General features: G+C 27.6%; 2 protein-coding genes and 3 pseudogenes across 3 annotated transcripts; 3 read left to right on the top strand and 2 right to left on the bottom strand.

Annotated features, from left to right (window-relative positions):
- Positions 1-2110: 2110 nt before the first annotated feature.
- Positions 2111-5027, bottom strand: LOC111305693 (Phosphatidylinositol N-acetylglucosaminyltransferase, GPI19/PIG-P subunit). 2 transcript variants are annotated; one of them, XM_022903423.2, is made up of 5 exons: positions 4940-5027; positions 4562-4782; positions 3773-3845; positions 2768-2886; positions 2111-2573 (listed from the first exon to the last, which is right to left on the bottom strand). In XM_022903423.2, exons 2-5 carry the CDS (start codon positions 4761-4763, stop codon positions 2449-2451), a joined length of 519 nt encoding a protein of 172 aa, XP_022759158.2. In that variant the 5' UTR covers positions 4764-4782; positions 4940-5027; the 3' UTR covers positions 2111-2448. The 2 variants fall into 2 exon arrangements, with proteins under 2 accessions (XP_022759158.2, XP_022759156.2); XM_022903421.2 differs by having other exon boundaries at positions 4935-4953.
- A 3729-nt stretch (positions 5028-8756) lies between these two features.
- On the top strand, positions 8757-10062 carry LOC111306271 (uncharacterized). Its single transcript, XM_089750194.1, has 3 exons — positions 8757-8935; positions 9204-9333; positions 9413-10062. The coding sequence occupies exons 1-3, from the start codon at positions 8797-8799 to the stop codon at positions 9954-9956; spliced, it is 813 nt and encodes a 270-aa protein (XP_089606320.1). The 5' UTR covers positions 8757-8796; the 3' UTR covers positions 9957-10062.
- Positions 10063-30296: 20234 nt separating this feature from the next.
- Positions 30297-31248, top strand: LOC111306532 (mitogen-activated protein kinase kinase kinase 20 pseudogene; annotated as a pseudogene).
- Positions 31249-32923: 1675 nt separating this feature from the next.
- On the bottom strand, positions 32924-33858 carry LOC149512931 (uncharacterized; annotated as a pseudogene).
- A 9542-nt stretch (positions 33859-43400) lies between these two features.
- Positions 43401-57215, top strand: LOC111306272 (uncharacterized; annotated as a pseudogene).
- Positions 57216-72089: the final 14874 nt, after the last annotated feature.

A 72089-nucleotide genomic window follows, 5' to 3' on the forward strand; every position in this document is an offset into this window, starting at 1 on the left:
AGATTCTAACACCGATGATTTACATTTACTTTCAAGTAAGAGAAATATAAAAAAATAAATATTAATGAGTTAAATTTCACTTTTATAAGGTTTCAATAAATCATAGGAATAAAAGAATAATCACTAATCAACAATGGGATTCTAAAGGAAATTATGAATAAGTAATTTTCTTATGAATTTGTAAAAAACATATGGTTTTTTCTAAATTTTGCTAGAACAATGAAAATTTTAGATGCATTTTTTAAAATAAAAAATTTAATTAAAATGTAAAAGAAATTTTTTTGAATGAAATTATAATAATTTTCAACAATCCGATGACAATGCCTTTTCAATGAAACGAATGTTTTCATTGAATAAACTTGAGGTGCAGAACAGTTTTAGATATTTTACCAAAATGATAGAGAAATCTTACACAAACTTTTAATATTTAAATAATTAAATTTAATTAAAAACAAAAGATTATTCAATCAAGACCATTTTAAGATTAAACAAAGCTAATTGGTATCATATTTGGACAGATTTTGTAGAGGTGTTAATTTTTCCACACACATAAATGTACTCTTGAATCTATTTTTTTTTATGAAATCTTCATAGAACTTAGGATTTCTTTCAAATGGTAGTTTTAATTTTGCGACCAATCACATCTCAATAAAAAAGAATCAGTGATGATTCCCAATTTAAATAGAGGAGAGGCTAGAAGAACTGGTATCAGTCAAGGGAAGTTTAGATGCTAGAATTGTTTTGTTAGAGGTTATAAGAACAGCATACTCATCACTCAACTGAAACATGTTGAGAATTCCCATAAAGTCATCATGGTATTGTGTTACAAGCTCAAATTTTAAAGGATTGCAATGAAGAAATTTTCAGAAAGTTATAAGAATAAAAAGATTCAGAGAGACTTGAAAGGAAGAAGAAATAGAGAAGGGAGTTTTAGAAAGAAAAGAGAGATTCCATAATTGCATAACCGAATCACAGTATAGTATTCCTTTACCGTTTTATCTTGGTCTCACACCCCCTACAGTTGCATCCCTGAATTCTCATATGACAACCTGAAAATTCTCTTCCCTTTTCTTCAACACCAACACAATTTTGCAAGTTAAATGACCTCACTCCACTTAGGCCTTACAGTAGAATAAAGAAACAAAGTCCAGTAATCATAAAAATAGCCAAGTCCAACCCAATCCATTTTGGTCCGTAACATATTGTTCTACAGTACTGGATTGTTTTAATCCCATCAACTCAACCATAGGATCTTTATATTGCTCAAGAATAAATCTATCTTGCATCTCAGCTATATAAGACCCCCAAACCAGCCTATCAAACCCTTCTTGCACCTTACAATAACGTTGATGCCATTATAATGCTTTCCTTTCCAAACTAAGCATAGCAGCTCTAACTTTGTAGTTCTTAAGAACTCTTTCAGCCACAAAATATTGCTCAAGTTTCATAAACCACTCTTTAAAATCTTCCCTATTAAACTTAAGACACTTCAACTTAAATTGTCTAAGAGTTTTCAGACGAAGAAAATCTTACTTGTGTAGCATTCTCAGAAGATGATTCTCCTCGCACCAAACCAAGATCCTTTTCTTGTCATCAGATTGATCTTTTCTCGAGCAACCAAGAGATCAAAGAGGTTCTTGAACTCCTCCTTAATCTCCTTCCGAAGGTCACCTTTTTTATCATCTATCTTCTATCAATCTGTTGGACTTCTGCTTGTAACTACGCTACTTCCTTATGCAATCTATGAGTTATATTCTTTGCCATAGATGCCAAAAATGCAGCTCTGATACCAATGGAACTGATTGGAAATTCCCACAAAAGAGAAGCTCAGAAGAGAGAGAGAAGAGGAAGGAATTGAGAGAGAAGATGACAATTCAATTCATCATTTCGCAATATCCTTGCTACCAGCATAACAACCTCTTTTGTACCCTTAACTGACTCTCAAGAATACCAGAATAACTAAATTGCCACTACTGGGCTAATTACAAGCATAGGCTGAATATAAACTGGACTAGTGTCTGATGGCCCAAAGCATAAAAATAAAATGCTAATTCAATTAAGGTACATAACAAAAAAGAAAGCCCTATAGTAACCAAACCATGCACAAAGATTTTCTGTAAGATGTGGTATATATAATTCTGAACCATGCAGAAAATTTTACACAAGAATTCAATATATGTGATTCCTAAACAATAGACTTACAAAACAATTGCAATACAATGCTTGAATTTACAACCCTATGTGCATAGATTCTTATACCTACACAATCTCAGCATAATCACTCGTTGATGAAAGGACACACAGTACTTTTTTTTCAAACAATCAAAATTCATGCAATCTGATTTCTTCAAAACAGAACAACCAATCTAGTTTCCAAAGAAACTGAATCTCTAATATGAATGCTTCCCTAAGCCCAATAATGGTGAGGGAGGATAGACATTGGATGTATCATTTAGCATCATCAAACATGAGAGCATTAATCTTGTTGATCCCAAGATCAGATATGGGCTCAATTGGTTGCTCATCTCCCTCCATATAAGATAAAAGGCTTGAAGGTTCTCTGCTAAATTCATCTATAAAACAGAGAAGCAGAAAGGCATATACAAATTCACTCATGCAATGGCCAATGGAAATGCAAAAAAATGTCGAAATGGATTTAAAGAAAATATCTTGACTAAAGAATATTATGTTAGCTTTAACTGAGAAATGTTTATAAATACTTCTAGTCCTGATGAAAACCCCATGAACATTGCAAGTTAAAACTTACCAAACATTGCAGTTAATGAAGTTGGTGGTGGGGTTGACATGAAGTTGAGGCCAACATAGAATCCAATAGCTAATACTATTATCACCATAGCATAAGTTGGAACTGCCACAGCCCAATATCTGAAAGCCAAAAATATATGGCTGTCTATCACTCACATCAAAATCATAAAGTAACAAGTACTGATAAACATCTTGCAACCAAAACTTCACTGGCTTTTTAGGTCAACAGAGATTAGATATTTTGAAGTTTAGTGAACAGATCAACATAGTGAGAATATTTTCAAATTAGCAAACTTTCAACTTAAATTATACCAAAACTGGTACAAATACTAAGATATTTCAAGGACTTCCCTCCATGCTCAGAGCTTCCAGCGGAAGTTATCAATTCAAACTAGCCTCATTTTCACTCATTTGTAGAAATTAAACATATTAGGTGGAACCAATCATTACTATGAGTTTTTGGCTCAAAGGCACGTTCATGCATTAGCAAGGGGTGGGACATCAGGAAGTCCAATGTTTCCCTAAGGACTTGCCCTATTGAAAATGGGGTTTGAAGAATAGCAGGATTTGTGCAGACTTCTTAGGAGCCTATATAAACCTATATTAACTTTCAATTTAATAAAGCATAGCAGAGACAATGATTCAGAGTTTACTTTAGCTTCTTTAAACTAGCATTAAGGTGGATTGCCTGCTTCCACTCCTGCCTTATTCTTTCCTTTTTTGCTTATGTCCATTGAGCAATGATCTGATAATGCTTCCTACAATCTACCCTTTTGTTTTCTTTACCATAAAATCCTAAGCCCTAAACTTCAGCATTTTCTCAATAGAATTTTAGACCTCCAATCATTCCTTAGATGCTAACCAGCCAAATATGTAAAAAAGGTACTCCTCAAGCAGGCCACTTTGTCTGAGATCATTTTATTCATTTTTACTGAGATTGAGAAGTGTGTGTAAGAAGATTTCAAAAAGAAACCAAAATTTAGTTAGCATGGGAATTGTCGCTGACCTGCTAGGATAATAGAAAATCCCAACTGAATGTAACCAATGCTCAGGAATATATGCCCAAATCAAGAAAATAGCTGCTCCAAAAAAAAAAAAATTATACATAAATTTGTGAGATATTTTTAGGTCTTTCAACAAATCCCTCATTACATTGCTTTAAAAATATCAAGTTTTAAATGAGATTGTGCACTAAATTCTACAAAGAACATCGTGCTCACCAGGTTACAGGCAATGAACAAACAACATAAGAACACCGGAACACCATTAAAGCAAAGTGCTTCTACATGCACAAAATTTCAACAATTTCGAAGATTTTGCAGGCCATATAAGAATGTCCAAGCATACTCAAAGTATCACGTGGAAAAACAATATTCAAGAATGATGACAGGATCAAACCAAACTCATAAACTACTACTTACATATTAATGCTTCCTTAGAAACCTCATTGGAGAATTCTTCCTGTGAACATGCTAGAATTCCTTCTCAGAATCTAACTCACATTTCCATAAATCACCAACCGAAGCTCCATTTCATTGTTATTTCTATTACTAGTATTTTACTAAACTTTGCCATTGACTTCAATATAATTGAATTTTGCGGTTTTACCACTATATGTTTAATTTTGTTCATTTTTTAACAAAAAAACAAGTAATAAAAGTTAACCAGTATTTTATTTATGTTTCCAGAAACAAAACCAATTACAATCAAAAGAATCAGAAATAATCATAGGACCTAACTCATTGCCACGAAAACAATGAAACGATAGAAAAGGGGGACAAGATAGATTACAAACCTGTAGCAACAACAGTTGTAATGGAACCAACAAACCCATAAACCTCGGAAGGCTTAGGACCGTGTTCCCCTGAAACTCCAAACCCAGAATTAGCTTTTTCATCATTGGGGTCAACAAATGAGACAGATGCTGTTGTTGTTTTTCTCCTTTTTGAAAAACTAAGGATTCGCCTCGGACTGTTCACCGAATGAGGCTCTTCCATTGGATTTTTTTTCTTATTGCTGCAGAACACAAAAAGACTTAGCTTTTATGGTAAACTGCAGTGGAGCTGCCTCGGAGAAGACTAGAGAAAACAAAAAATCCCAAAAAAAAAAAAAAAAGCGACAAACGTGAAGAAGAAATATATCTGGTCCAAAAGAAAAAGGAAATAGACCTTACAAAGGACAAGGTGTCGTTCACGAGTAGTTTGTGGGTTGTTTTGAGCCCAAATGATTTATTCAATTTGAAGAGAATTAGTCAATTAGGGAAATAAACAATTCTTAGTAATTGTCTATAAATTTTGGTTTACAAAAAAAAAAAACCGTTTTTCATTGATACCCGCTACGCCGGGTTAACCAGTTTTCACCATTTATTTTATTTTATTTATTTTAATATAAAAACAAAAAATAATACAAATGAAATATTATGAAAATGTTAAAAGTTTTTAAAAAATTAAATCTAATATTTAATATGTTATAATTATTGTTTTTGTTGTTGACTTTTAGTATTTTTAAAGATTATTATATTTTTTAAAATTATTTGATTAATTGCATCATCTTTCTAATTTGTTCTATATTACAATTTTTGGGTAAAATCAAAGAAAAATAGGAATAGTATAAAAATTATAATTTTTTAATGAAACAATTTATATTTTCATTTTTATGTATTTTTATATTTTTATTTATTATTACTATTATATATTTTTAAGATTTTAATCTTTTATTTTTTTTATTAATATTACATAAAATTTTTTATGATTTGAACTTTTCTTTTCTTAACAATTAATTGGGATTTATCCTACTTGATGGTAAATTAATTATATTATTATTATTATGGTTATCATTAATTTATTGGTAATTATTAATTATTGATTTTTTATTTTTTAGTTTTGTAATTATTTTTTCATGATTGATAATTAAAGGAAAGATTATAAGAGAGAAAATGAAAAAATCTCAATTATTGTTTTGTTCTATTTTCCGCTTTTCCTTCCTTTTTTTTTCTAACTTTTTTTTTATGAAAACTATTAGGGTGATACTATTTTATTTTAAAAAATATAAACTTGAATCTACGGATCTCTTTTATTCAAAGATTTGAATATTGATATCCATAAAAAAAAAAAACCATAATTGAGACATATTTATATTCTTTCAATCTTTTAAATCATTTGAAATCATAATATTTTTAGAAAATATCTATAAAAATTGAGTTAAAACTTTTAATTAAGAAAATCAAGTTTAATAGGATTTGAATTTTATGTCAGGCTTTTTTTTTTTCGTTTTTAAAAATACCTTTAAGTAAAAAGCAAGAAACAATTATAAAATTTTATAAAAATTTTCAATTTGATTTTTAAACATTTTTATTTTTTATTGTATTTTTACATTTCTTTGTTTATTATTAATATATTTTCTTAAAGTTTTGATTTTCATTTAATAATTGAAAAATAAATAAAAACTTTTAAAGATAAAAATTGAGAGAAAATATAATCAATTATTGTTTTAATCAAGGTGAATTTCTTAAGGCAATTTGATGAGACCTAATCCTGAGCTACTAGTAGTTCCACCACCTCCTTAATAATCTAATTCTATAGGTGAAAAGTCCAATTAAAGTGTTCAATGAATCAAATAGTGCTAATTGTTGGTTGAGGGGATGTAATTGATTTGTATTTGATTTGATATTAGTCTTTGCTCATAAGAATAACAATTGTAAGATTCTAGAAAAAAATACAAAAGAGAAATGACTTATAAAGGTCAGACAAACTGCAAGAATGATATATTAAAAAATTATTTCAAGAGATTAAAAAGATTTAATTATGTTAACAATAATCAAACAATCAACTCATAAAACATACAAATAATAAAAATATTATCCATATATAGTTAAATTTTTAAAATAAAAAATTGAAAGGCAAAAAATAGAAAAAAAATAACTATGCTTCAATGATTTAATTATGATTATTTTTAATGAATTTATTTATCAACATAAACTACAATGCAATTATTTTTACAACTAATGAATAAACTTCATATAATTATTTTATTCCTATACATAATAAGTTTTGATCTCATTCTATTTGTATTTTCATTTGATGTAAGAAATCATTCTACTTATAAAAAAGAAGTCTAATAATAAAAAAATCTTTAAATTAAAATTTATAAAAAAAAATTGCTAATGGTGTTTTAATCAATCATTTTAAACATTTTTTAGGTAAAAATTTCATTAAAAGTATTTTAGTCAATCACTTTTAGCACATTTTTAGTCTAATTATAAAAAAGAGTTTAATAATAAAAAATTCATTTAAATTAAAATTTATAAAAATATTTACTAAGGATAGTTTAGTCAATCATTTTTAATGCTTTTGGAATTAAAATATTAAAATTTTATGTAGTTTAATTTCATATAAACTCTATTTTTAATTTTAGTTAATTTAAATTAAATTTAAATAAATTGACAAAAATTATATATTTAAGGATAAATTTGTTAATTTAAAAATTTATAAGAGTATTTAGGTCTGTCACTATTAACACTTTTGAAATTTTCACTTTCATATGTAATTTATTTATATATTTATATTAATATATGTCTTCAAGTTTTTGTATATTTAGAAGATAAACAACCAATGGAAGAGTTTAACGTGTTTACTATAGAAAAACCCTGCATTAATTTCTTCAAATTATCATTATACATTTGGAAACTTCCTAGAAGATTTTCGAGAAATATCGTATTCTAACTGTAGATTTGAACAAACAATAAATCATATGGCAAATCTCATCTATATAATTGCCTACCCACGTTGCCAAATTTGAAGGGGAACTCAAAAGGGGAGAAGACCAATACTATAGCCTTTTTTTATATCTTTTAACACCAATATCAAATCAAACATTTCTCACCGATCGTACAACTTTAATAAGATCTCGATTAGGCATAACATCTTTTAATACCCTCTTTTCTATAATATATTACTTAATAATTTCATATGTTACAAATCAACAGCTATATATAAGTATTCTTCATTAAAAAATTGACTTCGTCCAATTAATTAATGTCCTAACATTTTCATATAGGTTAAACACATATGGCGAAAAAGGCCGGATGGCATGGATGACTCATAAAAAATCATACACTTATAATATATTCAAATACTCCATTACCCTAAATGGCATCCTCGAACCTTCTTTTGCAATAAACAAATTTTAAAGCATGCAATTAGGAATTGATTATGGCAACAAGTGTTCCATAAGGATTCGATAAAAAGCCATTTTCAAGGAAACATCAACAACCCACTAGCTTTTCCTCTTATTTGAGTGATTATCATGCTTTTTTTTTTATACTTATATCTTATTCTTGCAATACTAAACATTCTGATTTTTTGTGGATTGAAATAGTCCGTAGAAGACATAAAAATAAAATACCCTCAACTTTCCAAGTAATTACCTCTTAATTATTCTGTCTAGTCGATTTGTTTTTCAGACATAAACCTTTGTTTAATAAGAAAAATGAAAAAAGATAAAAAGTGAAAAATGTTGAAGATAAAAATTTTATAATTCGAATGATTAAATTTTAAAAAAATTTTCATTTTTATTTATTTTCATATTTAAATAAAACCTAAAAAAGTCCGATGTACATATCTCTACTATTTGTTAATCTGACAAGACAACGTCGTTTGAGGCTGCGTTAAGGATCACGCGTATCGGAGTATTGGCAATAGTGATATATGCAAAATAGAAAGCCATAAGATGTAGTCACCAACACTTGGTGATTGGTAATTGGTTGAAAGAGATTGGGCTGGTAAGCACCTAGACATTTAACACTTGTGCTAAATTGAGAGTACGGGGAGGATCACAAAAGAGGGAAGCAGTCAACCAAAAATTTGATTCAAAGATCTTGTTTTGGTGGTAATGAGATCATCAATGCATTAAAAAAAAGCTTGAAATTGACATGATTGAGGAGATATATAAGAGGGTAAGGCTGTGACTATTGTGTCATACAATTTGGAGACAACATTTTTATCAAGTGAAAGTAGTTGTAAACTTGTAATAATGGTTGGAATGATGGGTTGGGAAGCTCCAAAACAAGGATGGAGGAAAGGTCCTTGGACTCATGAAGAAGATAATCTGCTTACTGAATATGTCAACTTTCATGGAGAAGGAAGATGGAGTTCGGTAGCAAGGTCAACAGGTATAATTTAATTACTTTTTTATAGATAATTTTCCCTAACTTCCTTCAGTTATCATATAAATTAGCTTAAGAATATGAATATGAAATTTAATTTAATTAGTTCATGCACTTATTAAAAGGTGTCGTCTAGTAAGTTTAAAATTCAAATCCATGCCTGTAACCTCTTCTTTTTTATTTTTAGGCTGTGGCCTTGAATGTCAAAAAAAAAAATTTTTTTTTGCTGACAAAAATATAATTGAATTATTGGGTTTATTTTTATCTTACTCAGGTTTGAATAGAAGTGGGAAGAGTTGCAGGCTTAGGTGGGTGAATTATCTGAGGCCTGGTCTGAAGAGAGGTCATTTAACTCCTCAGGAGGAAGGGATCATTATTGAATTGCATGCCCTTTGGGGTAACAAGTAATGCTTCTTTTCTCTTCCCTTCGCTTCTACTTTAGAATATTATGTTTTTTTATTGTGTGTTTGTACGTGAAAGCAGATGGTCTACAATTGCCAGATACTTGCCAGGGAGAACAGATAATGAGATAAAGAACTATTGGAGAACCCATTTTAAGAAGAGGGAAAGGTCCTCTCAGAGGCAACAAAAAAGAAAAGCTCAATTTCTAAAACTAAAACAACATAAGCAGCAGCAGCAGCAGCAGATGGAGGATCAGGAGCCACAACCAGAAAAACATGAGATGAAAAGGGGATTAATATGTGAGACAGAAGCAGCTGGAGACGGCAAAGTAAATAGCCAGGCACTGACTGATCAGGCAGAAGGGAAGCAGGAGACGGTTTTCATTTACCCAACTTTAGAGGATCAATGCTTGCCTGTTATGCATCAAGAGGCTGGTGCTACTTTTTGGCTAGGTCAGTATTTGGAAGATGAAAGCTTATGGGGTGGCTTGTGGAACCTGGATGATCCTCATCAGCCTGGTAATTGCAACAAGATTATTGACATGCCAAAACAAGCAGTAGCTTATACTTCCTTTGAAGGGGATCATGCAAGTAATGTATACAATGGAGGAGGGTATATTTTCTAAGCATAATTTTGGAATTTTTTGAGCTTATATGTCCTAATTGGAACTTCTGACTCATTTCTAATTAAGGTTGAATTAGTTACTTGTTCTGTGAATTATGATATTTTGTAACAATATGTTTGAATAAGCAGTCAATAATATGATTCTGTCATTTTGTTTGAAGAAAATTTTGCCTTTTTTATAAAAGAATTTCCCAACGCATATATAATTTTATCGGCTGGTTTAGCCCCTAAATAAATTCTGTAATATAAGTTGAACGTCTCCCATAATTTTTCTTAATGTGCTGAAATATTTTACAAAAATTTGAGGAAAATTTGAACTCCTTATCCTACTTTATTTGTGTTTTATGGGTTGTCAATCTTAATTTATACAAGAGAAAAATAATACAAAAAATTAATAAAAAATATTAGACAAAGTCGACATCCAACTTAAAATTTAGTGATAAATAAAAAAAAGTACCGATCCATGTAAGGTTAAGCAAACTTGAAATATTAATTAATACCATTCTATTCCCTAACAGAAGAAGCATATAATTGAGAAGAAAGGATTTATAGGATGCATTGCTTTTAAGTAACAACCCTGTTTTGCGTTAACGATGAAAAATTTGTATTAAGGTTTTTGGTACAGATTTTCTTGTCAGTACCATTCTTTTTGTACAACATAATCCACGAAAAAATTAAACCAAAGGAAATTTTGAATTATACCGCCTAATCCACGAGAATTGGTCAATAAAAAGTAGACATTAATACTAATTGTTGATTAAAAAATTCCTAATAGACTTACGATGAGTCCTACTTCCGAAAGCTATATATATTCAACAATTTGTAACCAAATTAGCGTTACGTTTCATAGATGGTTATCGCATGGTTAATAACCAAACTAACTGTAGAAGTAGGAGAAGGGGAAAACCGACCCAAAGTGTGTGTGTGTATATATATATATAAGTATGCAAAAAAAAAAAAAAAAGTTCCTTAAACCCTTCGTTCCTTCCATTGTTTTCTTTGCTTATTGCATATTCTTGAGCTTATTTCATCATTTACTTTCATCAACCATGGATTTTCCTGTAGTCAAAGGAGTAGATATTAGGAAAGGTTTAACTATGGAGTGGATCAAACTTAAGGTTCTTGGGAAGGGTTCCTATGGAGTGGAGTGGTGCACTTGGTGAAACCAATAAACTACGTTTTGTATGATCAAGTGTTCGCTGTTAAGCCTTGTCGTTATGAAGATTCCAGTTCTGTTCAGAAGGAATTAGAAATCCTGGAACAGTTTGCTGATTGTGGTAATATTGTTCAATGCTATGGTAATTTGTTGAGTATTGATTAGGGGATGCTAGTTTACAATTTGTTTATAATGGGATAAAATAACTTCAAATAATATTCAAATCAAATATATCATGTAGCGAAAAAATCAAATTATCCTTATCCTGAGTGAATCTAGCAAGAATCAAACAAATAGAGCTAACAAGGAAATCTCCAAATCACAAGCACAAAAACACAAGTAATTTACGTGAAAAATTTTCCTAAAATAAGGAGTAAAAACCATAGGCAGTAACAAATAATCTGCACTATTAAAATAATGGAAATACAAGTTCTCTCTAATTAGGACTAGAGGTATACAATCACAATATCTCAATATTAAACAATCTTGCAAAAGAAAATTGGAGAAGTCTCAATAAATTTAAGGATTAACAAATACCAACAAATTAATAGGTAGAAAACTCGAAACTCGATCTCACCATACGGATTGAAGAACAATGAGTCGTGAACACATTGATAAAATTTTAGCTCAATCGGATCATGGTTTGACCTTGATCAAACTACTTGACCGAAATTACACAAACTCCTTTTCTTTCTTTTTTTCTCCATTTTCTTTTTCAGCCACATGAACAATATATAAGGGTTTAAAACCCTACAACTAAACATGAAAGGACTAAAAATTTCTTGGTGAATGGGCTTTAGTTTTAGGTCATCTCCACATGGAGAAAACCAAACCTAGCAAATCTTCCATTTTCTGACTACGTGGAGGGAATCGCCATTCCTATGATCAAACGAAAAACTTCAAGCTTGTCCCTTGGTAGCTTTACTGGCTCAAAAGTATTATTCTTATGCAAATACTTCATATTATCCTGCATGACATCAACCTACTTTGCATAACATTCGGGTTCTCCCCTATCAGTTAGTAACACATACTCATCAACAGAATATTGTGTGGAAGGTTGTCTATCTCTAGTAGACCTATTGAGTGAAACTTTTAGTAAAACTTTTGGTTGAACCTCTGATATTGGTGACTATTCATAGGTATCATCACTCACCTCAACTTGTGTAGGACTAGTATCAACATCAACTTTATTATGTTGGTTATCCTGAACATCTTCAACCTTTGTAGGCACATGCATTAAAGGAACTAGATCCAAGTCAATCAAACCATTGCTACATCATGGAATTGATGTATCAGTCTTCTAAATATCTTGTAAGGTTTGGTCTTCAATAAAACAACATCCTTGATTCTTATAAGTTTCTTCTGTACTAGATCATAAAATTTGTAGCCAAACTTATCCTAGCCATTGTTGAATTCTCATTTCTGAAATGCTTAATTAGTTAACCGTTATTCAACAATATTTGTCTAGTTTTTGGTTTGATTTTTATAAGCAAATAATACACTAAAACAGTATAAACATTAATGCATGATCAAACTTGGCACTGTTCTTTTTTTTTTTTAATAATTCCATTATAATTTGTAATTATCTTTTAGAAGTAATTGAACATACACTTGTTTATTATTATTATTATTATTATTATTATTATTATTATTATTATTATTATTATTATTATTATTATTATTATTTTGTTATTGGTTTTCATTTCATATTAAATTTGTTGGATTTTTAAAAAGTAAGAGTGTTTCTTACAATTAAAATAGAGGTTTGATGAAAAACCTACCTTTAAATAGATACTTTTTCATAATTTGTTCTTATTTTATAAATTTATTTTTATATATAGTTGAATTTATTTCATTTAAACTTTAAAAAAAAGTTAGCTAAATTCTTTATTAAGTTATATCACTAAACTTTACGAGACTTTTTAATCATATGGTAATATGCTTTTAACTAATATAAATTGTTGAGATCGAAACCAATTAATAATATTAATAGTGAATTTATTATTTTTTTAATACAAGTAAATAAATTATTTTATAATATTTAAAAGTATGAAATCCAAAAGTGTTAAAAGTGAGTGACTTAAATATTTTAACGAATTTTTAAATTAATAAAATTATCTTTAAATATATAAAAATTTTATTAATTAATTTAAGTTTAATTTAAATAAACTAAAATTAAAAATATATTTATATGAATTAATCTACTTAAAATTTTGAAATTTTAGTTCCAAAAGTGTTAAAATAATTGACTAAAATATCATTAGTAAATTTTTTATAAATTTTAATTTAAATCATTTTTTTATTATTAGACTCTTTTTATAATTAGACTACAAAATGTTAAAAATGATTTTTTTTCCATCAACTAAAAGTAATTGATTAAAAAACTTTTAATAAAATTTTAATTTAAAAAATGTTAAAATTAATTGATTAAAATACTATTAGTAAATATTTTATAAATTTTAATTTAAATGAATGTTTTTAATTAAACTCATACTAAGACACAAAATATGATTTTCACATCAAATAAAAATACAGATTGAATGGGATCAAAGCTTATTAATTCAGGGGGCAAAGTATAATCATCTGAAGCTTCTTTATTATCAAATTCATTAATATGAATAAAATTTTTTAAATTGAATCTTGGATTATTGTCATGATTGCCTTCACATTCAATATTTGGAAACCTAAATATGGGTGCAATGGAAGGCAAATGTGTATGCAAAATAATGAAAGAATAAAGATTGAAAGAGGAAATGTAATGATAATGCATTATGCAAATTGTTTTATTGGAATAATAAGGGATAAATTAATGCATACATAAAAGATACCCCTAATGCTTGGACTTAAGTAGTTGAGGTTTGACTTACTACATTTCTTTCTCAGAAGTCAAAGATAGCAAGTAACTTCGTCATCTTTCAGTTTTTTAACTCAGTGCTTGGTAGGGACAAACACACAAATGGCTTTTTTTCTTATCTTTCAGTTGCTCATAATTCATAGATTCTTTCATTATTACATTCAGCACAGTTTCTTTGAACACATCATAAAACTCAACTTAAGAGGCATCCATCATCTTTTGCAATTCTTAATGAAAAGCATCACAGTTTTGAGTAGAGTGTCCTATGACCCCCATGTGATACTTATAGGATTGGCCCTAATCAAGCTTGTCACAGCAAACCTTATGACCTAAGGGTATTAGATGAATCATGGTAGCCTTTATCAAAGCATCAAAGACTTGATCCAATGGAGTCTTGACATCATTAACACTTCTTTCGATGTAACAAGTTTTATCATCATTTATAGCATTGGTTGTTCCCTTAGCATTATTTAGCAATAAATTTCCATTGATGTTTGGACCTCTTAAAGTATCGAAATTCAATAGACCAGCCTTGATTAGATTTTGCATCTTGTATTTTAAAGCAGGGTAATTTTCAATTGAGTGTCATATATTTTCATAATAGTAGTTAATTTAACATTAGCATCATACCATTGGGTAAGGTGGCTTTAAAAATTCCAAATGGATAGGTGGTATGAGTTAACTTTTTACCAATTGAAGGAATAACTCGATATAGGTCATAGGAATAAAATCAATTCGGATCTTTTTTTGAGTATTTTAAAGCCTTCTTGAATAGCTGGTTTATGCATTTGGTTGGCCTATGGGAGTAGGTGCAGGACTATGCATAAAATCATCATTTGAGGTTGAAAACTAGGCTAATAAAGAAGTGGTGTGGGATAATAAGGATAAATGTTTGGTGAAACATTGTGTATGGAATGGTGAGGGTTTTGGCACATTGGATATTGAGAATATCTTTTGAATTGTTGTCTTTTATAAAATACAACCTAAGCATCAACCTTTTTCTTTTTGGGTGTAGCTTTTTTCTTTGCATAAGATATATCACCATTTTCAAGCCTTCCATTCTTAATAGCATTCTTAATGATTTTCTCATAAATTACCATATTAGCAAAGTTTTTGTTAGCATTGCCAATCATTTTCTTATTGTAAGAAGCCTTGAAAATATTAATAAATAAGATTGTCATCTCATTTTCAATGAGTGAAGGCTAAATCTGGGTAGCTACATCCCTCTATTTTTGGGCATATTATTTGAAGCTTTTTTTAGCCTTATTTTCCATGCTTTGCAAAAACAAAGATCTGTTGCCAAATCTATGATATTTATGTGATAGTCATATTTAGCATTAGCATCATACCATTTTGGTAAAGTGGTTTCAAAAGTTTTAAATAGACAGATGCTATAAGGTGGCTTTTTACTAGTTGAGGGAATAACTCAGTGTAGGTCATAAGAATAATGTCAATTCTAGTCCTTTCTTGAGTATTTTGAGGCCTTTTCGAATAGCTTGTTTATGCATTTGGTTGGGCTGTGGGAGTGGGTGCAAGATGACGTATGAGAGTCATCATTTAAGGTTAAGAACTAGAATGATAAGTAGGTGGCATGTGATAGTAAGTGTAAATGTTTGGTGAGACATTGTGTGTGGAATGGTAAGGGTCTTTGTACATTAGATATTGAGGATATCCTTTGAATTGTTGTGTTATATAGAATATAGCTTGAGCATTAACCTCTTTTTTTTTAGGTGCAGCTTTTTTCTTTGCATTGGATGTATCACCACTTTCCAACTTTCCATTCTTAATAGCATTTTTAATGATTTTCCCATAAATTATCATATCAACAAAGTTTTTGGTAGCATTGTCAATCATTCTCTTATAGTAAGGAGCCTTGAAAGTATTGACAAATAAGATTATGGTCTCCTTATTAGTGAATGGAAGTTGAACTTGAGTAGCTATATCCCTTTATCTCTGGGCATACTCTTAAAAATTTTCATTGGTATTCTTTTTCATGCTTTGCAAAAACATAGATTTGTTGCCAAATCTATGGTATGTTTGAATTATGCAATAAAGGCCCTTGCTAATTCCCTCTAGCTATAGATATGAGATCTATCTAGTTATACATATCATTTGGTAGTAGAACCAGTGAGACTATCTTTGAACATATGAATGAACAACTTCTTTTCATGTGCATATGTAGTCATTTTATGATGGTACATTATGACATTTTTATAAGACACTTAGTTCCATCATAATTTTTGAACTTAGATACCTTGAATTTTGATGGAATCACCATATTATGAGCTAAGCAGTATCCCAAAACATCAATTGATCTATAGAAATTTGTCTCTTCAATAGCTTTGAGCCTTTCTTCTATAAGATCCATCCTTTTTAAGATCTAGAGTCCTTTTTGGTCTTTATTGTGCCTATTTTCAGCTTCTCCTTTGAATCATCCAAATTAAGAATTTGAGTTGAATTGGATGTTTTGATATCAGGGAATAAGAGTGATGTGTCCTTGTAAATGAGTAAAAGCAACTGTTGAAAGCATATTAATATGAATATAGTGGTAGTTTCCAGTAAACGACACTTGATGTTTGATAGCATTTAAAAAAATAATGATTTTCAAGTTCAATTTAGTTGAAAATTTTTACGATTTGAGTGAATTTGGTGTATTTAGTGTTCATTTTCTTGATTTCTAGGTTTTTCTACTTAGAGTAAAAATTTTATCATTTTGATGCAAGAAACCATGCAAGATCAAGACAAGCATTATCCTTGTAATTTTCAGCCAAGCATGTAAAGATGAAAATTAATTTGACTTGGAGTAGAATTACTAAATTTAACTTCAAATATGAGTTATGATGCCATAAAGACACCTATATGGATTCAACTAGCATATTTTTAAGAGGATTTGATGCACAATTGTGATAATTGAAAAGCTTCGATCAAACAAGGACACTAAAACATTCGAGCAAGAAAGTTTTTGAACAAGAATAACTCTTTTGATCACTGTAAACACTTAATTTTGTCTAGATTAATTCGAATTTATTTGATTTTTTATACTCAATTTGCATGTTCTCATTTGAATTAGTTGGATTTGTTCGAGCTTATTTCGGATTAGTCATTTTTAATTTTGTTAATATTATTGTTTAGCTTTATTCAAATTAATCAAAAAATTAAAATTAAATTACAAAAAAAAAGGAGAGAGGTGAAAAAATAGAAAACAACAAAAATCATGTTGGCAATTTAGGCCATATGAGACCAAATTCTCAAGCACAATCCTACACTGGACCAGTCCCCAATCCCAACTCCACTACTATGCCAATATTGGACTATTCTATAGCCATTCATAGATTAAAAAAAAAAAACGGAGAAGCAAACCCCAAGGAGAAGACCCTTGCACTCATACCCCCTTTCCAACACCAATTCAAGCCTTTCATCAACCCGGCACACCCTTCATCCACAGCACTAGACAAGTCCTCAATACCAAGCCCTGGACAACCTAACCTTTCCCAAACGCCTCATAGTCCCTGCACGCACCAAGCGACAAGCCTTCTCGCCCTTGCATACGACCAAGCCTCGTACACCCAACACTGCACCAACCCTAGCCTATTGACCCTGCACACTATTTAGCACAGGACTGGCTCTCAACAACAATTTTCAAGCCACCTACCAGCACCACCATCTCCCTCAAGCCCAAGGCCAACCCTTTCGTAATATCCCCTTCAAAGCCTAGTCTCTGCACATACCCAGTCCCATCCCCCCATTCAACCAAAACCTAGCATGACCCAAAATTCCCTCATCCAAACTGATCGTCACTGAATAAAACAGTACACATAAAAATCATAAACTACAAAATAAATAAATAGGTTAGTGCACATGAAGAATAATTACATAATAATACTATCAAAGTAAGACGTAAAATAACACACAACTAACTAATGGCTTGACTCTCTATTGTCCCCAATAGAGTTGCCAAACTGTTATAACGTTCAAGTTCGAAAACCTACCCATTATACACATAAAATATGGAGTTGTCACCAATCTTTTTGATCTAGGTATGATTGGTCACCTATGTGAATCTATCCTTTTAAGGTTATCCTAAACTTAACAAGAGTCTCTTAAAAAAAAAAAAATTCTAGTCTGCATTAACAGAACTAAGTTTGAGAGTTGGTTATGAGTAATGAAAGTTTTAGCATCCCACAACGCCTACACTTAGTATCAAATTAGTGTTATGTTATCTTGTCTAAACCTTCATCAAAAATGTTTTTTTATTAATTTCGATAATTAAATATTGGAAAAAAAGTCTTCAAGTTTTCACTAGAAAAAAAAAATTTTCCTCACCTCAAAACGTTTTAAGATAAACTCCTTGTTCACTTGAAAAAGGTACGGTCATTGGATTCATTAAATATCTTATCAAATCTCAATTTATTTTATTTATTTACAAAATATTGTCATACAAAAATATTATAAAAAATTCCAAAGAAAAATCACCATAATTGGTCATGCAATAATATCATAAATAAACATGTTAAAATCATGTTAAAATATCATGCAAATAAATAAAATCCATAACAAAATAAAATAAAACATACCAAAAATATGCAAAAATATCATAATAAATCATGCATATAAAATGCATACAAAATCATGTGAAAATATAGTAATAAATCCTGAAAACAAAATCCATGCAAAATACTATGCAAATAAATAAAATCCATGTGAAATATATCATGCAAGTAAATAAAATTCATGCCAAAGTATCATAATAAATCAAGCAAATAAATGTCATAATAAAAATCATATGAATAATCATGCAAAAATATCATAAAAATCATACCAAAGATTCCTTTCTTTTTTTTCTTTTTCTCATCACTTTTAATTTAGCCACAATTAAAAATAAAAAAAAAATCAAAAAATCAAAAATCAAAAAATCAAAAATCAAAATCAAAAATCAAAAATCAAAATCAAAATTAGAAAATAAAAAGAAAAAGAAAAGGAAAACTTGTGATCTTGTCAAGTCGGTAAAGGGTCAACACATTGGTCATTATGGATTGGAGCATGAATCTTAGACCTTCGAAACAACATCGTCTTGATAACGTATAAAAAGCAAAAAAAAAATGATTTTCCTCAGATTTCTCCTTGTCTACTCTTTCTAGCCCCCATTTTCTCTTGACATTTCTTTAAACAAACTATCAAAAAATTCAATTGTTCCCAGTTTTCAATGAAAAAAACCTGGAATCCAACATTGAAAATTCAAACTTCCATTGAAAAATTCAAAGAAAACCATAAATTCAAATAAAATCCCAAACAAAAAACCAAAATTCCTAAAAATTTAAAAATTTCTCCAAAATCCTAGAAACACTAGAAATAGATTCCTAAACTCCCTTACTAAAATTTCTAACAATAATCTTAAAAGCACCAAAAATTGAACCAAATTTCTAGAACTCAAAATAGAAAAGCCCAAAATTTTTAATTGCTATTTTTTTTAGCGCTAATTACTCTTTTGATTGCTTGTTTCTTGCTTGTGTTTTTTTATTACAGATTATGGTTTTTTATATGGGGATTAAATCCCTTTTAATTTGGAAAACCCCAAATCTAATCGAATCATGGCAAAATCAAATTTTAATTCTTTAAAAATGATTTTTCTTTTTTCAATGAATTGGAGCCCAAGTTTTTTCAAAATTAAACTGTATTGATTGTTCTTGAATCTTTACCTTGATTTTCAAGTGTTGACTCTCTGCAAATCTTTTCTTTTTTTATTTTCCCTTTTTTTCTTGGTTACATGGCAAAAAACAAACAAAATAAAAAATAAAAATAAAACTAAAAACCAAAAACAAATAATAATAATAATAATAATAATAATAATATAATAAAAAACACAATTTTGGGCTATTTGATATTGGGCCTAGAATTCAATTTCACTATTAAAGCCCAATTAAACAACTTTGTATCCCATTATCAAAATTCAAAGGCCATTTAAATGTCAAAAAAATTTTCAGACAAATAAGGTGTCTACAAATGTTTCTCTTTGTTTAAAAAGTCATATTCAAATAGTTTTAAATCCAAATAAAAAAGAAGTATACTCAATTACATATAATTATAATTTCACATTAGAAATGTTGTTAAAAATTAATTAATATCACAAAAACAACAAAAATAAGACATTGAAGATGAAGAAAAAAAAGCTTAAATAAGAAACTTTTAAATTATAAGGATGATAAATAAAAAATATTAGATTTTGATGGGTTATTATTTCAATTTAAACTTTGGTTCTATTCAATCATTTCGTGTTTAAATAACTAATAAGTTTTTAACTTTTCAAAATCAATTGAAATCAAATCAAATTAGTTCATTTTATAATTTTGTGTATTGTAATATTTTTTAATTAAATTAAAATTCAAAATGAGTAAAAATTTATGCATACTCAATTCAAATTTTGAACTGTTTCAAGTTTGAGTTGATTAATCATATTATTTTTAGCTATACTTTAATGGTACTAGTAATAAACTTAAAATAAAATGAGAACACAATATAATGAAAATTTAAGAATTTAAGTACAAAAGTTATGAAGATACTAATGATAATTTTAGAAGAAAATCATTATGCATAAATCTTGCAAAGATTAAAGAATATATTTTCTTTTGAGGACATTAAAATTCGTATTACAAAAAAGTTAATATAGATCAACGAGTTTATAAACGTTCATTTGCTAATCAAGTTGTTGTATATGGGTTAAGGGAAACAACTCAAACATTTTATTTAAAAGAGATATTATAGTTCATACCCATTCAAAAAAATAATATAAAGTTAAACATTATTTAGGTTGTTATAACCCTTTGAAATATTTTTTACTCTTTTCAATGGAAAAGTTGGTTGATATCAAAAAAGCAAGAAAGTTATTTTGGAATAATGGTAATAAGAATGAAGCAATAATTGGAAATATACCATTTTTTTATTTAGTAAAAGAATTTTTTTGACGGAGAATGTAAAGGTAATTCTTGTGAGCTTAATAATATTTTTAAATGTTGTCTACCCTTTTTTTATAAATTTTGTTTAGTAAATTTTTTCTCATAAATTTGATCACATATATAACAAAGTTTTTACCCAAAATTATATACTTAAAAATATAAACATAAGGCAAACATTATTATTTTCAATGTTGGCATAACATTTCAAAATTTTTAATCTTTTTTATGCAATTGTACTTCATTAATAGATAGAAAAATACATACACTAATCATTCAATCAAATCATTAATAAAACTTTTCTTAATGTATGTAATTTTATCATAAACTAAAAATTTGAAGAATATAAAAAATTTACTTAAAATAACTCAGTTTTGATACTTAGAATGGCATAATAAGTTATGATTTTAACTTATAATTACATGTTAAACTACAAATAGCAAATTAAAAGCATTTACTCGTTACTTTTCAATTATCTTTACTGAAACTTTTTCTTATTTTCTTTATCTACTTTATAACTTAGATCATTTAACACACATTGAGGTTACTTGTTTTCTAGATATACATAAATCAATGATAATATAACAGTAGATAATTGATAACTTATTAATTAATCATTGAAAACTTAAAAGTAATCAACATTAATTAGTAGTAATCTTTAATAACTTAATAATTAATCAATAATAACTTAATTGTAAATCATGGATAATTTAATAGTAAATTAGTAATAACTTAATAGTAAATGAAAGATAATTTAGTAGTCAATAATTGATAACTAAGTAATACATCAATAATAACATATAGTAATACCATAATAATTTAATCGTAAATCAATTATAATATAGCTGAAAATGCATAACAATATAGAAGTAAATTGATGATAATTTGATAATAAACTGTCTTGATTTAATAGTAATGAATTAATAGTAATAAATCATAAATAACTTAGTGGTAAATCAAGGATAACTTATTAAAAAAAGTGATAACTTAGTAGTTAATTATTAATAACTTAGTAATAAATCAATGATAACTTAATAGTAAATTAGTGATAATTTGATAGTAAATCAATCTTGATTTAATAATAATGAATTAATATTAGTAAATTATAAAAAACTTAGTGGTAAATCAATAATAACTTAGTAGTAAATAATCGACAATTTATTAGTTAATCATTGAAAATTTAAAAGTAAATTAATAGAGAATAGTTAACCAGTGATAACTTAATAGTAAATTATAGATAATTTAGTAGTAAATCGATAATAATGTTATATTAAATAATAAAAAATTAGGTAGTAAATCAATGATAATATAGTATTAAATAAATAATAAACAATAGTTAATCATTGATAATTTAGTAGTAAATTGATAACATTATACTAAATCACAAATAACTTAATAGTAAATTACTAATAATTTAGTTGTATTTCAATGATAATTTAGTAGTAAATTGGTTAATCAATGATAACTTTATAATAAATTATCGACAAATTAGTAGTAAATTAGTTACAACATTATAATAAATCATCGATAACTTAGTAGTGAATCATCAATAAATTAATAATAAATCATTTATAACTTAATGGTATATCATTCATAATTTACTGGTAAATCATTCAAAAATTAGAAGTAAATCATGGATAATTTATTAGTAAATTATTGACAATATAATAGTAAATCAATGATAATTTAATTGTCAATTATTGATAACTTTTTTATACTTGAAGTTGTCAAGAATTGAGTCCTAGTTACTGGTAGAAATGATGCCAGAACTTTCATCTTGGGGCCTAGGATAAATCTACCATAAACTTATTCGATAAAAAATTTAGTAAAAAAATTTCTAAATTTGAATGAAGCAAAAATGTTATTATATACAAAGAAAATTATCTCATATATTTTTAGTGGACTTTTTAAACTCTATATTTTATAGTTGTAAATGCATAACAATATATTAGTAAATCATGGATAGCTTAATAAAAAGTAAATGATAACTTAATATTTAATAATTAATAACTATCATAACGGTTTTAAGACCGTTAGATAAAAAGATTTTAAAATTGAGAAACATAGAAGAGTTGTCAACAATCTTTTTTAAGATATGATTGGCCACCAAAATACTTATCTTTTTAATAAAGCGGTAAAACAATTTTAAAGTTTATCAAAAAGATAATTTTGGTATATGAAAACAAAATTAGTTCGAAAGTCGATTACACATAGGAGAATATTATCACCTCTACAATGCTTATGAAAATTGGTACCAATTAATAATGCTTTATCTTTAGGGCTAGATAAAATGCTATCGATTTGCACTTTAATAATAATTCCCTTCATTTTTGAAAAAAAATCAATTTTAGGGTTTCGGGTTTTAAGGTTTCGAGGTTTTAGAGCTTAGGGTTTTAATGTTTCGAGTTTTAGGGTTTTTAGATTTTAAGGTTTAGGGTTTTACGGTTTTAGGGTTTTGGGGTTTTAAGGTTTCAGGGTTTTTACTTATGAGAAAAATGAGAATTGTTGATAGCCCGAACTTCCTCAATTATCCCCAACATTTAGGTAAACTTTTAAAGCAAGTTCCGTATTTGTATTTTCCATTTTTCATTAAAAGTTCTACTTTTAATACAACATGAGACAAAATGAATGATCTAGATGCGAACTAAAAATTGAAACAACTAATATAATCCATGCCATGCATATTTAATCTTATACTATTTTCTTTTGATTCTTTTCCAAAATAAAATAATAATAAAAAGAAAAGAATTTTGTTTATTATTTTTTGGTTTGCAAAAGAAATTTTTTAGTTTTTTTTTTTATTAATTTTTATTTCTCTAACATCTATGCGAAATTAAATTTTTCAAAACACGATTTAAATTTCCTCTAAGCAATGTTTCTAAAATTGTTTTCCACTTAAAGATGTCATTTTAATTTATTAATTTCCAAAAATCTAAAATCATTTTTAAATCATAAAAATATTATCTTTCACTTTTTCCAAATTACACTTTTATTTTATAAATCATTCACAAATAAATTAACTTTCAAAAATTATTTATACGCATGTTATTTATTATTGCGATTATTATTTTTTATGATTTTTGAAACAATATTAACAAACCTAGAAAACATTAAGGATATAATAAAAAAAATAACTAGAAGGAGAAGAAAATATACTAAAATAAAACTTTAACACTGAAGTTCAAAGTCCACCATCTGTTGAGCCTAAGGAACAAAACTATTGGATTGAAAAATGATACGTTTTGTTCAAAAAAAAAAAAAAAGGGTTGAAAGTCAATTAGGATAGGATCAAGCTTAAGTCACCGATCCAGGTCAAGGTAGGAGAATCTGGGCCGGTTTATGAGAGGCTTGAAGCGGATACACGTCGATCTTCTGGGTCATAGGCTGGGCCGGTCATTTCTTTTCTTTTTTTGCACACTATAAATATAAAAAAAAATTCTATCTTTGATTTACATGCCTCTTCTAAAAAGAAAAATCTCTTCCTTCAAACAGAACCCAAATAGACCACATTCCAAGCCCAATATCTGGTCAAACCCCACCACTGTCGCTGTCATTCCCCATCGCCAGCAACCCCCGATCGATGCCACTTAGCTTCGAAAACACTTCTCTTCTTCCCCTATTCTCAGATCTAGGCTTTATTTCTCACAAATCTCCTCAAAATAACCTAGATCTACCCTTTAAGTTTCGATACAAACAGTCAAAAATTTCCTTTACCCACCGTCTAATCCTTCTACCTTTTCTTGGATGTTAATCTCCTCCTTCTACCCTTGCTTTTCACCGTCATCGATCATTTAAAGGCCTGTTGTCATCGCCAACCACCGTGAATAAACCCATGCTATTTACTCCTCTGTTTTTGCCTTCTTTTTTTTTTTTTTTTTTATTTCTTACTATGTTGGTGCTGTTTCTCGCCATCCTAGGGGATATGTTTTTTGGTTTTCTTTTTTCTTTTTTTTTTTTTTTGGTTTTTGGATAGTTGATGAACTTTGCTAAGTTTTGGATGATTTTTAGGATGCGTGGTGGTTCACAGAGTTTCAGGTGTCTTAGTTTTGGTTATGGGTTGGGGAATGGTGATGAAGGGCTGATGGTTGTTTGTAATGGTGGTTTGGTGCTTTAAATAGTGCTTAGGTGGTATTTGCGCAGTTTAGGTTAGATTTCGGTTGAGGTGAAAAGGCTGAATGTTGGGTGCGTGCAGAGGCCGGCACTGGTGCTGTGATTTTGGCTATGTGCGGGTAGAAGGTAATTGAGCTACCTTGCGGGCCACTGGTGATTGGGTTTCGATTTCACTGATGAACAAAAGAAGCCCCCTTTTCTTTTTTGCCTTCCCCCTTTCTTTAGAGAACCCAGCTTTCCCCCTATAAGTTTCTGGCCTTGGAATAATTTTTTTTAAATTGGTCTGGGAGACGTGTAGTAATGGCTGGCAGTTTTAGGACCGTGAAGTCTACTAAACGTAGGGTATCAGGCTCCTTTAATCAATTCATGTTAAGAGGGAAATAGAGCTAAAAGTGAGGTAAAAAAAAAAAGAAAGCAGGAAATGAAATTACTAGCAAAAAAAATGAAGTAAGACTTCCAAATGACCAACCAAGCCTTAACTTTTTTTTTTTTTTGTTATTTTTCAATTAATAATAAAAATATTTAAATTTAAAAATAAATAGATAAATGAAATTGGGCCTTAAAATCATATGTTGAATTTTTAAATTTTAGGATCTAAAATTTGATCTTGGACTTTAGGCTTTGAAACCTATATTATGACTTAATCTCAAATCAACTTGAGTTAATTATTAAGTAATTAATTATTTATTATTATGTTATCATTTATTTGTGTATATCCAAAAATAATAATAATCATAATATATGCGATATGATACAATTTGTAAGTAAGAAAAAGAAATAAAAAAAAGTTCAAATATAATAACAATACCTTAAGTCTTATATTCTATATTTTGCAATCGATTGTATAAAAGATTGAATAAGATAATCATATTAGGTTGTAATTTAAATTTTTTTACGTCATTCATTTCTATCGATAATAATATTTTCATTTAATTTCTTAATTATCATATCATTTTTTATTATTTACATCCATATATTTTGTGGTCTACCTTAAAAAGTTTTAATCTCTCTTAGCTCCAAAAACTTAATTATTTTAATTAGTGTACAGCTAGGTTTATATTTCACATATTTAAACCATCTCAAATGATCCTCTCTCAGTTTCTCTTTAATTCAGACAACCCATAATTTTTCTTGAATCTTTTCACTTTTTATTTTGTCTCTTCTAGTCTTATCACCTATCCATCTAAGCATCCTTATCTCTGCTACGTTTGTTTTCTTCTCAATGAATAACTTAAAAGTATAAGTAAATACTCTTAATTTATTATCAATAGTTTAGCAAGTAATAATAAGTTTAAATCATAACATTGTATACTAACACAAGTATTAAAACTAAATAAAATAAATATATATAATATCTATTAAGTTAACATTTCTAAAATATTCTTTAAATTTTTTAGTTCATGATAAAATAGTACAAATTAAGATAAGTTTTATTAATGATTTGATTAAATTATTAATGTATGTGTTTTCATATCTATTAACGAAATACAATTGCCTATAAAAAAATTAAAAATTTTGAAGTGTTCTATCAACAATAGAAGTAATAAACTTGACTTATGTTTCTATTTCAAAGTATATAATTTTGAATAAAAACTTTATTATATATATGATAAAAGTAATGAGAACAAATTTACTAAATAAAATTCATAAAAATGTAACATACAATAATTTTTTAAAAATATCAAATTAACAATAATTACCTTCATATTCTTCAAAAAAAATTTCTTCTACTAAACAAAAACATAGTATATTTTTAATTTTTTTTACTCTTATAACCATAATTCAATATGATTTTTTTGATATTTTGATGTCAATCAACTTCTCTATTTGAAAGAGTAAAAATATTATAAGGTGTCATAATAATTTAAACAATGTTTAACTCTATGTCTGTCTTCTTAAATGAGTATGAATTACAATATCTTTTTAAATGAAATATTTGAATTGTTTTTCTCAATCCATATAACAGCAACTTGATTAACAAATGAGTAAATATAAACTTATTGATCTAGATTAATATTTTTGCAATATGAATTTTAAAATTCTCAAAAGAAAACATATTATTTAATCTCTGTAAGACATGGATATAAGAATTCTTTTGGAATTATTATTAGTATCTCTATCATTTTTGCACTTAATTTTTTATTGTATTATGTTCTTATTTTATTTTACAATCTATTACCAGTACAAAAAGTATAACTAAAACAATATTTGATCAATTCAAATTTATAATAATTCAAAACTCAAATTGAGTATAAATAAATTTTTTACACATTTTAAATTTTAATTTAATTAAAAATAATATAATATACATAATTATAAAAACTAACTAACTTAACTCAATTTCAATTGATTTTAAAAAGTAACAACTTAGTAGTTATTTAAAACTCGAAATGATTGAACATAACCAAAATCTGAATTAAAATAGTAACCCAATCAAAATCCAGTATTTCTTGTTTATCTTTTGTAACAATTTAAAATTTCTTATTTAAACTTTTTTTTCCTTCGTCTTCAATATCTTATTTTTATTATCTTTGTGGTTAAATTAATTAAATAATTTTAAGAGTATTTCTAAAACAAAATTACAATTATAAGTAATTGAATATACTTTTTTTTTATTTGGATTTAAGACATTTTGAATCTAGCCTTTTAAATAAAAAGAAGTATACACCAATTATTAAGTAAAATTTGTACAATTGCATAAGTAAATGAGTACACTATTAATAGAAGTAGATGATAAAACTTGATTTGACCTAATTGTTTGTTGATCCTTAGTTTAAAATCCAACTTGAAATTATAAAAAGTCAAAATTCAAAATGATTGAAATACTAGATATACAATTAAATAAAAAATTATCAAATGAATTTTACTAATAAATGCACTTGAATCATTTTTTAGTTTAGTTAAGTTATAATTTATAATAATATTTTTATGTTAAATGTAATAGAGATAATTAATTTGATGAATTTCAATTCTTTTGAAAAAATATTATTTAATATGGCAACCTTAAAAATTTTGATATAACAGTGAATATTTTTCAACTAACATAAAAGAGAAAATAAATGACTATATAATGTTTTTCCAAATAAAAGAGTTTATATTAATTATAAAGAAATTTAAAATCAATATATTTGTGTTTTTTTTTTATTAAAACATCATATAATACTATCCTTCTTTGTCATATAGAGAAAATAGAGTTATACATAACCATTTAATCTTTCGTCTCATTTTTCTACTTAAGATAATTTGGATTGGTGTTTCCATCAATTGAATGTAATTGTATATTATATCAATTGAAACTTAATTTTTCTTTTACTTAAAAAATTTTATTAAACATTAATTTTTAATATACAAAAATAGTTAAATACATAATTTTTAAAATTAAAATAAAACAAGATAGATTCTTAACCTTGATACTTGTCATGTTTTCTTAAGAAAATTTCAATTCTAAGAATGACTAACTTGTTATGTAAATTTATAATGATTTCATTTTTAGTATTTCAAATATAAATTTTCATGAACGAATATAACTTTGGTATAAACAAATTTAAAAGATAGTTCCAATTAGTTCTAATGAATTTTGTCACACTTCGATAGAATTCACCAAAAATAATTAATTTTACTTCATTTATATTTTTTTACTTAGAATAATTCATATTAGATTGTTTAACCACCTAAATGATACAAAAGCGTGTAATTTAACACAATTGAGAAATATTAAATAATATTGGGATATAAATTAATCATATATATATGCATAGTAAGATAAAAATTGAGAGAAAATTAAATTAATTATTATTTCAATTAAGGTTAATAATTCTTATGATAATTTGACAGGATCCAATTCTAAGCTACTTATAGCTCAACCATCTCTTGAATCATCAAATTTTACAGGTAGAAAGTTCAATTAAAGTATTCAACAAATCACATAGTGCTAATTTTTTTATAAAGGGGATGCAATTGATTTTATATTAGTTTTTATTCTTTGGAATAGCAATTATAAATTTCTACAAAAAAAATACAAAAAAGAAATTAATTATAGAGGTCAAACTAATTATAATAATGATATATTAAAAAATTATTTCAAGGGAGTAAAATGATTTAATTATGTTATCAATGATCAAATGATTAACTCATAAAACATATAAATAATAAAATCATTAACATACATATATAGTTAATATATTAAAACAAAAAAATCAATAGGCAAAAAGTAGAAAAAATAAATATACTTAAATGACTTAATTATAATTATCTTTAATGAATTTATTGATCAACATAAATTACATATAGAATTGCTTTTTCAACAATCAAATAAATAAATTTCATATAATTATTTTATTCCTATTCACGTTAAGTTTTGATGTTATCTTATTTGTATTTTTATTTGATGTGAAAATTTGTTCTACTAATAAAAAAGAAGTCTAATAATAAAAAAATCATTTAAATTAAATTTTATAAAAAAAATTGCTAATGGTATTTTAATCAATCACTTTTAAAATTTTTTAGAAATAAAATTTTATTAAATATAATTTGATCAATCACTCTTAGCTCTTTTTTAGTCTAGTAAAAAAATAATTTAAAATTTATAAAAAGATTTATTAAGTATATTTTAATCAATCACTTTTAGAATTTTTGGAATTAAAATTTTAGGTATTTAATTTCACATAAACTCTTTTTTTTTAGTTGATTTAAATTAAACTTAAATAAATTAATAAAAATTATATATTTAAGGATAAATTTATTAACTTAAAATTTGTAAAGGTATTTAAGTCGATTACTATTAATACTTTTAGAGTTTATACTTTTATATATAGATGATGTATATAGATAGATAGATAGATAAATAGATATATGTTTCCTTTTCTTTAAACTTTGAAATATATAATTTTAAAATATGTAATGAATTTTAATGGTTTTTTTAACATAATATATATGTGTTTAACTTCAAATATCATGATTTTGAAAAACTAAATCTTTCTAACATAAAACATGAGAAACCAAACCAATTGTTGATTAAAAATCCTAATAGAGTTATGATCAGTCCTACTTCCAAAAGCTATATATATTCAACAATTTGTAACCAAATCATGTGGTTATTGCATGGTTAATAACCAAACCAATGTAGAAGTAGGAGAAGGGGAAAACCGACCCAAAGTATATATATAAGTATACAAAAAAAAAAAAAACCAGTTCTTTAAACCCTTCCTTCGTTTCTTCCATTGTTTTCTTTGCATATTCTTGAGTTTATTTTGGTCATTTACTTTCATCAACAACAATGGATTTTCCTGTAGTCAAGGGAGTAGATATTAGGAGCGGTTTAGCTATGGAGTGGATCAAACTTAAGGTTCTTGGCAAGGGTTCCTATGGAGTGGTGAACTTGGTGAAACCAATAAACTACGTTTTTGCTGATCGAGTTTTCGCTGTTAAGTCGTGTCGTTACGAGGATTCCAGTTCTGTTCAGAAGGAATTAGAAATCCTGGAACAGTTTGCTGATTGTCGTAATATTGTTCAATGCTATGGTGATCTGTTGAGTATTGATCAGGGGATGCTGGTTTACAATTTGTTTCTTGAATATGCACCTGGTGGTAGTCTTTTGGATTTGATGGTCAAGAAATATGGGGGCAAGATACCAGAAAGTGATGTGAAGTGCTACTCCAAAATGCTGCTTGAAGGGATTCGGGATATTCACGCCAGAGGCTATGTCCATTGTGATCTCAAGCCGGCAAATATCCTTGTTTTTCCTCCTGATCGGTATGGTTCCATTAGCAACCTAAAGATCGCTGATTTTGGCCTGCTTAGACGAGCTGGAGAAAGAAATATGCCAGAGGTAGAGGCTTGGATGCTAAATTTTCCAGGTACTGGAGTTTACATGCCACCAGAATCTGTTACTGATGGGAAAATCAGTGCTGCCTTAGATATATGGTCCCTAGGGTGCGTTGTTCTTGAGATGATCACCGGAAAATTACCATGGGAATATCATAACTTGGCGGATTTGGCGATCAAGATTGGATTTTCGAGATATCCTCCAAAAATACCAGAAACCATGTCAAGCACTGGGAAAGATTTCTTGATGAAGTGTTTTGCCAGGAATCCAAGTGAAAGATGGACTGCTGATATGCTATTAAGCCATTCTTTTCTCCTTTCAGAGTGCCCTCCGTTGTCACCTCATTGTCTTCCATGCATGGAAGAACTGGAGGCAATGTGCCTAGCTCTTTTGGATGATTGAAAATTGTTTTATTTTTTCGTTTTTGTCTCTGTATTTGGATGCAATGTCAGATGTATAACATAAATATTTTCCAATTAATCTCTGGTTTGATGTCATCCTGAAATCATAAAATTCATGATCTGTTGCGAACAATTTGTTTTTATTTTGTTTTGCAGATCTGTTTATTGTAAGTAGGGATTTGGTTTCGTTACTTCTATCCTTGCTGTTGGTCCTGTATACGAGTGTACGCTTTTCCATACTCTCAAGCAAGTAGGCGGCTACTCGCCTGTTATTAGATGCAATTCTGAAGTATAAAACTCCCATTGTAGTTTCCTAAAGGCTCCTAAAAATCTTCTAAAATTTTCCTTAACGTTATTGATGATTTATATCAGTCCTTTGTGAGCGCTGAATTGAAGATAAAATCTATTGGATGTACAAAGTGTCAATCTATTGGTCACTTCAGCTGCCCTGATTGCTCTAATACACCTAAAGTTTGATTCTCAATCATGCCATTGAAGACATATCTTCTCTTATGCTCATGCTTATGATCATGAGCTTTCTTCCTATAGCCATTGTACTTAAAATTTTTTCTCTTAATACACTGGATTTTGTAAATCCTCTTGTAGATGGAGATTTGTGACAGTGGCTCCTATTTATACTGATTTCATTCCTCAATGTCAATGTTATAATGGATGTGTTATGAATCCCGCCTCTTCCCTCCATTGTACTTAAAACCTTTTTGTCTGAATGCACTGGATTTGATTATCGCACTTATAGATGTAGATTTGTGAGGGTGGCTTCTATTTATAGGTGTTTCATTATCCATCCCAAAGTTATAATGGATGTCCTATGAATCCTGGTTGTTTATGTTTGTGTCAAGCAAGGAAAGCATGTATAATTGTATTCAAGTCCACTAAAGTAAGCTTGGTAAATATTCCTTTTCGCCTTAGAAATATGGTCCCTAGGGTTCATTGACAGCTTTGTTCTTGAGATGATCTCCGGAAAATTACCATGGGAATATCAGAAGCTGATGGATTTTGCGATCAAGATTGGATTTTGAAGATATCCACCAAATATACCAGAAACCATGTCAAGCACTGGGAAAGATTTCTTGATGAAATGTTTTGCAAGGGATCCTAGTGGAAGATGTACTTTTGATATGCTGTTAAGCCATCCTTTTCTCCTTCCAGAGTGCCCTTCGTTGCCACCTCCAACAAAATCTCGTAATTGTCTTCCTTGCATGGAAGAACTGAAGACAATGTGCCTAGCTTTTTTGGATAATTGAAAATTGTGTCTTCGACTCTATACTTGGATAAAATGCGGTTAATAAAAATATTTTCCAATCTTTGGTCTGACATCATCCTGAAATCATTAAATTCATGATCTGTTGCTGACAATTTCTTTCTATTTTGTTTTCCATGTGTTTATTGCAAGTGGATATTTGGTTTCATCACTTGTACCCTTGGTGTTGATCCTGTATATCAGTGTATGCTTTTCCCTGTTATCAACCAAGCGGTTGCCTATTATTAGATGCAATTCTGAAATATAAAACTCCCATTATGTTATGCACATGTATATTTGCCATTGAATGCTAAACCACATTAACTTTCAACTGGCAGATAAAGGAATGGAAATAGAGTATTAAGCAGCTGCTCTACAGGAAAAGTGAACTTTAACGAAGAGTCCGAGATGGGTGAGCAAGTGATGGACTGCTATTGGTTGGTTTTACGAAGTCACACTCATCTTAATTAATATCACAGTATTAGTTTTCTAATTCCTTCCTGGAATTGGTGGAATAGGGAGCCCCGGAAGGGGTGGCAGAGAAGGGAGTTGAGGTAATGGTGGGAGATTGGGAAGCAGGGGACTTGGTTGTGGTGTTGTTGGGTCTTGAAGTGGAGGTGGAAATATGGGATAATTTGGTTCGCCAAATCCCAAGGTGTTTTGAGTGTTGAATTTCTTAGAATCTTGAACACTTGGTTTTTGGTTGCATAGATTTGGTTGTTTCAATGGCTTGAAAGTGAAAACCTAGCTGAGAAAATGCGAGTTCCTTACTTTCTTAACTTGAGATGGGGTGATGATGAAGTTGCTGTTGAGGCCACAGAACAATATGGCTCACTGCTAGTGATAAGTTTCACTGAACATCTCTTGATTTTCTTTACATGTTTGCTAACTGAGAAAGGCAAACGAACTATGAATTCTCCATGCATATTGGTTTTCACTTCTTACCGAAAACTTGACCTCCAACTCTCATCTTTACATTCCACCGCAACAGATGCACCTGCAGAAACAAAATCCTAGAAAGCATATTAATTTGAGCCTAAACAGATCAAAACAAAAATGATAATAGCTGTGTTGATAGAATATTGAACTCTTAGTTTTAGTCCGATTCAAATCCTGGCAACTTCAACTATAAAAAATAAATAAATAAATACAAGGCCAGGAAAATTGGAAGTAAAACAGCTGACCTGAAATAAAGTTGTTGGCCTTGGAGAAATCCTCCTGGAAACAAGTGTCACAGTACACAGTTCCAACAACAACAGCAGAATGAAGCTTATGGCTATGGCTAGCCTCTAAGAGATCATTGATTGTTACACTGAGCAACAATATTAAGGAAAACCAAGACATTTTCATCCTTCTCATCTCTTCAAGTACCTCCTTTTTTAGTTTCAATAACTCAGCAACTTTTATAGTCTAACCCATCAACTTTCTTTATGTCATTCATGCAAAAACCAGCAACTGCAAACTGGTAGCAGTGAATTTAGGTTTAATCTCTCCCTCCTCCAAACAGCTCAAAAGGAATGCATAAATTAAACAATGTGGGATAGGGTTGGATTTACTCCCGCTTGTTCACGAGCCACTTACAGCTGCAAAGGGAACGAAAAATAACAGGAAACTTTAATCATGAAAATGGTTTTTTTTTTTTTTGCTGTGTTTATGTTCTTCACATTTGAACCTGCTTGTTGCAAGCCACCGAAAATGCTTAGCCATTTGAGCAGAATGCAATAATCAGCCATGATTTTCCCATCGTTGTTCTAAGTGAGCCACAAAATAGTAGAATCACTCAAGGTTGATTAGAAGTTTTGAAATCTTGAGATATTCAAATTGACAATTATTTTTTCTACCAAAAAGATTTAGAATCATTTACGGATATCAAGTTTATTTATCATTAAAAAAAAAAGATACATGTTAAAGAGAACGCATTAGAACTATTATATTAATCTGTTACGTCTGACAAAACAAAAATGCTTGTGAATGTACAAGCATACATTTGACTCAATAATAAGCACGCATATTTCCCATTTTTTAAAGGGTTCGATTTGAATTTCTTTTTTTTTTTTAATGATAAAATATTATACTAACCCTTTCTTTTAAAGATACTAACCCTTTGTTTTATTCATTCAAAAAAGGTTTGATTTTATATAAAATAAAATCCATAGATGGATTATTTTAATAATTTTGTAATGAGATCCAGAACTTTTATAAGTTAGACATTCTGTAATATATCATTTATACATAAAAGTGTTAATTCTAAAAATATTAAAAGTGATCAACTAAAATACTTTAAATAAAATTTTAATTCTAAAAGTATTAAAAATAAGTTATTAAAATACCTTTAATAAAATTTTTAATAAATTTTAATTTATATAATTTTTTATTATTAACATTTTTATTATTAAATTCTTATTTATTAAAATTTTAATAAATTTTAATTTAAATGATTTTTTAACTATTAAATTTTTTTATTATTATCAAATTTTTCGTATAAAAAAATTGATTAATCATAGTTGAATTCTCATTTCTGACATGCTTAATTAATTAGTCGTCATTCAACAGCCTTTCTCTCATATTTTTGGTTTGATTTTCATAAGCAAACAATACACTGAAACAGTATAAACATCAATGCGTTATAAAACTTGGCACTGTTTTATTTTTTATAATTCCATTATAATTTTTAATTATATTTTAGAGTAATTGAACATGTACTTATGTTTTATTTTTTATTATTATTATTTTAATAATTTCGTTATTCGTTTTCATTCCATATTAAATTTGTTGGAATTCAAAAAAGTGAAAGTGTATCCTACAATTAAAATAGAGGTTTGATGAAAAATCTACCTTTAAACAGGTGCTTTTTCCTTATTTGTTCTTACTTTATAAATTTATTTTTATATATTGTTGAATTTATTTCTTTTAAACTTAAAAAAAAAAATTAGCTAATTTCTTTATTAAATTGTATCACTTAACTTTAAGAGACTTTTTAATCATATGGTAATATGCTTTTAACTAATATAAACCATTGAGATCGTAACCAGTTAATACTATTAATAGTGAATTTATTGTTTCTTTCAATACAGGTAAATATAATTATTTTATAATATTTAAAAGTATAAATTTTAAAAATATTAAAAGTGATTGATTTAAATATTTTAATGAATTTTTAAATTAATAAAATTATCTTTAAATATATATAACTTTTATTGATTAATTTAAGTTTAATTTAAATTAACTTGTTGGGTGCGTGCAAAGGCCGACACTGGTGCTGTGATTTTGGCTATGTGCGGGTAGAAGGTAACTAAGCTACAGTGCGAGCCAATGGTGATTGGGCTTCGATTTCACTGATGAACAAAAGAAGCCCCCTTTTCTTTTTTGCCATCCCCCTTTCTTTAAACAACCCAACTTTCCCCCTAAAAGTTTCTAGCCTTGGAATTTTTTTTTTAAGACTAGTTTGGTAGACGTGCAATAATGGCTGCCGGTTTTGGGACAATGAAGTTTACTAAACCTAGGGTATCAGACTCCTTTAATCAATTCATGTTAAGAGGAAAAATAGAGCTAAAAGTGAGGTAAAAAAAAAAGAAGCTAGAAATGGAATTACCAGCAAAGAAAATGAAGCAAGACCCTCGAATGATTGACCAAGCCTTAGCTTCTTTTTTGTTATTTTTCCATTAATAATAAAAATAATTAAATTTAAAAATAAATAGATAAATAGAATTGGGTCTTAAAATTAAATGTTGAATTTTTAAATTTTAGGCTCTAAAATTTGATCTTGGACTTTGGGCTTTTAAGCCCATATGACTTAATCTCAAATCAACTCGAATTAAATTAGATTGGGCCTTGGCTCGTGTGAAAACGATCCACAAATAAGTAATTTGAATCAAAATTTGGATAAGTCCAATTTGAACACTTAAAACTGACTCAACTCAAAACATTTAAATTAAACTTAAAAATTGATGATCTCAAATTGTTTAGGACAAAATTAGGTGTATAATCAGTAATAGAGTAAAGATATTGATAACAATTTTGTCCGAAGTCAATGATTTGAGGGTTTTTTTTTTCAAATTTTTTTTGGATTTTTTAACCTTAGTGTTTTTTTAATTATTATTTGTTTTTTTTTTTAATTTCTTGGATTTTTTTTATTTTTTTAATTCTTGAAAAACTTATATCATTATATGCTTCACAACTTTTGAAAATAAATTTGAAAGATTCTCTCATCAAAGGTTATACAACTTTTGAAAATAAAACATAATAACTTGAAGATTATGCTTGGAGGTATTACAAATCTTGACACTCAAACAAACTCAACTCAAAGAGGACTTAGAGATTATGTTCGAATGTCTTATAAATCTTAACACTAATAAAGATTCTGCTTGAAAGACTTACAAATCTTACTTAATAGACTTAAAGATTATGCCTGGAGGTCTTATAAATCTCAACATTTATGAAAGCTCCTCTAATCAGTGGCATTGAAACTTTAAAGATTTAAAATGTTTTACCCGAAGGAGTTAGAGTTATGTTTAGAGGTCTTATAAATCTCTACATTTAGGAATGCTTCTCTAAATAAATGCCTTAAAACTTTAAAATCTTTTAAAAAAATAGCTCCTCATAAACAAAGGCTTTGAATCCTTAAAGATTTCATCTGAAGAAGGCTCATCTAATCAGAGGCATTGAAACTTTAAAAATTTAAAATATTCTGCCTAGAGGACTTACGAATTCTTTGTAAAATTCTCTTTTTCGAAAAAAAAGTTCAAGTTTTAGGATTTTTTAAAATTAGGATATCATCATTGAAAAATGAGATGACTTCGAATATCACCATCGAAGAGAATTCAAATATCAACATAAAAAAAAATACAAATTCAGACTTGAATATCTAGATATTACCATCAAGTGAATGCAAATGTTATCGAATATCACCATTAAAAAATGAGATGACTTCAAATATCACCACCGAGTGAATGCAAATGTTTTTAGATATCGCCATCGAAATAAACTCAGATATCATTATTGAGTAATTTTGAAGGGATCATAACATTTTTCTTAACCGGTGTCAATTTTATTAGGCTTAAAATTTAAGTGCCAATTAAATTAGCTTAAATCTTATTAGTACCATGTAATCTGGGTTTGAAGCGCTAACTAAATTGGGTTTAAAATTTGAGTGCTAGCTAATCTGGGCTTAAAGTGCTAACTAAACTAGGCTTAAAGTACTAGCTAATCTAAGCTTGAATGTCATCTAATCTAGGCTTAAAATTTAAGTGCTAACTAATCTGGGCCTAAAGTGCTCACTAAATTATGCTTAAATCTGAGTGCCAACTAATCTAGCTTGAATCTTATTAGTGCCAGCTAAACCAAGCTTAAATCTTATCTTGTATCGTATCTCATTTTTCATTTTTGTCAATAACCCTTCCATTTTTTGCAAATGCTTTTTGTTTAGACTTTTAAAACCCTTTTGATATTTTGGTCTCTCAACAAATTAATTTCATCTTTTCTTATTTCGTGCTCATCTTTTTCATGATAGACTTCTTTATCTCTTTTTGTTGCTTTTCTGCTATTTTTCTTTTCTTTTTCTCTTTTTCTCTTGATAGACTTTTTTTCTCATTTGTTTTTTTTTTTTTTTTTGGATAGACTTTTTTCTTAATAATTTTCTTTTCTCTTTTTTTTTTGCTTTTATTTTTTCCAAAACTCAAAAGAATGTCCACATTTCTTATTTATTTAATGTTTGCAACATTCTTAAATGCAATTTAATGCAAGTGTATAATCTCAAAATAAATGGTAAAAATGTGAATGTCTCTACACCACTACAAATGATCACATATGAGAATTTCTTTTCTAGTGATTGCAATGAAAATGACTTTCCACAATGCAAATGTATCCGACAAATATATGAATGCAAAACTTATCCCCATGATGCAGATATTAATATTCTTTACATGTAGATTCCTCTACAACGATGCAGATACAAATTTCATTTTTCATGATGCAAATCTATCTAACAAAGATGTAATTACAAAATTTTTAACAATAAATTTCCTTTACATGATGCAAATACCTTTTATAAATGCAAACACCAATTTTAATACATGGCATATATGCTCCGAAGGTATAAACGCAAATTTGCAAATTCAATTGTTTTTTCAATGATGCAAATGCTTATTGCAACTACAAAATTTATTTTAAAAAATGTGAATGGAAATGAACAAAATTTTATGATGAATATGCCCTCGTATAGATGCAAACACCAATATTAAAAATGGTGACGTAGATGCACTTCAAAATATGCAAACACCAAAAATTCTTTTTCGACTTTTTTCCAAGAGGATTTCAACCTACCCATTTCCTATTTCCCTACCTTTCTTGTTATTCTCCGATTTTTGCTTTCTTTGCTTTTCAAACGAGCTTTCTTGATTTTCCATTTTTCAACACATTTTCTTTTTTATTTCCATTTTCATATAACATGCAACTTACATTTTGGACTTGATTGCAAAATCAAAAAGACAAACCACTATGTTCCTCTTAAAAAAAATCTTTTTTTCTTCTTTTTTTTTTTTAATTCTTCAATGAAAAACATTTTCTTTCTTGAATCCTGACTAGTCTAAAGGTTTTCACAACACAGTTTCCTTATTTTTAACAAAAATGTGTGATTGGTTATTCAAAATTTTTCAAAATGATCAATAAATTTTCCCACATAATTAAATTTCATAGTCAAAGACAATTAAATATCCAAACAAATGTGACTTTGGAACCTCTTAAAAATTGGCAGTCTCGATTAGAAATGAAATGACAATGGATTGAATAGTTTAGGATGTCAAGATTTTAATTCATTCAAGAAAGCCTCACCACTTGAAGGGAACAAAAAAGATTGTATTTTTCTATCTAGGCTCACAAATGAAACAATATAAAAAAAAAAAAAAAAAGCATGAATCCCTTAAAAACAAAACATGTTCGACATTTCACAGTCTTTAAATGTGGCATTTTAGTATATTTCAAGGATAGCTATAATGGGCTAAAAGTTTTGAAAGGTTATTTTAAAGCGAGAAGAAAGCTCAAATTTTCAATACCAATCCCTTTAATGGATTTCAAATTTTCAAGGCATCAACATTTTTTCAATCTTTCAAAAGTATGGGTCACTTCAGACTAGTTTCTTTTATTTTGCTAGGCATCAAGATTGGCTTCGAGATCTTCAAATTTGGTCTACACCACTCTTATTTTAAGGTTTTTACCCTAGAGCCACATCTTTTTTTTCTCTTTTTCTCTTTTTATTGATTATTCCACCATGCATTTTAGAATTTCAATTTCATCCCAAATGAGATCAAATAGGTATCTTGGTAATAAAAAAGAGCAAAGGATTCGCAAATTTTATAATGGTTCCTTAAAGAAAAACTTCTCAATTTAGGCATTTATCTATGATCCAATATAGATTTTTTTAAAGGATGTAGGCCAAAACAAATATTTTGTCTTTTTTTTTCATTTTTAAGTTCTTTTTTTTTCTTCTTGGTTTCTTTCAAAGAATTTTTTTTGTTTTTTTTTCTTTTTCAGCCTTTTCAAGTCTTTGCTTAGATTTATTTTAATTTTTCAAGTGTATGATGTCACAATCATTATTTTTTTTTCTTTTTTTTTACATACCCCCATAACTCATACTTCAATTGACTTTGCCAAACATATAATTCATGGAAAACATTCCATCATGTTAATAAGCTCATAATAGGTCTCAAATGGTTCATGTCATTCAACAAAGGAATGATTGTGGCATAAATAAAGTTGTCTTAAGGGTAATGGGTAATATTTGCATTTCTGGTCGATTTGCCCCCAAAACATGGGATAAAAAAAGATTAGAATTGGACCTTCGTGTGTTCATAAAAAGGTTTGATAAAAATTGTGTAATTTTTCTTTTGGCATACTTGAGGCTGTAGAATAATCTTGACACATCAAATTACCAACATCCGATCCTTAAAAGAAATGTAATGCATGCTTGATTTTCAAGAAATCTGAAAAGGTCTCTTCCTTAGTTTTTCAAATTAACTGTCTCATTGTTCATTGCCTAAGAGAAAAATATCATCATTTTATATCACAGTATAGTCGAGTGAAGATAAGGCTCATGAATTCAAATTCATACCCCTCTTCAAAGGGTTATGGCTAATGAGCAAAATTGTTCAAGTGGTTTGTAATATAAGAGTATTCGAAAAGGGTGTAGGTATTGGATAAGTTCATTTCTAATAGTAATCACCAATCATTTAGAAAATCTTGTCACTCAAAAGGAAATTTTTTCACTGTTTCCTTTTTCAAGGCATTTTCTTCTTTTTTATTGTTTTGGAAATCAATAATGTGAGGTTTTATTCAAATAGGAAAAAAATTTTTTCTTCCAAACAAAATCCTAAAAAGTCCAAAACTTAAAAAACCTCAAATGACAATATTCACAAAGTCATGAGATAATATGTAGCACTGTATACCTTCATTCCAAGCAAACATTCAAGCCAATTCAAAAATCACATCATCAATAGCTATACTTGGCATCTGGCCTTAGAATATTGTCATAGCCACCAACTAGCTCTTTAAATTTTGTAGAATCTGTATTGATCAAATATTGAATTGTATCCTTAAATCATCAACAATTTAGTACTAAATCATTCATAAATTAATAATAAACTAATGATAGTTTAGTAGTAAATCATTTATAACATAATAATAAATTAATAATAATTTAATTGTCAGTTATTAATAACTTTTGTATTTGAAGTTGTCAGAGTTAAACTTTGGTTTTTAGCAGAAATGAAGATAAAACATTTTAATATTGAGAAGTTAAGATAAACCTACCATGAACCTATTTAATAAAAAAAATTTAATACAAAAATTCTAAATTTGAATGGAGTAATAATGTCATTATATAAACAAAATTTATCTTATACTAAAATGGAATTCACGCTTTACTACAAGAATCAATTGTTAGATATATGATGACATAAATTTTATTAATAGTTACTAAAAGTATATCATAAATTACTAAAATTACATAAAAGGTTACCAAAATTACAGAAAGGGGTTATCAAAATTTTGCAAAAAAATTATCAAATTTGTATCAATGATTAAAAAATTATATCATAAGTTATCAAACTAATATCGAAAGTTACTAATGTATGGAAAGTTAACAAAATTTTATCAAAGGCTATCAAACTTTTAACAAAACTTAGCAAAACATATAAAAGATTATCAAAATAAAAAATATATTAAAAGTTATCAAATTTTACTTATATATATAAAAATCAAAATTAAACTGTTAGCATATACTATTATTATTATTATTATTATTTTATTATTATTATTATATCTAAAAAATTATTTAATGAGCTAAATTTTTAGAAATAAAAATTACACGTGTGACAAGCAAGTGCCGAAAACTAGTATACATATATATCTTTAAATTTTTGTATAATTAGAAGATAAACACCCAATGGAAAAAGTTTAACATGTTTAGTATCGAGAAACCCTTCATTATTCTTTTCAAATTATCATGATACATATGGAAACTTCCTATAAGATTTTCAAGAAATATCATATTCTAACTGTAGATTTAAACAAACAATAAATCATATGCCAAATCTCATCTATATCAATTGCCTACCCACATTGCCAAATTTGAAGGGGAGCTCAAAAGGAAAGAAGATCAATATCATAGCTTTTTTTTTTATATCTCTTTTCATCACTATCAAATCAAGCATTTATTACCTTTAGATCCTACAACTTTACAAATAAGACCTCGATGACTGGTATATGGATCAAAATCTATACGTCTTTTGATACCTCTTTTCTATAATAATATTAATTAAATAGTTTCATATGTTATAGATTAAAAGCTCTATATAGGCATTCTTCATTAAAAAATTGACTTCGTCCAATTAATTAATGTCCTAACATTTTCAAATTTGTTAAACATATATGACATAAAAGGCCAGATGTGGCATGGATGACTCAATAAAAAATCTTACACTTATAATATATTCCAATGCTCCGTTACCCTAAATGGCATCTTATAACCTTCTTTAGCAATAAACAATTTTTAAAACATTCAATTAGGGATTGGCTATGGCAACTAGTGTTCCACAAAGATTGGATAAAAAGCCATTTTCAAGGAAACATTAACAACCCACTAGTTTTTCCTCTCATTCGAATGAGTATTATGCTTTTTTTTCTTATATTTTATTCTTGCAATGGTAAACATTTCCCTTTTTTTTTGGATCAAAATAGTCCGTATAAGATATAAAAATAAAATATCCTAAACATTTCAAGTAATTACCTCATAATTATTGTGTCTAGTCAATTTGTTATTCGATTTAATGCTTTACTTGATAAAAAAATAAAACATGATGAAAAGAAAGATGAAAAAAGATGAAGATAAAATTTTATTAATCGAATGATTAACTTTAACAATTAAATTAATAAGTTTTTCATTTTTTTTTCATTTTCATTATTCTTATTATTTAAAACTTAAAAAAGTCTGATTAAATAATAAAGTATATATGTCTATTTGTTATTTTAAGGTTGTGTTAAGGTTCACGAATATCGAAGTATAGGCAATAATGTCATATGCAAAATACAAAGTCATGGGATGAGTCACCAACACTTGGTGATTGGTAATTGGTTGAAAGAGATTGAGCTGGTAAGCACTTAGACATTTAACACTTGTGCTAAATTGAGAGGATAGGAAGGATCACAAAAGAAGGAAGAACTCAGTCAAAAGTTTGATTCAAAGATCTTGTTTTGGTGGTAATGAGATCGTCAATGCATTAAAAAAAACATGAAATTGACATGATTATGAAGATATATAATAAGGTAAGGTTGAGACTATTGCCTCATAGAATTTGGAGACAACATTTTTATCAAGTGAAAATAGTTGTAAACTTGTAATAATGGTTAGAATATTGGGTTGGGAAGCTCCAAAACAAGGATGAAGGAAAGGTCCTTGGATTCATGAAGATAAGCTACTTACTGAATATGTTAACTTTTATGAAGACAGAAGATGGAGTTCCATAGCTAGGTCTACAGGTATAATTTAATTACTTTTTTTCAGGATTTCCTTCATTCACCGTATGAATTAGATGAAGAATACAAATTTGGTACTTAGCTCAAAGTTGATTTATGCAATCATCCTTATTAAGAGGTACCATTTAACATGTTTAGAATTTAAATCCGTGTTTGCGACCTCTTTATCTATTTTTAAGTTGTGACCTCTTATGTAAAAAAAATTAGGAATACTTTTTTGTTGACAAGAATATTAATTGAATTATTGTGTTTATTTTTACCTTGTTCAGGTTTGAATAAAAGTGGGAAGAGTTGTAAGCTTAGGTGGGTGAATTATCTAAGGCCTGGTCTGAATAGAGGTCATTTAACACCTCAAGAGGAAGGGATCATTATTGAATTGAATGCCCTTTGGGGTAACAAGTAATGCTTCTTTTCTTTTCCCTTCATTTCTATTTTAAAATATTATGTTTTTTTATTATTAATTTATTATATGTTTGTATGTGAAAACAGATGGTCTACAATTGCTAGATACTTACCAAGAAGAATAGATAATCAGATAAAGAACTATTAGAGAACCCATTTTATGAAGAAGGAAAGGTATTGTCAAAGGCAACAAAAAAGAAAACCTCAATTTCTAAAACTAGAACAACAGCAACAGTAGTAACAGATGGAGGATCAAGAGCCACAACTAATAAAACATGAGATAAAAAATGTATTAATATGTAAGACAGAAGTAGCTGGAGATGGCAAAGTAAATAGCCAAGCACTCACTGATCAGGCAGAAAGGAAGCAGGAGATGGTTATCATTTTCCTAACTTTAGAGGATCAATGCTTACCTGTTATGTGTCAAGAGGCTGCTGCTACTTCTTGGCTAGATCAGTATTTGGAAGATGAGGGCTTATTGGGTGGCTTGTGGAACCTGGATGATCTTCATCATCCTGGTAATTGCAACAAGATTATTGCCATGCCAAAACAAGCAACAGCTTATACTTCTTTTAGAAAGGATCTTGTAAGTAATGTATACAATGGAGAAGGGTACATTTTTTAAGCATAATTTTGAAACTTTTTTAGCTTATATTTCCTAACTAGAACTTTTGGCTCATTTCTAATTAAGGTTGAATTAGTTACTTGTTCTGTGAATTATGATCTTTTGTAACAATATGTTTGAATAAACAATCAATAATATGATTATGACATTTTCTTTGAAGATAATTTTTCCTTTTTTATAAAAGAATTCTCCCTATGCATATATAATTATATCACTACACGGGTTTAGGTTTTTAATGGCATTTTTTTTAACGTTTAGCAGTGTTTATAAACACAACTAAAAATTTATGACGTTTGTGAAAAACACCACTCAGAATGCTTGCTATACACACGTCGCAGAAAATAATGACATTTTCGAGAAAATGTCGCCATTTTAGCGGCGTTTCTATATTTGAAACGTCGCTAAATTAGTTACATTTTTATAAGAAAAACACCATTGCTTTGGTGGCATTTATAACTGAAAATACCGCTACTTTAGAGGCGTTTGTATTTAAAAATGCCTCTATATTAGCGGCATTTGTATCTTTGAGATGCCGCTAATTTAGTGGCATTTTATGATAAAAACACTGTTGTTTTTGTGGCATTTGTAACTGAAAACACTGCTACTTTAGAGGCATTTGTATATGAAATTTTAGCAACGTTTGTATCTTTGAGACGCGGCTAATTTATTGACGTTTTTATGAGGAAAATGTCATTGCTTTGATAGCATTTGTAAATGAAAATGCCGCTACTTTAGAGGCATTTGTATCTGAAAACACCTTCATATTAGCGGCATTTATATCTTTGAGACGCCGTTAATTTAGTGGCATTTTTATGAGAAAAACATCGTTGCTTTGGTGGCATTTGTATAAAAAATGTCACTTACTAAGGGCATTTGCTGGTAAGAGTGTCGCTACTTTTAGTGGTGTTTTACGATACAAACGCCACCAAATTATTCATTTAGCGACATTGTTGAATGCAAATGCTGCCATTATGTAAAAATGTATTTTTTTAAAATTTTTGTATGTTAATAAATTTTAATTCCATTAAAGAGCTTAAATTTAGAAACTGAAATTAATATAAACTTAATTCACATTTAAGTATGCATGTCATTAATACAAAGTTAAAATTTTAGTTTAATAACATTCAAATATTTTTAATACATTAAGAAAATAAAAATTAAAATATATGAAATGGATGACTGCATACATTTTGCTGGCTACCAATTGATGAAGAAAATTTTTCACCTTGGTCATTAGCGTGCTCAACAACATACTGAATAATACCATACAATTTTTAACACTTCATTGTAAGCTTTTTTTATATTTAAAAATTTAAATATTTACTAAATATAATACCTGAGTTAGTGGAGCACCACGATCATTTCCTAGAAATTGTTGTTGCACAAAATTCATAAGATGATTGAATCAATCATGCAACTGCTGAAATTTTGCACGTTCTTACTCCATTCTAGTACATTCTTCTTGAATTTTGGCATGCTTCTGTTCTCTTTCTGCTTCCATTTGCTGAAAATGTTATTGCATAGTTTGTAACTCCTTTCTCAATATTGAAATGTCTCATGAAGACTAATTTGCTGATGATGTAAATTGCTGAGAGCTATGTCCATAGTAAACAGATAGCGTTGGAGCCAATCCAAGGCCTCGGACCCGTTCATGTCTTTTTTTTCCAGCAACTTCTATGAATATCCAATTTTCCATTTCTTGCATGTTGAGAGAACCATCAGATACTACTTCAATCTCAGTAGCCATTTTCTCTTTGGCTTTCTCCTGTGAATTAGTCATATACAACTATCAAGTTTAATGATTAATTGATAATATGTTAAAAAGAGTAAATATTTACTTTCTGTTAATATTAATTAAACAAATTACCACAATTTCTTGTGTTTCGACATTCATGTAAGATCTATCTTTTTTTTTTGTGTTATGCGAAAAGGTTTCACATGTCCAATTGTACCTCTCATCTTATTCTCCTATACAAAAAATATGTTATTTGATAGGATACATATCAACCATAACTTATTCATGCATATCAAGCATGTCAATCAAATATTAACATTTCGAATAATTTTAATCTAATGTATTTATATTTTGGCCCTATAACAACACAATAGTCTTAAACATAATCACACCTAAAAGCATTTTGGGCTTTCACACATATAGATCATGGAAACCAAATTCAATTATTTTTTTTCGATTTAATTTCATGGATTGAAGCCATTCAATATGTTGAAAGCCATCCAAAAGTTTAATTTGTATATTTGCCTTTTATATGCAAAAATAGTCCCAAATAGACATAAATAACAACTTTTTCTCCAATATCAACCGTAGAAACCAAGTTCAATCAATCAGACAAGTTTAATATTAAGATTGAAGCTATCCAACCTATTACAATACAACAATAACAACAAATTTGTATTTTTACCTAAATATATGTAAACAATAACTTTTTCATACATATCATCCGTGTCAACTAAGTTCAAAACTTTTGATAAGTTTAATATCATGTATTGAAACTATCAAAACTATTAAAACAGAACAATAACTGTTAATTTGCATATTTACCTTTTAACGGCAAAAAAAGTTCATTCATTGGAATAAGTTTATTATCATAAACTTACTATTTCTTTTTGCTTTCTTACAAAACTTTTCGATCCACTTGTGTGGAAATATTTTTGTTGCTTTTTGCTACCAATCCCAATCTTTCTCTTTCCTATCATAAAAAATAATTGCGTATATGATAGAAATACAAATATTACCAACTTAAACCACAAAACACTTTTATCATTTCATTATACTATACAAAGTTATAAACTAGTATCTCTCTTTTTCTTGAAAACCAAAATCTAACTAATTGTTCATATTGTCACCTAATCACATTACGGGGTAGATTTTTCATTATCGCCTCTACATAAGTACTTTGATCGAAATACTTATTCTTCAAACTATGCTTATAATCTTTCCATTTCTTTCCCAATGACTTAAGCACAAATGAAGTTGCATTTCAAGTACCAATCTTGACTGTAATAATGCAACAAGAAAATTTTGAATAAGTAAACAAAATGTAAAATATAAAATTTTTTATTTCTAATTAATTATACTAATACCTCAATAAAGTTTCAAGCATCAACCTTAACTTCTTCTGGAACTTTATGCCATGTTTCATAATGAATAGGCAATTTCATTCCATTACGGGCTAGCATGCCTAGAAATCTAGGCAACAATTGAGCCTTTTCACCAATTGGTTGCCTATTAGAGTTTGCAGATACTACAATACGCTTATTAGGAGGTAATGCAAACAATTTCTTCAAAGTTGTCCGGCCTCTGATCCTCCGTTGACCATTGTTATCAACTGCAATAAATAAAAAATAAATTTGTAAAATCGTAATACTTTTATCATTATACTCAAATTCTAAAATTATAGTATATCATACCTACATTCAAATTTAAAGCATAATTAATTGATGGGGTACTATCTAAACCTGGATCTCCTTTATTATCAAATCCAATATCAGTTGAAGGGTTAGAAGTGACAGAGTTAGATTCGATAATAATTTTATTTCCTTCCAAAGGATTCAGTCCATAGCCAATATCTACAGGTGCTGTAGACGTTCTGAACTAATATCTCTTATATGTTTTCCTTTCAAGCTACTCCTCAGTATTGTAGCTTACCTACATTATAAAAGCGAATATAGAAAAGATATTAGTTTAGAACATATATAAAGCCATTGAGAAGTTAAGAAATCAAAACCTAAGATATATAAAGAACATATCGATTTAATTAAATCAAAAGATAATGTATGATTTAAAATACAATAATTATACAATAGCGAATGTGACATTAATTACATACAATCATTTACTACATTATGTCTTAAACACTTGAATTACAAATTATAAATGCACCATTTCATTGTTCATAAATGTCTTCAGTAACATATTCGTAAACCCATAGAGCGTAGGTACTGGAGATATTTTCATCCAAGTTTTGTTCAGTAAAAAGATAACATTCAGTTCCATGTTCAACATCATCTCTAGTATCTAACCTCATATCAAATAAGTCTCTATGTGTGTTTCGAAGAATAAAAAACCAACCTAATTCTTTGGGATCTTCAGAGTAAAATACTTGTTTGACTTGAGATGAAAAAACATAAGGTTCATCGATGAGTTGTTGTCTAGTGTGAATTAATTGAAAAAAATTCACAAGTGTAAATCTATACTGATCTTTCTTAATATCCCTCGCACTATTAATATCAGCCCAATCACATCAAAATAAGACAACTTTCCACTTGCCATAATAATCTAACTAAATGATTTCATTAATCATGCCATAATAGTCAACATTTTCTTTTAAAGGGTTTGTGTCCCTAGCACTAGCATAGCTAATAGTTGATGAAGTCACAATAACTCTTAAATTTTGTGTACTTCTAAATCTCTCATGGGATTTAGTGTAAAATCTAAATCCATTGATAATGAAACCTTTGTATCATTTCATAATCCAGTTCAGACCGTGTGAAAGACACTTCACCTCTTCACTAACAAGCCTTTCACTCCAAACTTATAAAAGTGAAATAAATATATATATGTTATTAATGTTATTTCTACCATAAGCATTCTATGTAGATTTCTTATAATGGGAAGTATGGCATTACTTACAGTTGCTCCTAACCATTCATGAAAGTTTTCAGTGAATAACTTATCAAGCTCTCGAGGCTTTGATCGTCGATAATGTGCAGGATCTTTCAAATTATTTCTAAACTCACTATAAAGCATCATGATAAAGTATTAACAAAAAAAAAAAATAAAAGACAATAAATTATGCTTAATATAATGAATAATTTATGTGTTAAAAAACTTACATGCGAAACGATTCAATTGAGTCATGATGAAAAAGAATATATAGATCTACTTGTGCCTAAGATTTACCATCTAACTCCACTAATTCAACATCTTCCAAATAACGAGAACAAAATGTCATACACTCTTCTGCTAAATATCCTTCAGCAATAAAACCTTTTGGATAACATTTGTTGTGACAATAAAACTTTGACCTCCCCAAAAACCTATAGCATAAAATATTAGTCATATGTTATTTTAAGTATAGTGGCTTGATAATCAATAAAAAAATGTAATCAATCATTAACAAATAATACCTTTCAATAGGATACGTCGATCGATAATAAACTAGCCCACCGACTTTTGCTTCATATGGAAGGTGGATAACCAAATACATCATAATAGTAAAGAAGTTTGGAGGGAAAATCTTCTCTAAATGACATAAAGTAATCACGGCTCGATCTTGAAGTTTGTCAAGCTTTTCCACATTCATACATTTTTTACATAAATATTTAAATATATTACTAATTCAATTACCACAGAAGTGACTTGGTTTGACATTGATGAATGTAAAGCAATCAAAATGTGATAATCATGTGACTTCAATGAAGAAAGTGTTCACTTATTCAGATTCACACATCTCAATATATTTGACTCATAGCCATCCGAAACTTTGACATTTTTTAAAACCTTGCAAAACACATCTTTTTTAGCTTTAGAAATCCCAAAACAAGTAGCAGGCAATCGATATTTGTCATTAGGAAGTAACTTCATATAAAGGTCTAGATGAATCCACATATCAACTAAGTTAAGCTGACTCTTTAAGTCATCATTGGATCTTCTATTCACATTGAGAATTGTCTCGATAAAATTTTTGTAAACATTCTTCTCTATGTGCATCAAATCAAGGTTATAGCGTAATAGATTATATTCCTAATAAGGTAACTCAAAAAAAAATAATTTTTTTTTCACAACGCAAACTCATTGGGGTCATCTGCTTCATCGTCTTCTTCATCACTTTGAACATCAAGATCACCAACTTGAGTATGAGTATCACTAACTTGCGTAATACGAGGTCATATACCTTCAAACATATCCCTCACTCTTTTCTTTGATGGAGTCTTTTTTCCATAAGTAAAATTGATATCTTTTAACTTTGATAAGATATTTGACCCACTAATGGGTAAAGGCAATCTCTTTAACTCTTCAGTTTCATCAAAGAGATATTTTTGAAATCTAAATCAATAATTATCATCTAACCATCGACAATGTCCCATATAACAGAACTTCCTACCATTAGGTAACCACGTCGAATATGTCTGTGCAGCACAACATGGACAAGCATAACAACTTTTTGTATTCCAACCAGATAAATTCGCATAAGTAGGAGAATCATTGATAGTCTATAATAAAACAACACATATATTGAAGTTCTTTTCTTTTGATGTATTATAGGTTTCAACTCCTTCTTATAATTACTTTAATTCTTTAATAAGAGATTGTAAGTAGATGTCTATATCATTACTCAGACCTTTTTTCCCAAGAATTATTATAGACAATATAAATGATTATTGCTTCATAACTATCCATGGTGGCAAATTGTAAAGAATCAATACAACTGGCTAAGTACTATAAGAAGTACTCATCATTTTGAATGGGTTAAATCCATCAGATGCTAGTCCAAGCATAACATTTTGAAGATTAGATGCAAAGTTTGGAACCCTAGAATGAAATGATTTCCATGCTAAAGAATCTACAGGATACCTCAATGATCCATCATCCGTCCGCTTCTCATAATGCCACCTTATTGAATTTGCAATTTTGGAAGACATGAATAGTTGTTGAAGTCTTGGTATTAATGAAAAATAACGTAAAACCTTAATAGGCTTCTTTTTGACACATACCTCATCACCATCCTCATTCAACCTTTCATCGTGGTTTTTGTCCACCTAATGAGAAATACCACACAAATGATAAGATTCTTAACTTTTTTTATCCCCCTAATACAACATGCAATCATTGGGACAACTATGAATTTTCTTATATCCAAGACCTAAATTCTTGATCATCTTCTTTGATTTCTTACAAGATTTAAAGATTTTTATAAAAAGAAACATTTATTTAACAAACTCTAATAATAAAGTCAAAAAATTTCCCATCCATCCACATAAGCATTTCAAGTGAAAAAGAAGAACACGAAAAGATAACTTTGAATACTTCAATCCCTTAAAAAATTTTTCATTCATATCCTCAAGCAACTTATAAAACTTTGATGCTTCTCTTCTAGGTTGTTGCTCACGTACACCTATCTCAAGTTCACCAAATTCATGCATTTCAACATTGGACTAATTAAATCCTTCATTTTGGGGAGAAAGATTATAAAATGTTGGTTGTGAATGTTAAAAGCATCTCGCAGCATGCCTTCAATGTTATCTGCTATAAAAGGATCATGTTGGTGTTAAAGAGCCCTTGAAGTTAAAAGAACTCTAGTGGAAGACCTTGATGGTACAGACTCTCCATGAAAATATCAATTAACATATCTCGAAAGAAATCCCATACAAATTAAATGTTCAAAAATAACTTGACGCATTTGCCACTCGATATTAGCACACTTCACACATGGGCATAATATCATATTATCTTCACTTGTATTCTCAAATGCAAAATTAAGAAAATTTTCCACTCCATCTTTATACTCTTAACTTAATCTTGACTTTTGCATCCAACTCTTATCCATTTAGTACTTGCTACATTATCAGACCAAATGTATATAAATAATTTATATGAAAATGAACATGTACAATACTTAAATTTACTATGTTTTAAATAAAAGATACTAACAAAACCAGTACTTACACAAAATGAGATCTCTTTGTTGTGAAGTAATTTATCAACTACCAGATATTATGAATATTAAAACTCAGCTGCTAACATAGATAGTACCCAAGAGTATTTATAGTTGGGGTTGAAATAAGGTGAAATAAGGTGGGTTTTGGAGAAAATTGTTTACACCAAAAAGAAAATCACGAATTGCAAAAGTCGAAGGAATAATCGAATGAAGTAAAAGCTAAAGTAAATAAGTAATGAATAGTTAAAATAGGGTTCTAAAAGACAATGCTCAAATACTAAAAGCTGAAGAAAAGGGAAAGTAAATTGTACTTGGTCTGGAAAGAAAAATAGTATAATAATGAAGATGAAGCTTGAAGTTGGTGATTGGATGAGCTAAGTTTGGGAAGATTTTTATTGGATCGAATTATGAAAGGCATTTACTAAGAAAAATGCCTATAATAATTTCATCCTAAATATTTTTTGAATATATTATAGGCACCTTCAACAGAGTTATAGTAGAAAAGTTATGTAATATTAAAGGCGTTTACGCCACAAAAATGCCATCACTAATTTCATCTAATTTTTTGTGTATTTATTGAAGATATTTTTTACATAATACGCCTTCAATAACTCTCATATTTTTATCTTACAATATCAGTGAAGATGATTTTCTACAAAAAAAAACACTTTTAAAAATTTTCTTTTAAAAATTGTTTGAGATTATTAAAGGCATCTTTTGTTGAAAAAACCTTTAATATTACACGACTTATATTTTAAGAGGTTATTGAAGGCTTTTATTCTAAAAAAATACCTGGACTAATTCGTTTTATTTTTTGAAGCATTTTATTGAATGCGTTTTCTAGTGCAAAACACCTTCAATATCATACTGCTCAAATTTTAAGATAGATAATAAATGTGTTTATTATAGAAAAATGCCATTACTAAATGCATTTATTTTATTTTAAGTACAAACTCATTGAATAATTTCCAATTAAAATTATCGATATTATTAATGGCATCTTCTAGCGAAAAACGCCTTCAATAATTGAGAACTTAAAATTTTTGACGGTTAGTGAATGCATTTATTCCAGAAAACTACATTCACTTACTACATTTCATTACGTACATAATTATTAAAGCTGTTATTTATAACAACCACCTTCAATAATTTTCGTTTCAAAATTTTGGGATTATTAAAGGCGTCTACTACTGACAAAGGCCTTTAATAATTCCATTTAAATTATCTACAAAAATATTGAAGGTGCTTCTTGATAATAAACACCTTTTAAAATTTGTATAGATCATAAAAGTGTCTCATACTATAAAACGCCTTTAATATACAACTACATAAATTTTAACACGGTAATTAAAGGCATATACTCAAGAAAAATACCTTTAATAATTGCTTTTAAATTTTGTAGATAATTATTGAAGGTATTTTTAGATAACAACCGCTGTTAATAATTTTCACTTAAAAAATTTTTGAGATTATTAAAGGCGTCTTCTACTAAAAACGCCTTCAATATACCACTATGGTTATAGAAAGCGTTTATTGCAAGAAAACGCCTTTAATAATTCCTTTAAGCTTAGTACATAATTACTGAAAGTGTTTGTTAATAACACACGCCTTCAATAATTTCCCTCTAAAAAAAATTTGAAATTATTAAAAGCGTCTTCTACTGACAATCGCTTTCAATAAATAAAATTTAAATTATTTTCATAAAAATTATAGGCGTTTCTTTATAATAAACTCCTTCAATGATTTTCTCTTAGAATTTGTTTGGATTATTAAAGGCGTCTTCTACTGTAAAATGTCTTCAATATAAGGCGTATATTAAAAAAAATATCTTTTATTATAAATTATTTACATAAATATTGAAGGCATTTTTCGATAACAAACGCCTTCTAAATTTTGTTTAAATTATTAAAGGCGTCTTCTACTACGAAACACCTTTAATATACAGCAATAAAAATTCTAACATGGTAATTGAATGCATATATTCAAGAAAAATACCTTTAATAATTCCTTTTAAATATTTTTGCATAAATATTGAAGGCATTTTCATATAACAATCGTCATCAATAAATTTCTTTAAAAAATTTTAGGGATTATTAAAGGTGTCTTCTACTGGAAAAGGCTTTCAATATACCACTATGGTTAGAAAAAGTGTTTATTCCAGAAAAAGACCTTTAATATTTCCTTTAAACTTAGTACATAATTACTGAAGGTGTTTGTTGATAAGACACGCATTCAATAATTTCCCTCTAAAAATAATTTTTTGGGTTATTAAAGGCATTTTTTATTATAAAACATCTTCAATAGTTTGTTATAAACTTTTGAAGTCTATAATTATTGAAGGTATTTTCTACATAACACACCATCAATAATTTCCTCTATCCTTATCACGGGTATATCAGTGAAGGCAGTTTTCTACTCAAAATGCCTTCAATAATTTTTTAAAATTATGAAAGGTATTTTTTAAAATTATGAAAGGCATTTTTTGATGAAAAACGTCTTCAATAATTTCATTAACAACTTATTTTTTGGATTACTAAAGGCGTCTTTTTGTAAAAAATGCCTTCAATAATCTTCAATCAAATTTTCAAGGGATTATTGAATGCATTGTTTCCAGAAAAAATGCCGTTAATAATAATTTATATATTCATTTCCCTGCCTTGAGCATTGAAATGACAAACTACTAGTACATAGAACGATTAAAAGTTGCGTTATTCAACCAAACCAAATCTTTAAACACATTTCTATCAGACCATTTGTTTCTTTATCCCTATCGTCACCACCGACCTTCAACAAATTAATGGTGTGCACCTCTCTTTTTACTGATAAGTCTTTTTTTTTTAGTTTACTATATTATTTATAATAATCGATAGAGATTTTTTTTTGGTTCCTTAATATTTACATATGCGTTTATATATTTTCATTAACTTCGCTGTAGGCATAATCGTCCAAACACCTTGCATTGCATGTATGCTGTTTCTATATAGTACGCCTTAAAATTATGGTTTGCTGAACCTTATTGTCTAATTTTTTTTTGTCAAATGGTATTGTATGATATTAGGGGGTTGAATCGTATACTGAATGGTTTGCTGAACCTTGTTGTATAATATTGTATTACCAAATGGTATTGTATGATATTGAGGGTTGAATCATATGCTGAATAGTTTGCTAAACCTTATTATCTGATATTGTTTTGCTGAATGGTTTTGTATGATATTGGGGGCCTGAATCATATGCTGAATGGTTTACTGAACCTTGTTGTCTGATATTGTTTTGCTGAATGGTTTTGTATGATATTGGGGGGCTGAATCATATGCTGAATGGTTTGCTGAATAATATTTTTGAGTGGTTTACTGAAGGGTGTGTTTGAGCATATTGCTGATTGGTGTGCTGAATGGTGTTTCTGTACTTAGTATGGTATTGGTTGTATTTAATAATGTACAATGTTAAATTTAGACGGACATATTATGTAATTCGCATAATTATAATCAACATTGCATGTATCATGGACTTTGAACAATATCATTCTCCTTCTAATGAAAATGCACAAGAAACAACTGTTGGCAAAAAAAAAAGAGGCCTAAATAAACAAATTAAAGTGAGTGACACAAAAATTCATGTTCACTTCAATCAAAATGGGTAGCCTCTATCTGAAGGAGTTACCAAGATGGCTACTCATATTGGAGCTGTCGTCAGTCGTAGGATTTCCATTACATACACCGATTGGCAACGAGTTTCTGATGATCTAAAAGATGAGATATGGTAGTCGGTTATGGTATGTTTATTCAACTATTTTGTATTATTAAATAATCATTTAATTGAAATTCAATGTGTTCAAACTAATTGTGTTAACTTATTTAGGAACGGTTCGATGTCCTAATTGACTGTAAAAAGATTATATTGCAATCTGCTAGGAACACGTTCAAAGACTTTAAAAGCAGATTGACAACCCAATATATTTTACCGCTGGCTGATGAAGGTGATGTATTGACTGTTCCACCTGTGGCATATGCAGATGTGATAAGTGTTGAAGATTTGACAAAATTTGTTCAAAATCAACTTTTAGAAAATTTCTCAATACGTAAACCCATTACCAAAAAAATTGTTTGTAAGTTTTTATGCAATATAGCCTTTGATATTCATATGTGATTGACGTAATTTCTTGATTTTGTAGAAAATCAAAGAACAGCAACGAGACATTCGGGCCAAACAACAATATCACTATCAAACAGTGAGAAAGGGATATGCAAATGTAAAGTATGAACTGGTATGTATTCGTACACTTATTTTATACTCATTAATGAATATTTATGAACATTTATTTCATACATTCTGATTCTTTTATTATCGTAATTTAATAAGAATCAGCAAGCTCTGACACAAAAGTTTTCAGATAAGATGTCTGAAAACAAGGACATCTACAGAAAGATAGATCTTTTGCAAATGAAGCAACCGAGAAAATGGTAAAAAAGATTGTATGTATAACTACTTTTTAAATATAATGTATGATTGACATTGTGGTTGTATGCATGGGTGTATACTAGCTTGTACAGATTTATTGTTACAGCCCATCTTATTATTGTCTTTCAGGATGATTATGCTGTCACAGTCCAATATGGTAAACTGGCAACCCAGAATGATCCTTTGTCTTTAGCATTAGGCGTTAAAGAAAGGCCAGGTTGGATTCGTAGGGTTGGTAAATTTGTCTTGCCATCAAAGTTTTTTAGTAATCAATAAAAGCCCTGCGAATGAGAAATACACAATATGAAGCAATCATTGAGCAACAACAGTAATGAATTGATGATCAGAAGCAATGCCTCAATGAGCAATAGCAAAGACTCATTGGTTTGGAGTCCATATTGGCAGCAATGCAGCATAACATACCAATACACTGATCTAACAACATTATCCCTATAGGAGAAGCTTTCGTTGCAAGTAAGGAAGCGGTTCCATCCTCCGCTACCACCCAAGAAGTATGATATTGTTTATAAATTTAATATTAATTTGTTTATTATATTGATTGATTTGGTTTTAATACTTATATTTCATTAAATATTGTAGCAAGATGTTCGAACTCACAGAATGACCCTTGCTCAGGCTTCCATGGATGAGTTATCCAAATATTCACTGGAACATTTTTCCAGAGAAAACTTCATAACCATTGAGTTTGAGGAAGGGTTATTTGATAAACCATCATTTTTTTTCATTGGTGTGGAGGAAGTTAAAGAATTTTGTGAATTGGATGAATTATCAGCTACTGAGATCGTTGCTTATATGAGGTTAGCTTATAAATACAAATATGCACATTCAATATGTAGTAATCTATATTAGGTTATAATACTAACTAGCAGTGTTGATTGTTATCATGCAGCTTTCTATATAGATAGCTCAAGGGAGACAGTTGAGCAATAGATTTAGATTCATTGACCCCAACTTCATTAGTGAGTGGAGTGGGATAGTCATTTGTCATGCTAATCATGTGATCCTATGCATGAAAACACTAGCTGATTATTTGCTCACGTATAATGCGCAGTAAGCTATATTCCAACCTTAATTACTCTAACCTTACTCAAATTTAATCTGATGCGTAATCTAAGTGTATCATTATTATTATTTTGTAGTCGTCATTAGGTGCTTATTGTGATTGACACCAAATCTTTAACGCCATACTTACTTAATTTAGTTAATCCAACGGCGATGCCTAACACCGATATTCAAACTTTTATAAAGAGGTATTACACTTTATTATATTATATATCTTATGTTTCTTCATAAGTAATTTTATTTATGTATTAAGTAATTTTTTTCTTTTCAATTTAGGGTAATATCTGCATTTGATAAGAAGATAAAGAAATAGAAATTGGTGTCATTATCGATAAATGTGAAATATATTTTTTTATACAGAGTTTGTGTAGATAAATATTTTCTAAACCCACTCAATTTAATTTTCAGGTATCTCGTCAACCTGGTAATACTAAATGTAGATATTATGTCCTTCGTTTTATACGGGAGATAGTGTTATGTGATTTTATGACCACACCATTCAAGGTTAGTATAAATCTCATAAACTCGTTGTATCTTCAAAAAAATAAAAAGGTACATTATGTTCTCATTTCTTAGCATTTATTTCTGATTTTTTTTTAGTAGGAGAGTAAAGAAAGCTTTACAAAAGAGGAAGTGGATGAAGTCCATAGAGAATTGTGTGATAATGTTTTATCATTTATCAATGTTGATAAACCTTCAGGTTAGACATTGTTGGTTGAATGTAAATATATAAGGAACTAAATGTTATAATGTTTTGAGCATGCCATGTTGAATGGAAACTTTAAGTTTGTACATTGGGGTATTGGTTTAATATTATTGTTATACTTAATATGAATACACTATGTGTACGTAATAAATAATTGAGTATGATTGTTTCAGAAAAGTATATTAATATGGCAACATTATCAGTTTTAATTTCGAATGTGTGGTCAATTTATTGAAACACAATAATGTTCGTTATGTAAATTCCAAAATGTAATTCGTAGTATCACATATAAAAACCAAATGTTTTTTGGGCATTAATGTACAACTGACAGCAAACATGTTTTGGGCATAAACCTACAACTATCTTGACATATACAATATCAAATATGTTTTCTTGATCGGATTATTGAAAGCATTTTTAGCAAGAAAAGGCCTTGAATCATCCATAACAGAAAATTTTGAAGGTGTTTTTAACCAAATCGCCTTTGATAATCACACTAAAAATTAATTCTATGGAATATTAAAGGCATTTTGGAAAAAAAAAATACCTTCAAGAATCCGTTGCGCCTTTTTTGTATGGATTATTGAAGGCATTTTTTTAAATGCCTTCAATAAAATCAACTAAAAATTAATCTAATGGAATATAAAGGGCGTTTTCCTACGGGTAACACTTTTAATAATCCCTAACAAAATGTTATTAAAGACGTTTTTGGATATAATCGCCTTTAATAATCCGACCATCAAATTTACCATCTGGAATAATAATGGCATTTTTTACGAAAATCGCCTTCAATAATCCCACCAAAAATTTATTGTGTGAAATATTAAAGGCGTTTTGGGCAAAAAACACCTTCAAGAATCCATCTCATCTTTTTTGTATAAATTATTAAATGCATTTTTAAAAAATACCTTTAATAATGCCAACTAAAAATTAATCGAATGGATTATGAAGGGCATTTTCCTAAGGGGTAACGCATTGAATAATCCCTAACAAAATTTTATTGAAGGTGTTTATGGAAATAACTGCCTTCAATAATCCGACCATTAAAAGTTTCATCTAGAATCTTAAAGGTGTTTTAAGCCAAAAACGCCTTCAATCATCCGTTCAAACTTTTGGCTATGGATTATTAATGACGTTTTTTACAAAAACCGCCTTTAATAATCACAAAAAATTTGTTGATTGGAGTATCGAAGGCAAGTTCGACTAAAAACGCCTTAAAAAATCGGCTCCATATTTTTCCTATGAATTATTAAAGACGTTTCTATGCAAAAAATACCTTCAATTTCTCTATAAAATTTTTAAAAGCAATTGGTGAAGGCATTTTTACCAAGAAAATGCCTACAATAATCAATTGCAAATAATTTCTACAAAAACCTATAAAAGGTTAAAGAGATGGATCGAACCTACACCCTTATGGTTAACATCCGTACAATTACAACATTTTGATATGATATTTATTGAAGGCGTTTTTTAACAAAAACGACTTCAATAAACTTGTGAAATTTTTTGGTACAATTATTAAAGGCGTTTCTTATAGAAAATGTTCAATAATCTCATACAATTTTTTTAAAGATTATTATTGAAGGCATTGTCTGCCAAAAACACGCCTTTAGTATTCACTAAAATTTTAAAGACAGAATTATTTAGGGCGTTTTAGTCGAGAAACTCCGTTGATATCAAGTCTTTGGTGGCGTTTATAAGTAACAACACCGCTATTTAAAAATTTAGTGGCATTTTGATAATAAATACCTTAAGTTTTATAAAAACATGCTATTTTACAAAACTACCGTTAATACGCTATTTTCTTGTAGTGTATCAGCTGGTTTCGCCGCTAAATCAATTCTGTAATATAAGTTGAATGTCTCCCTTAATTTTTCTTAATATGCTGAAATTTTATTACAAAAATTTGAGGAAAATTTCAACTCCTTATCCTACTTTATTTGTGCTTTATGGGTTTTTTTATCTTAATTTATATGAGAAAAAAAAACAATACAAAAAATTTAATAAAAGATATTCGATAGAGACGACATCCAATTTAAAATTTATTGATAAAAAAAAAAAACATCTGTCCATGTAAGGTTAAGCAAACTTGAAATATTAATTGATTTCATTGTATTCCCTAATAGAAGAAGAATAGAATCGAGAAGAAAGGATTTGTAGGGGCGCGTGCCTTTTAATTAACAACCCTGTTTTGAGTTGACTATGAAAAAGTAGTATTAAGGTTTTTGGTACAGATTTTCTTGGCAGTACCATTCTTTTTGAACTCACAGATTATGAGCTGCCATAGCACTTTTGCTCTTGAACATATGGAATAATATGGTCCAGGTTGAAATCTTTGCCAAGTTGAACTATAACTAATTATAGTAATAATAAAGACAAAAAAGGTAATAATGAATGTCGAGTCCTAGATTCCTTAACGAATTTTTTTGCATAGCAATCAAACAATATAGAATGAAATTGAAAAAAAAATAAAAATAAAACAGAAGGTACATACTAGAGATGATCAATTCAATTTGAAGAAGTTTCATGCAAAAGGGGTATTATCATATGTTTTGATTTAGACGTGTTATCTATACACGAAGAAAGGGTTGAATTTTTTTTTCATTTAGTTTGGAATGTCCTTATCATTATGGAAAAAGTTTCACAAAATAGTATATCCTAGGTTTTGAAATATTTAAAAAGCTTTCTACTTATATTTTATCAATTTTAACAAAAATTCTTTATGCTAATAATGTTTATTTTTAACATTCTTATTTCTTATACACCATCAAAAAAAAAAAAAAAAGAAAAAGATTCCTTCTTCAAGCTCTTCTGTATATCGATTTGATCTTGATTTTCTTTTCATTTTCTATTTTGGTAACTTTAATCTATTTACAAATATTTTTGTTACCAAATTAAATCTATCCAGTGTGCTGGGCTTCTACATATCTAATTGGATTTTTTATACTAGGCATTTTGCAGAAAGTTTCGGCGGTCAATAAGAAAATACCACCATTGGGCAGTTGGCTACTTACCTCATTGTAAAACCGTCTTCGGCTAAGTAGTTGGGTTGAGTAGCGAAGAAAAGTATTTATAATAAAAATATATATATTTATAATAACAATATATAAATAGTGAATTTTTATTTTAGATATTTGAAATATATATATATATATACACACACACACATTAGTTTTCAATAAGTGCGTAAAGCATGTATAATTTTTATTTTTAAAAATTCAATTCAATGATACTATGATAATAATGATAACTACTAATAATTTGATTTTAATTTTAGTATAATATAAGTAAATTTTGATAAATTTTGATAACTTTTGATATCTTTTGATAATCCTTCTTAAAAATTTGATAACTTTTGATAAATTTTTATAACTTTTGATACAATTTTGATAACCTTCACTACAGAAACATAGAGATTTAGTGGCTATTTTTTAGTGATATTTTTAGACAAACACCACAAAGTTTCATATTTTTTATAAGGTTAACGGCATTTTTTTATAAAACGTTACTAAATTCTTGTATAGCAGCGTTTAGATTTAAAAATGCCATTGAAAATATATTTTTGTAACATTTGTTGACCTAATGCTGCAATGTACTTTGACTTTTATAAATATAGTGGAATTTATAATGTAAATGCCACTAACAGGTGTTTTTGCACTTCTTAAAAAACCTTCAAAACACTAGAGAAAATGATCGAACTTAGAACTTAATGGTTAATAGTCGTATGCTCTAACTAACTGAACTATTCTAGTGTTTTTAACAAAGGATTATTCAAGGTGTTCATAATGTAAACACCACTAACAGGCATTTTTGCACTCCTTAAAAAACCTTCACAACACTAGAGAGAGGGATTGAACCTAGGATCTTATAGTTAATAGCTTTATGCTTTAACTGACTAAACTACTCCAGTGTTTTTAGCAAAGAATTAGTCAAGGTATTTTTAACCAAAAATACCTTGCATAATCCCCAATAAAAAATGAAAACGATTATTCAATGTATTTTTTGCCAGAAACGCTTTGAATAACCCCATTCAATTTTTTGTAAAGGATTATTTAATGCATTTTTGATCAAAAAAGCTTTAAATAATCCCAAAAAAAGGTAGGAGATTATTCAAGGCATGTTTTGCTAGAAAACACCTTAATAATCCCTTTCAATTTTTTCTAAAGGATTATTCAAGGCATTTTCTGACCAAAAATATCTTGAATAATCTTAAAAAAATAAAAGAGAATTATTGAAGGTGATTTTTGTAGAAAACGCCTCGAATAATCTTAAAAAAAGTGAAAAAAGATTATTCAAGGTGTTTTTTACCAGAAACGACTTGAATAACCCCATTCAATTTTTTTAAATGATTATTCAAGGCATTTTTTAGCCAAAAACACTTTAAATAATCCTTTTTTTTAGATTATTCAAGGCATTTTTTTATAAAAAATATCTTGAATAATCTTTAAAAAAATTGAAAGAGATTATTCAAGGTTTTTTTTGGCTAGAAACGTCTTAAATAACCTTATTCAACTTTTTGTAAGGGATTACTTAAGGCATTTTTTGGCCAAAAATCCCTTGAATAATCCCAAAAAAATGGGAGAAGATTATTGAAGGCGTTCTTTTTCATAAAACGCCTTGAATAATTCCCCAAAAAATGAAAGGGATTATTCAAGACATTTTTAGCTAGAAACGCCTTGAATAACCCTATTCAATTTTTTGTAAGGGATTATTCAATGTATTTTCTGGCCAAAAATGCCTTGAATAATCTAAAAAAAAATAGAAAAGAGATTATTCAAGGTATTTTTTACCAAAAACACCTTGAATAATCTCCAAAAAGAATTCAAGGGGATTAAAAAATACCTTGAATAATCTCCAAAAAGAATTCAAGGGGATTATTAAAGGTATTTTTTATCAAAAAAACCTTGAATAATCCAAAAAAAAAAAAGAACAGGATTATTCAAGGTATTTTTTGCTAGAAACGCCTTAAATAACCCAATTTAATTTTTTGAGGGATTATTCAAGGCATTTTTAGCCATAAATGCCTTGAATAATCCAAAAACAAATTGGAATGAATTATTAAAAGTGTTTTTCATCGAAAATGCCTTCAATAATCACACTTTCCTATCGTAAAATTCTACGTAAATTTCAAATCCGCGAACCCTTTTTTGATTTTCTTTTCTTTACTCATTTTTTCCATTTTTGCTCATTTGGGGTCACTTTCTTCTCATTTTTCGCCTAAGTTTCTATCATTTGGGGTCAATTTTCATCTTTTTTCCTTTCATTTTCACAAATTTCAAGTTAGGTTTCTTACATTTTAGGTCCAATCCCTAAACTTTCAGTGTAATTTGTTGGACAAATTCTTAAACTTCTTGTTTGATTTGTTACATTTTTGCAATCATTCAAGCTCCATTGGTAAGCTTCATTTCAACATTGACAATTTTTAGTGCTTGACATTTTTTCCTTTTTTTACCAATTTATTTCGTTATTGCAGGTCTGAGTCTGATTTTGTTTGATTGGTGAGAAAAATTCAAGATAGAACAAAAAGTGAAGGAAATAGGGTTTTTCTCTGAAAACTTAAAATTGAAATTGAATTTAGTTACAAACAAGAATGAAATTTTAGGTTTAGTTTTTTTTTCAACAGAATATTTTTTAAATTACTAAAAAATTGTTACTAACTAATATGGATTTGTTGATTCATTCAAGATATCCTTAGGAAAACATTCTGAAATAGTATATTATGTTTTTTTTTTATCTCATCTTGGCATTTATTTTATTTATTTTTCTAGATCATGGTGTTTGATGAAACGACTTAATCTTGCTTAAAAGGATTTGTTGTGCATGAAAACTATCAACAATAGAATATGGTAGTGACCAAGGTGGGAAAAATCTTTCAACAAATGATAGTGTTCCAAATCTATGCAGTCATCAATTCCATATATTTTAAATTTTTGGTTAATGTAATAAAATAATTTGAATGTAATTACATGTATTAAACTTTGTGTTCCATCCATATTGGAACAAATTATGTATTTAAAATATTCAGTTTATGAATTTAAGTTCGTTTTATTTCTTTTAATATTTTTTATTTAATGATAATAATCAATATTAAAAGAAAATTTTTAAAAAATAATTTTTTTAATTTTTTTAAATTTAGCGGCATTTGTACGTAAAAACACCTCTGAATACTAAAATGTAGCGATGCTTTCTACTATAAACGCCACTAAATTTAGTGACATTTTCTACTATAAATGCCTCTAAATTTAGTGGCATTTTATGATAAAAACACCGCTAAGTTAGTGGCATTTTTCAAAAAACGTCGCTATTTTCCCCAACATAGGTATAAGCAGTATTCTTAGCAGTGTTTTTGGCAAACGCCACTAATCCTTTAGTGGCATTTATAAACGCCACTAAATATGAAAAAAAAATGCCACTAAAAGCCTAATCCCCTGTAGTGCTTTTATGTTAGTTTATTAATTATGATATAATTTTTGTAACCATTGATATAATTTTAATAATCTTTGATAAAATTGTAGTAATTTTGAAAACATTTCATATAATTTTGATAATTAATCATATATTTTAGGTAATTATTGATAAATTTTTTATCATCACATATATAACAATGAATTTCTACAACAAAGTGTGGATTCCATTCTAGTATAAGATAATTTTCTTTTTATATAGTAACATTATCACTTCATTCAAATTTAGAATATATTTCTTAAATTTTATTATTAAATGGGTTTATAATAGGTTTATCTTACCCTCCCAAGATAAAATTTTTAACTTCGGTTTTGTTAATAACCAAAGTTCAATCATTTACAACTTCAAGTATAAAAAAGTTACTAATGATTAACAATTAAGTTATCATTAATTTATTAATATGTTATAAATGATTTACTACAATGCTATCAATGGTTTACTCTTAAATTATCATTGATTTACTATTGATTTATAAATGATTTACTATTAAATTATTGATGATTTATTATAAATTATAATTGATTTATTATTAATTTATCGATAATTTACTACAAAGTTATTAATAATTAACTAATTTACTACTAAATTATCATTGATTTAAAACTAAATTATCACTTATTTACAACTAAATTATTATTGATTTACTACATATTTTTAGTTATTTACTACTAAGTTATTAATAATTTATTACTAAATAATTAATGATTTACTAATATGTTATTATGTTTTTACTATTATATTATCATTGATTTACTACTTAAATTTTTAATTATTTACTACGAAATTATCAAAAATGTATTACTACTATTAAACTAATTTTGATTTACTATTAAGTTATTACTAATTTACTATTAAGTTATCACTAATTTACTATTAAGTTATCATTAATTTATCATTATATTATCAATTATTAACTACTAAGTTATCATTTAATTATTATTAAACTATTTTTGATTTACTAGTATGTTGTTTTGCATTTACAACTATGAAATATAGAGTTCAAAAATTCAATAATATATGAGATAATTTTCTTTTTATATAATAACATTTTTACTTCATTTAAATTTAGATTTTTTTTGCTAAGTTTTTCTAATAGTTTCATAGTAAGTTTATCTTAACCCCAAGATGAAAGTCCTAAGTTTATTTGTGTTAGTAATCAGGGTTCATCCGTAGCAATTTCAAGTACAAAAAAATTATTAATGATGGACAATTAAATTATCATAGATTTACTAGTATGTTGTCAATTGTTTACTACTAACTTATCAATGATTTACTACTAAATTATATATGATTTACTACTAATTTTTGAATGATTTAACATTAAAATTAGTTACCATTAAGTTATGGATAATTTACAATTAAATTGTTGATGAATTACTATTAAGTTATTAATGATTTATTATAAAGTTATAACTAATTTATTAGTAATATATCAATAATTTACTACAAAGTTGTCGATGATTAACTACTTTATTACTAAATTATCATCAATTTATAACTAAATTATTAGTAATTTATGACTACATTATTAGTAATTTACTACTAAGTTATTAATAATTTACTTCTAAATTATCAATGTTTACCATTATATTATTATGTTTTTATTACTATATTACCATTAATTTACTATTTAATTTTTTATTATTTACTATAAAATTATTAACAATTTACTACTAAATTATTCATAATTTACTATTAAGTTATTATTAATTAACTATTGAGTTATCAATGATATACTATTAAGTTTTATTGATTTACTTTTAAGTTTCTAATAATGAATTATTAAATTATCAATTATTTATTACTAAGTTATTATTGATTTACCACTAAATTATTTATGATCTACTCTTAACAATTAATTACTATTTAAATAAAATTAATTTATTGAATTATCACAATTTACTATTAAATTATTAATAATTTATTACTAAGTTATCACTTTTTTTATTAAGATATCTTTGATTTACTACTATATTAGTATGCATTTACAATTATATTATAATTAATTTACTACTAAGTTGTTACGCTTTTATTATTATGTTATTATTAATTTACTATTAAGTTTTCAATTACGAACTACTAAATTATCATTCATTTACTACTAAATTATCATTCATTTACTACTAAGTGATCCATGATTTACTATTAAGTTATCAATAATTATTATTAAGTTTTAATTATTAATTACTAAGTTATCAATTATCTATTATTATTTTATTATTGATTTACGTGTATTTATAGAGAAATCAATCACAATGTATGTTAGATGATATAATTTCTAAGATAGAGAAAGTAAGAAAAAAACTTAAGTGTAGACAATTTGAAAAATAATGAATAAATGCTCTTAATTTGCTATTCATAATTTAACATGTAAAAATAAGTTAAAATCATAGTTTTTTAGATTAATGCAAGTATTAAAACTAAATTAAGTAAATATATAAAATATATTTTAAGTCAATATTTTTAAGATATTTTTCAAATTTTTTAGTTAATAGTAAAATAATACATATTAAGATAAGTTTTATTGATGATTTGATTGAGTGGTTAGTTATTTATGTATTTTTATTCCTATTAGTGAAAAACATATAAAATATTTAATATTTTTATATTAAATGTAATAGTGATAATTAATTTAATGAATTTTAATATTTTTGAACAATATTACCCAATATGATAACCTTAAAAATTTTGATACAACAATGAATAATCTTTAACTTATATAATAGAGAAAATGAAGGAATATACAATCCTAAAGAAATTTGAAATCAATACATTTATATATTGTTCATCAAAACATTATATAGTACTAATATTGTTTGTCTCATGGAAAAAGATAGATCTATGCATAACTAATGAATCTTTTGTCTCTTTTTTTCTTCTTATGATAACCTTCCGTTAATGCTTCCATAGTTTGTTTGTAATTATACATTCTATCAATTGAAAACTTAATTTTTTTATTTGAAAATTTTTATTTTACATAAGTTTATATTATATAAAAAATATTGAAAGACAATTTTAAAAATTAAAATAGCATAAAGTAAATTTCTAACATTGGTACTTGTCATGTTTCCTTCTTAAGAAATTTCCAATTCTTATAATAACAAAATTGTTATATATCACCTATATAATTTATAATGATTTTATTTTCGGCATTAACAACATAATTTTTTTTGAATGAATGTAATTTTAGCTTAAATAGATTCAAAAGATGGTTTCAATAAATTTTGGCACACCTTGAAAAAATTTACCAAAAACAATGAATCTTACTTCATTTGACAATTCTTTACTTAAAATAGTTTACATTAGGTCTTTCAACCACCAAAATGACCTAAAAAATTGAACAATTTAATATAATTGAGAAAAACTAAATCATCTTGAGATAAAAATTAGTTAAGATATACAATTCCTATGACAATTTGGTCCTAAACTACTTGTAGCTTTACCGCCTTTTAAATCATCTAATTTTATGTTGGGAAGCCCAATTGAAGCATTCAAGTGTTCAATAAATCACATTGTGCCAATTGTTGGTGGAGGGTGTGTAATGTATTTGCATTTGTTTTTATGTTAGTTGTTGTTTATTGAAATAATTATAAAATTTTGGAAGAAAAAAGGTATAAAAGAAAAATTAATTATAGAGGTGAGGTTAAACTATAAGAATGATATATGTTAAATAATTATTTCAAGAGAATAAAATGATTTAATTATGTTGTCAATAATCAATTCATAAACATACAAACAATAAAATCATTAACATACATATATCATTAACAAATCAATTAAAACAAAAAATTAAAAGGCAAAAATAGAAAAAATAAATATGCTTTGATAAATTAATTATTATTATCTTTAACAAACAATAAACTCATTAACATACATATATCATTAACAAATCAATTAAAACAAAAAATTAAAAGGAAAAAATAAAAAAAATAAAATATGCTTTGATAAATTAATTATTATTATCTTTAATAAATTATTTATTAACATATATTACATATGTAATTATTTTCACAAAAATAAAAAAATTAAATTCCATATAATTGTCTTATTCTTATACACACTAATAAATTTTGATCTTGTTCTATTTGTATTTTTATTTGAAGTGAAAATCATAATTTGTGTCTTAATATGAGTTTAGTTATAAAAAAGTGTAATAATAAAAAATAAAATTTATTTAATTGAAATTTATAAAAATTATTAATGGCATTTAATCAATCACTTTTAACATTTTTAAAATTAAAATTATATTAAAAATATTTTAGTCAATTATTTTTAGCACTTTTTGAGTTTAATTATAAAAAAATCTAATAATAAAAAGAAATTTTATTTAAATTAAATTTTAGAAAAAATTTAATAAAGGTAATTTAATTAATCACTTTTAATTTTTTTGAAATGAAAATTTTAAATATTTTAATTTCACGTAATTAGTTTACTTAAATTGAACTTAAATAGATATAAAAAAATTATATTTTTAAGGATAAATTTATTAATTTTAAAATTCATAAGGATATTTAGGTTAATTATTTTTAAAGTTCACACTCATATATATATATATATATATATGTTTCCTTCTCTTTGAAGTATATAATTTCAAAAGATGTAATGAATTTTAATGCTTTTTTAACATAATATATATTTATTTAATTGCAAATATCATGATTTTGGAAAACTAAATCTTTCTAACATAAAACATGAGAAAATTTTGAAAGTGATCTATAAACCAAAGGAAAAAAGGACACAAAAATAAATAAATAAATAAATAAACCGCCTAATCCACGAGAATTGGCCAATAAAAAGTAGACATTAATCCTAATTGTTGATTAAAAATCCTAGTAGAGTTATGATCAGTCCCACTTCCAAAAGCTATATATATTCAACAATTTGTAACCAAATCATAGAAGGTTATTGCATGGTTAATAACCAAACCAATTGTAGAAGTAGAAGGGGAAACCCGACCCAAAGTATATATATATAAGTATACAAAAAGAAAAAAAAATAGTTCCTTAAACCCTTCCTTCGTTCCTTCCATTGTTTTTTTTGCTTATTCTTGAGCTTATTTTGATCATTTATTTTCATCAACAACCATGGATTTTCCTGTAGTCAAAGGAGTAGTTATTAGGAATGGTTTAGCTATGGAGTGGATCGAACTTAAGGTTCTCGGCAAGGGTTCCCATGGAGTGGTGCACTTGGTGAAACGAATAAACTACGTTTTTTATGATCGAGTTTTCGTTGTTAACTCTTGTCATTACAAAGATTCCAGTTCTGTGCAAAAGGAATTAGAAATCCTGAAACAGTTTGCTGATTGTGGTAATATTGTTCAATGCTATGGTGATTTGTTAAGTATCGATCAGGGATTCAAATAACGGTTTGATAGTGGAATAGCGATTGTAAAATTATGGTAGCGCCGCCCTCCGCCACCGTTAGTAAATAAAAAACGGTTGAAAAATTCATTCACAGTAAAAACGGAGAGTAACGGTCGTAAAATAACGGCGTAACGGGCAATAGCTACAATAACAAACCATTATTGTCGCTATTTCGTTTTTCTACTCACGGATCTAATAGTTTTAACAAAAAAATAAAATTTTAAGCTGTAGAATAAAACAACAAACCTGTAAAAGTAAAAGTAAAAGCCAAATCAAAAAATAAAGCTCACAATCTCAGATCTTTATCATCAAAATAAATTTTAAAACGAGCTAAAAAATAGATCAATTATTTCAGGTTTCAACTTTCAACCATTCAATCGGCATTTTCGGCATTCAAATTCAAATCAACCTCAAGTTTTCAATTAACATTCAAGATCAAATAAGGTAAGAAAAGAAAGTTAAATTACCCCTTTTTTTTGTAAAATTTCTGTAAAATGATCTGTTGTGTTTTGTGAGAGTTTGAAAGACAAACGAGATATCTGTAGATACTAGGCAAGTTAACAAGTGATAGTGATAAATGGATGTGAGAGAAAATGAGGGATGAAAAAAAAAAGATAAGAAGAAATTTCTAAAAAGCCAAAGAAGGCAACACGAAGAAGAAGATGAACAGAAGAAGGTAGCGTTTCTAGAAGGGTCTGCCGTTTGCTAGAAAGAATTAAACAAATTTGATATATTAGGCATGTGGGAAGAGATTGGATGGGGTGGGGAAGATTAGGTGTGGTGGGGTGTTAGGGGGAAGGTGGGCAGGGATTGGGTATGGTGGGATGTTAGGGGGAAGGTGGAGAGGGATTGATAGGGGTGGAAAGGGATTGGGTGTGGTAGGGTGTTTGGAGGGTGGGATTGAATTTTTTTTATTTAATTTTATAATTAATTTTTAAAAAATTTTTAGATAAAATTTAATTAGTAGTTTCGAAAATTTATAATTAAAAAAAAGAGATTAATAATTTAATATAATATATAGAGATTTTAAATGAAAAATTTTGATAATTTTTTTTGTATAAGTTAGATGAAAAATAATTAAAATTAAATATTATATTTTGATTGTGTTATATATTAATTTATAATTTTGTATATGAATTTTAATTTTTTTTGTTGTTTTGATATTTATATTATTGTCAATTCTTTTGATATTATATTAATTCTTGTTATTTTTGTGTAATTATTGAAGATTGTGTTTATTATATAATTATTAAAAGTTGTTTGTGATAAAAAAAATTTTATATTAATTAGTGTATCAAAAAAATTAAGTTACTTAACAAATTTAGCATTTTATGATCTATTACTCTTATTAAGATTAAAAACTAAAAAATAAAAAATATAGGTTTGAAAATTTTATTAAAATATAAGTTTGAAAACTTTTAATTTTTGAAATTTTTTTTAGATAAAATCTAATTAGAGGGATTGAAGATTTATAATAAAAAAAAATAAGAGATTAATAATTTAATATGATATACATAGAGATTATAGATGAAAATTATTGATAAATTTTTTATATAAGTTAGACAATAATTAATTAAAATTAAATATTATATTTTGATTGTCTTAGATATTAATTTATAATTTTGTATATGAAATTTAATAAATTTTTTTGTTGGTTTAATATTTATATTGTTGTCAATTTTTTTGATATTAGATTAATTCTTATTATTTTTGTGTAATTATTGAAGATTGTATTTATTATATAATTATTTGAAGTCATTTGTGATAAAAAAATT

The sequence above is a fragment of the Durio zibethinus genome, chromosome 21 (assembly GCF_047325235.1).
Source record: "Durio zibethinus cultivar Kanyao isolate XHJ-2024 chromosome 21, ASM4732523v1, whole genome shotgun sequence".
In the NCBI taxonomy this organism is placed as follows: domain Eukaryota; kingdom Viridiplantae; phylum Streptophyta; class Magnoliopsida; order Malvales; family Malvaceae; genus Durio; species Durio zibethinus.

Excerpts from the sequence above, each read along its gene's own strand:
- LOC111306271 (XM_089750194.1), top strand. The coding sequence starts at position 8,797 with ATGGTTGGAATGATGGGTTGGGAAGCTCCAAAACAAGGATGGAGGAAA. Across the intron at positions 8,936-9,203 it reads TTCGGTAGCAAGGTCAACAG|GTTTGAATAGAAGTGGGAAG; the intron begins GTATAATTTAAT and ends TATCTTACTCAG. Across the intron at positions 9,334-9,412 it reads CATGCCCTTTGGGGTAACAA|ATGGTCTACAATTGCCAGAT; the intron begins GTAATGCTTCTT and ends ACGTGAAAGCAG.
- LOC111305693 (XM_022903423.2), bottom strand. The coding sequence starts at position 4,763 with ATGGAAGAGCCTCATTCGGTGAACAGTCCGAGGCGAATCCTTAGTTTT. Across the intron at positions 2,887-3,772 it reads ATTTTCTATTATCCTAGCAG|ATATTGGGCTGTGGCAGTTC; the intron begins GTCAGCGACAAT and ends TTTGGCTTTCAG. Across the intron at positions 2,574-2,767 it reads TTCATTAACTGCAATGTTTG|ATGAATTTAGCAGAGAACCT; the intron begins GTAAGTTTTAAC and ends TCTGTTTTATAG.